The sequence below is a fragment of the Scomber japonicus genome, chromosome 16 (assembly GCF_027409825.1).
Source record: "Scomber japonicus isolate fScoJap1 chromosome 16, fScoJap1.pri, whole genome shotgun sequence".
Taxonomy (NCBI): Eukaryota; Metazoa; Chordata; class Actinopteri; order Scombriformes; family Scombridae; genus Scomber; species Scomber japonicus.
The window spans coordinates 14,239,045-14,297,958 of NC_070593.1; the positions used below are offsets into that span (position 1 = coordinate 14,239,045).

The 58,914-nt window shown below is 40.8% G+C and overlaps 3 protein-coding genes across 4 annotated transcripts; all 3 read left to right on the forward strand.

Moving 5' to 3' along the window:
• The first annotated feature begins 11,400 nt into the window (after positions 1-11,400).
• On the forward strand, positions 11,401-13,563 carry id3 (inhibitor of DNA binding 3). Its single transcript, XM_053336251.1, has 3 exons — positions 11,401-11,910; positions 12,270-12,343; positions 12,743-13,563. The coding sequence occupies exons 1-2, from the start codon at positions 11,611-11,613 to the stop codon at positions 12,321-12,323; spliced, it is 354 nt and encodes a 117-aa protein (XP_053192226.1). The 5' UTR covers positions 11,401-11,610; the 3' UTR covers positions 12,324-12,343; positions 12,743-13,563.
• A 4,467-nt stretch (positions 13,564-18,030) lies between these two features.
• On the forward strand, positions 18,031-28,332 carry e2f2 (E2F transcription factor 2). The gene is made up of 7 exons (XM_053336248.1): positions 18,031-18,341; positions 25,089-25,188; positions 25,356-25,575; positions 26,412-26,573; positions 26,701-26,815; positions 26,981-27,179; positions 27,879-28,332. The coding sequence occupies exons 1-7, from the start codon at positions 18,066-18,068 to the stop codon at positions 28,205-28,207; spliced, it is 1,401 nt and encodes a 466-aa protein (XP_053192223.1). The 5' UTR covers positions 18,031-18,065; the 3' UTR covers positions 28,208-28,332.
• A 7,511-nt stretch (positions 28,333-35,843) lies between these two features.
• asap3 (ArfGAP with SH3 domain, ankyrin repeat and PH domain 3) lies at positions 35,844-58,413 on the forward strand. 2 transcript variants are annotated; one of them, XM_053336240.1, is made up of 26 exons: positions 35,844-36,157; positions 39,451-39,523; positions 41,914-42,059; positions 43,601-43,675; positions 45,269-45,318; positions 45,943-46,066; positions 46,794-46,879; positions 47,224-47,299; positions 48,402-48,488; positions 48,851-48,960; positions 49,695-49,764; positions 49,902-49,989; positions 50,273-50,321; positions 51,133-51,299; positions 51,420-51,553; positions 51,722-51,813; positions 51,929-52,109; positions 53,121-53,206; positions 53,313-53,428; positions 53,524-53,591; positions 54,629-54,736; positions 54,909-55,131; positions 55,508-55,796; positions 55,905-56,115; positions 56,270-56,401; positions 56,544-58,413. In XM_053336240.1, exons 1-26 carry the CDS (start codon positions 36,032-36,034, stop codon positions 56,616-56,618), a joined length of 3,042 nt encoding a protein of 1,013 aa, XP_053192215.1. In that variant the 5' UTR covers positions 35,844-36,031; the 3' UTR covers positions 56,619-58,413. The 2 variants fall into 2 exon arrangements, with proteins under 2 accessions (XP_053192215.1, XP_053192216.1); XM_053336241.1 differs by having other exon boundaries at positions 56,270-56,397.
• Positions 58,414-58,914: the final 501 nt, after the last annotated feature.

Consider the following 58,914-nt stretch of genomic DNA (forward strand, 5'->3'; position numbering starts at 1 on the left):
CTGTCTACTGCAACATCTGGAGCTCACATCAGCCCTCCTCAGAGACTGGCACCACTGCAGAGAGGGATGAGAGCAGAGAAAGAGAAAAGAACAAAAGAGAAGAAGACATGGTGTTGAAATTGATAAAAAGAATGAAGGTGAGACAGAGCTATTAAGATAGACAAGAAAGGTTTAAACAATGAAAATAACAAAGAGGAAAATGATTCTCTATTGTCTGGTTTTATTTTTCTGAATGGACAAAACATTATATATTGCTATTCTGAAACATTTCAAATGCGAAATAGAGCTCAACAGTTACAGCATATGTGTTCACACATCTGTGTTTGTGGTAAGTGTTTGTGTACTTGCGTGCGTGTGCATGTGTTGATGATGATTTTCCAGTGATCATCTTCAATGCAGAGCAGAGAGAGCATGTACACTGGTTAGCTTCTGTGGCGATACACTCTGTGGCAGGAAACTGAACAACCTGTGATCTCTGCAAAACACTAATGGAAAACCTCACTCAGATAGAAAAACGTGGGTGTGTATGCAGAACAAGTGTGTGTCATTTTGCATTCATATACCTGCATGGGAGCGGAGGATGCTTTGCAAAGATGTCAAAATTATGATTTTTCCAAAGGCTATGCAAAGTTATGTTAGGTTTTCTGAAAGAAGAATAAATGCAACACATGCCCGCTTTTGCAGCAATTAACTTGAGAACCACAGACTTTCCTTTACAGATAAGAAGTGAGACTTCCCTTAGACATGTGCAAACAAAACAGACAAGATCACAAACCCTAACCTTTTCACAGTATTTCATAAGCGATTTTTTTTAAAACCAAAAAAAATACCGCTGTGTTTTCAAAAGTTGAGCTATATTTGGTTTAACAGACGATTTCATACAAGATAAATCATCGCTACTGCTGAGGCTTTGTTTTTTTCATTGGCCGCACAAGTTCTTGCTGTATCCATATGACTATAGCTAATTCAAACCTGGATTATAATGTGCTTACAAATGTTTTGTATAGTTTTTTTAATACTCTAAATTGGTGATAAACTAATGATATATGTCATATAAAACAATAAAACATGTGCATGAATGTTCAGACAATCACAGGAAATACTTGTTGTGATAATCAACTGTGTAAAGCAAACTGATGGTGCCGTTGCAACAAACCCAGCTTCCTAGCAGCTTAAAATTATGTACTTAATCATTTGGAAAGTTTTCTTGTAATTTGGTGCAGAAGGTATTATCCCTCTGTTGTCTGAACAAAGCCACACTAATCTAGACATTCTCATTTGCCAGACCCAGGCCAGAGATGGCAGACCACAGTGACTGATTTAAGTGTCATGTTTCTCGGCTTAAAGGTGCCACGGGTGCCTGAAAGCTGATCTCTGAGAAACATTTGATCTGACATTATAAGAATGATATTTTAACAGGCGTAACTCATACTGGTTGTTAGGAGATTTAACTATATCAGCACTTTAAAAATCAGGTTGACACAAAACTTGCAGGTATACCAATGTGTGTGTGTGTGTGTGTGTGTGTGTGTGTGTGTGTGTGTGTGTGTGTGTGTGTGTGTGTGTGTGTGTGTGTGTGTGTGTGTGTGTGTGTGTGTGTGTGTGTGTGCACGCGCATGCATGTATGCGCAGGGGCGGGGGGTCACAGGGATGTTCTTGACTGTGTCATCTCCAGCAGCTGTTTCCCTCAAACCCTGCCTCGCCCGCTTCTCCCCCTCCCACCCCATCGCCTCACAATGAAACCAATACAAAGGAACAGGAAGTGCCTCCCGTTAACTGGGGCCCAATCAAAGCCATCATTATTCCCGTGTCAGAATTTTTACAGGAAATAGCTTCTCAGAAAATATGCCAGCTGTGCAGGGAGTGTGGTATTATTGTCTTATAGGTCTTGTCTGTTTTTGCTTTTTTTCACTTATCACTTGCAGCTAACAAAAGGACACATAGACCCGTCTCGACCACGTGCACAGCACACTGTCACTGCTGTGCGTTCACAAGGCAAGCCAGGCACTGTGTTCTCTGGGGCTGGGTAGTTATTGTGCACTCTGTGAAAAGGGCTCCCCTGCTGTGCCTGCACCGGCTTCTTTGGTTCCCATCCTGAACTGAGCAATTGTCTTTTTAAACCCTGCGAGCGGAGCTGAGCCCAGAGAGCACACAGATGCAAGAACACATACATGATCGCACACACACACACCAAGCTTTTCCTACTGAAGCCGCATCTGTAAGAGCGCTGCTCAGATTACTGCATAAACGGTGGATTCAGGTGAAGCCTAACGTTTGCCAGATGCTGCGCTAAAGTCACCAGGAGGTTAGCCTAACATTGGAGTGTTGTTGTTGGTTGAGGAGGGTGGAATCATCTGCCTCCCTAACAAGGGGGGCACACATCTGGCGTGAACAGAAAAAATCATTTATGAGCATTATTTTAAATAAGCGTGAATAACAGCACTGATGCTTTTGCTTATCTGTGACAGTCAAACTATAGAATGGAACTTTAATCTTGGAATCGATTTGTCTTGTTGTTGAAAGTAGTCTCTGTTTATCTTATCTTTTTCAGTTTGTCCTCAGTAATCTCTCTGTATGTCTCTGAGGCCTTGCAGACGTCTGGAGGACAATAATTAACTCAGCCACTCAATGCGTTGACACAGGTGAGCACTACTCAGGTTGTTAAACAGTCATTACAGGGCTGTTGTGATGTGAATGAACACACACAAATTTGATTGACATTGTCATAGTGTGTCTGTCACATTAGGCTCATGCCTATTCAATTACAAAATGCCACTGTTGACTGTTTTAACACTGATTAGATAAAGGGGATGATGTCCCATCTGGCTTTGCCAACACTCAACATAAAACCCAAATGGAAATGAAAACTTTACATGTGTACCATTTGTGAATACAATGCAGATACATGTTGATCAATTTACCCCTTCGCTACTCACATAGACTGATCTTTGTCAGGCCTATCTCCTGTTTTGGCCAAAGGAGCTGCCCTGCGTCCTTCACTCTGAAGCTTATCAGTGGTGTTTGAAGTGCTTGTCTTTATCTGAGCTCACTGTGTTGAGGTCATCAGCCTGACCCAGTGATCTGTATCTCCACCCTGACTATTTCTCTTGCCCCTCTCCTTTCATATCTGGCAGTCATTGTTGTATTTGTCTCCCTTAGAGAGTATCTCTCTGAATCAGAGAACTGACGTCTAATTGATGCATTCACTTAATTGTATACATGTTAAAGCTACTGTCATTTATTAATGTTTAAAGGAGGTAACCCTCATTTAAGGACTTTTAATGGTTGGCTGACCTAAATTACAACAAACATATTTTTCACCTATCACGTAACTTTTGATTTTTGCCCATATTTCGAGATATCCATCTCTGAGATTACAAAAAACTTGTTTTGTATTAATTTTGATACTATACAGCAACAAGAAGGTAATACCAGCAAAAAGATAGAATGTGATCCAGGATGGACAGTTTGAGTAACACATTAATGACTTCATTGCCCAGTGGTTAATACTATGTGACAGAATTCTACAACTCTCCGAAATTGTAACAGCAGCAAACATTGGGGAGGAGTGAGGTTATAACATAAAAGTAATCTACCAGGTATGTGCACTTACAGATATTTGACTGACTAATATTTGACAGGCAGCTACACTCAATTTTTTTGTTAGCAGACGGGACTCTCTTTTTTTTTGTTTGTTTTGAGTGTTAATGTTGTTCTGAACAGGATGTCAGCCTGTAGCACACCCTCTCTGAGATTTCTGCCTCCATCTCAGTACAATGGAGATAAATTGAAATGTGTTTGTTGCCAGCAGCGTATTACCTCTCCAGACACAATGTCCTGCTACTGTGGATAATTCACCGACCTCGTTATGACCTGTTTTCTGCCACAGAAGAAATCCCTATCAGAATTGCTGACAGCAGAGTCCTGAGTAACGGTCACATTGTTTCTGGAAAGTCACATTGTTGAATGCTGTGAGCACCACAAATGAAATTCCATTCATCCCCATTGTCCTGTGCTGGAGGCAGATATCTAGAGATGATTATCTCAAAGACATGGGAAAATAAAACTAAAACTGCATTGCAAAGATAAAATGAAAAATATCTATTTCATCATTTGGGTGAGCCAACCAATTAATCCATCTTGTGATATCCGTAAGTTTTTACTTGACTTTCTGTAGTGTTTTTATGTGTTGCCATATGAATGAAATTCTCCTCTTTTTAAAGCCAGTTTGTGAGAACTGGCTTTAAAGGATTGGAGGAAGCAACATTTTTAGAAATCTTGAGTGGCTTTGACCCTCCACTTTGGCCAGACTTAACTTGCTGGTGCAAGGATATTTTCAGTAAATTACAGAGTAGCCAGAGAATGTTAGCAGGAAATGTCCATAATACAATACACACAGACCAGACACGGCTAAACAGATATAGGCATTTCCTGGTAGTGTTACTCTCTTTTGCAAGTGAGTCATGGTTGTGTTACTTCAGTTTTATTCTCAGAAACAATGCATTACACACTTTTTAAAGCATCTTTGTGCCGTGTATACAGAGGTGCAGTGGGCCACAGAGTGGGAGGAAGGTCTTCTCAAACTCTGGGTCGGGCCCTAAAATTGTTCACAGACAAATCAAGAACAGCAATAAGTTTAAAAATAAAAAATAAAAAACTCCCACAGTGAAAGACGAACACACATGACCTTATCAACCTTTTTGACGTCATATGATGATTTCACACACAAAGCCTAATTAAGACTCGGTCCATAATGCCCAGCTGAACATGACAACGCAGAGCTGACCAGCTGGCAAAGTGTCCATTTTCCCTGAGTCTTTATGTCCATCTCATGATGCCGTGTACGTCATGGCACCCTGATTAAAGCCACTTCGGAGGAAGTGGTGGGGAAAGGATGCGGGGGTGGGGATGAACAGAAAAATCACTTATCAGAGAATATGAATCACACTAAAACTGGAGTAGGCATATAATCAGACAAGTATCTGACAGCCAGACAGATAGAGAGACAGACCAGTAGCAAGACCAGGCTGTTGTGTGTGTCATGTTTGATTGGCTATGCTGCTTGGTAGTTTGTGTAAGAGCTTTTAATCAGGTCACTAAGAGCCCAGACCTTTCTTCTCCCACTCTGCCCCCTCCGTCTGAGGGGCTGCGTCAGGGGTGACCAAGAGAGTTCCCACTGACCCAGATTAGGAAAGGGTAAGTGCATGTGTGTGTGTCTCAGAGTGTGTGTGGGAGCCAGAGAATCAGCTGTGTATCAATCCCCACTGTTTCAATTCATTAGCAGCACAAGGAAGAGACAAGAGAGATGAGGAGGGGTGGCAAGTGTGTGTGTAGTCATGCATGTGTGCTTACATATATCCATTAATACATGTGCTGGAGTATGAGTGTGTGTGTGTGTATGTGTGTGTGTGTGTGTGTGTGTGTGTGTGTGTGTGTGTGTGTGTGTGTGTGTGTGTGTGTTGGGGGAGGGCAGAGTAAAGAAGAAGTGTTACAAGAATACAATGTCAGTGACAGAAGGCGAAAGTCACTGCTGTGGTTCATCTTAGATTTCAGGGATCCACTTGACCTAGAAATGCATGACACACACCCACACAGGTGCAGAGATACCCACCAGGGACCTAATGGCCCCTGTCTGTGTGTCTCTGTGAAGTCTGACCAGCTGAACCCCTGCAGCAGAAGCTGTAGCGTCAGGCTTCTCTACATCTTTCATTCTCTCAATCACTCTCTTTCTTTTACGATCTGAGTGTCTCTTTCTCCTTTTTGTCACTTGCCCTCAAGTCTATCCTGCAGTTATTTACCACAGTAATGTTTTTTTTTGGCCTCTCTTTAGCTTGTTCTCTTCCATGGGCTCTATTTCCTGATCACTGGTACAAATTTCCTGTGTGTATCTCTCCATCTTGCCCCCCCCCCCCCCCCCAGTCTGTGTCATCTCATCACTAGGACGATGCATGAATTAGTGTTGTGTGGGATCCCAAAACAAAAAAAGAGCTGAATATTTCAAAATGTTCACCCAGCCTTATTCACTGCACCTTAATTCACCATTGTAATTCATCAAAAATCTTTTGATTTGTTAATTTCCTTTTCCTTCCACCACAACTTGCTGCGTCTCTTCTATCTAGCTTGGCTGTTATTCAACTAGATCAAGTTGCAGTCAGAATATTTCTTGGAGTGCTATAGAGCAGTTCAGCAGCCAAATTAGATTTTGTTTGGAGTATTATGAAGTCATCAAAGTGGATTTTTGTCCCACTCTCAAACACTCTTTGCATATTGAAGACAATGTACAGGCCACACCACATGTGGGATCACACAAAGTATGGGCACAGACAGTCTTTAATTACGAGGTCAACATTCTAGTTTAAGTCAGTGTATTTCCCAACAATGTCCCTCTTGCAGACAATGGTAAGAACAATTGCACAATGGTATTTATAAAAAAGAAATAACAATTATGTGGTTATGATTTAAGTTTATGATTAAAGATGTCACACCACACAGGGTGAGACTAAGACTGGATAAGACTCATTCTTCCCTAGCAATATGGAGACAATTAACAGACGAAGCTGGTGCTGTCCGCAAACACTCGCTCTGGTGTTTATTTGCAGTTTAGAAAACAGAGCAATGGTTTTAGACAAGAGATTAGGGCCTGCAGTACTTCCATTAATGGTCATCCAATTGTACACTTGCAGCAGCGAGTTCAGTGTCTGCTCTACAGAGGCTATAAATCATTCCAGGTCTCTCTGCTTGCCAGTCTGTTAGGCAGGCTGGACAATGTAGTGGTGTCTCTTATGAATAAGCAAATTGTGAATGTATTCAAATGTAATATGTTAATCAAAGATGAACATATATCAGTTCTATTCAAAAGTTCCTGTAAGTTGTTGCAGTATGATGGAAGGTGTTGTGACTAATCAGATATCTCTCAGCTATACTGGCCTCAACCACAATCACCAGGCTTGGCCTTACACAAAGCCAGATGTTTAACCTCATTTGATGGCTGCAGAATAAACGGACCGTTCCAGTCAGGGTCGATGAAAACGACAAAACAACAGTGTGACCAACAGCTGGCAGCCTCTCCACTCACCCAGTCACGCTGTGAGCAGAACAGTCAGCTTGTTTTGGCCCTAAACGGCCATGGGTTTTATGGCCTTCTGTGGCTTGTGTCCCACCTGCCATACAGTTGCATTGCCTCAGTTTATTCCTGCATGGACAGACCAGTAAAATACTCACACCCAAGGACACTGACAGGACTTGATGATAATGACAACAGCATAGTTCCCACAGTGTGCAGGCATAGTAGTGTGATAGCCTTATTTTACTGACTTCATTTGCTTTTATGGTTTATGGTGCATTTTTATCTTAAGCTCCACGTAACAAACTTTGACTTAACATGACTGCTAGATTCAAAGAATTTCATGTGTATTTTGTGGAACATCTACTTTATTGGAAAATATGCTGCTAATTAATTTTAAATTCATTCTATCTAATCTATTCAGATTGCATTAAAATCCAGTTGAGACAGACAGTATCTCATGCTTAACATCAGAAGTTGGTTGTGTAGTTGTAGCTGTGAAGTTGGGACAGTTGGAAGTAACAAATAATGAAGAAAATAATTATCCAAACTGATGCAGCAGAGGCTGTGACATTCCTGACTTTTACACCATAGAATGGGTCAAAACTGCCGGATCCTACAGTTCCAGTACATACACCTCACCACTGCTCTTCATTATACATTTCCTGCTCCTTTCAAATGCCATACCCAGACTTTTTAATGCAGACATTTTGTCTTTGTCTTTGAACCCAAGCCGAGATGATCCTGATGACATATCTACATACAGTGCCCCTCCACAGCCACATTATGCCACTGTTCATACCAGCTTTGTTGTAGTCCTCATGATGCATAACCTGGACTTTATGTGTCACAAGTGACCACATGTGAAGAATGGCAGACAACTACAGACTAAAACCACGTCCAGGCTGCTTTGTATTTGCAGACTTGCTGTATCCAGCTGTTTTTGACAAGTTAACTGTGCAGTCAGACCTCAATACATTTGAATATGTGTGTGTGTATTTGTACCTGTATTTAAAACTGCTTGTGATGAGATCAACCAAGACACAGAATATTTTAGTATTAACGGCCACAATCCCTGTAACACACAAGAAAAAAATGGGAGTGAGTGAATGAAATCAATGAATGAAGTATATGGGTGATTTTATTCTTGATGCATGAAGTACCTTCTTATCTCAAATCAAGGGAGATGGATGCATAAATAAATAATTATGTGTGGGCTTGAACAAGAGACTCAAACATAAATAACAAGTGCCCTGTAAAAATGAACAATATGCATAAAATGTCATGCCCTTGCCTAGTCACAAGGGAACAAAAGCTTAGGATCTGTAGGCCGTCCAAAGCCGATGGAGCAGACTGTAGTGTCTTTGATGAAGAACAGAATGCTAACAGGGAGCAGTGGAGGAGGAATCCTGCATGACACACTCCAGGGATACAAAGAAGTTTAAGTTTCACTGTGTTTCTTGCCGCTTAATTATCTCCCCAAGATGGGCCTGCACTTGTGGATGAAAAAGATACCCTTCTGTATACAACGCTGCTTCTCCACATGACAGTATGATGGTTTACCCCCTCTGTCTCTCCATCTCTCTCTCTCTCTGTCTCATCTCTCTGGGTGACCCTCATTACACTCTGTTCTGTTGTTACCAGGAGTAAAAAGAGATGCTTTGTTTATGTTGAGTTAAAAGAAGGTGCTTTGAGAGCTAGACATGAGTGGAGTAGAGGGGAAAGACTCAGATCCTTCAGGTAGGGAGCCACACACATTCAGTCATGAAAGTGGAATTATTATTATTTGATTTTCCTTCCCTAGTATTTGGTTGCCGTTAAAATATATTGGACTGATATTTAATTGAGAGAGAACGAGAGAGGAGGAGAGGAGGGGGCGCTGCTAATTATGCATGGCGATTGTTGATGGCTTGATTGTCTGCGTCCAGCTGCACGGAGGAGCGGGGAGAGGGAGAGGGAGGGCTGGGAGAGAGGCAGACTCACTGACGCCAGGCTCGAAATTCTCCCATCCATTGAAAGAGAGACCCGATTGTGTCCGGGGCCTTTCCGACAAGCACCTGATCCCTGCCCAGACACACCAGTGCATGTGTGTGTGTTTCGCACAGATTTACGTACTGTGCACTCTGGAATACGCAGACGAGCACTATCATGTGCACCAGAGCAAACTACTCTGTTGGCATTTTTTTTAAATATCCGATAATAAGGTCGTATAACTCCCAAAGATAACATCAAATTCAGTTTCGATGAGAAACAGTGAGTCAACTGTCATTCCAAACGCCTATTTTTCCCCTGAAGTTTGCACAGTCAGAAAACACAAACAATTACTTTCCCACCAGACCTGGGAAATCCTGAGCAATATTTGTCCTCCCCTTGACATATTTTAAAAAGATATTTAAGGTCAAAGTCTTGTTTGGATACTCGTCACCACTCGCACAATATATCTGACTAAAATAGCACTGGACCCAAGTCCTGTCTCACAGTTCAATATTGTGGTTTGCTCTAAGTGAGGTCGCTGAGTGACTTGTCATACAGGGTCAATGGTTATGAGGAGGGGGTGGGGGCATGGCTACCAGGATGATGGCAGTGACTTGAACATCTGTTAAACCTCTGCATAATGGGGAGGATATTTCCAGCCGTGCGTATTTACGCACGAATGTGTCCAGGATGAAGATAAGAATTTGGTATGCTTATAATTACTCTCACCTTGAAACACTGTGTTATGTTTAACCCACTCCTTTTGGAGCTTGTGAGGAAATACAATGGCACATTTGCTGACGGCCTCGCCAAAATTATAATGTAATTTAGCCTAAAATGGATAGTTCAACTTATCAGATCTGAGTGGGTGAGACATTCAAAGTGGTTGCAAAATATCTGATGAACACATACAGGCAACAATTTCAGCACCCACAGAACGTTGAGCAACCACTTTATCTAGCTACTGTACAAAAGCTACCTTGTTCAACAGTGAAAAGTTTTGTTCTGGCTTTAGTAGGCTAATAATTTTATGGTAACTATCGATCATCACATCTTAGGATTCGTCTCCATCCGATGTTGGTGTATTTAGTATTACAAAAGTTGTGGAGTATTTGAAAAACCTATCCTCTTTTACTGTGAGTGCAACTGCAATAGGCAAAGGGGCGTCGAGCCTTGTCTGTGAGTGACAGACTCAGTGAGCCAATCAGGTCTCTGAGCGCCTCTGCTTCTCTCCCCTCTGGTGGTGGACGGGGGAGGGCGGGCCGTCTGCCAAAGAGGGGAGTGCGCGTCGGGGTGAATGGATGACGTCGGGAGGCTGGCGCCAGCATGTCTGGGACTGGCGCGTTAGATCAACACAGCTGGGCCGGGATAGGACACACAGCTGGCTCAGGCCTGCATTCCTCTACAAAACAGGATTGTGAGAAAAGGGGAAAATAAGACCCAAATAGGAGCAGTACGGGACGTGCTTTGATGTAAACTAAAGGGTAGCAACATTTTTGAATTGTTGAAATATATTTTTTATAAAACTGCTTCATCTAAAGGAGGTTAGATTTTGGCAATAAGTGACTTGACATCTTAAGTTACACTCTTATTATTATGTGAGAGTTACAGACATGCTTAATTATAATAAGCATAGGAAATTAATCTATAAGAAGGCATATACGCTATAAAAATCATGAATGTTCAGTTAGTTCATTCATATCCAATGACTGGTCATTATAATAACATAATCTTAGCAGTTAGTTCATGTAGAAATAACTTGACTTTCCACTGACCTTTTACCTACATTAAATAAATATCATATTTTCAATAAATAATATTTGTATGCGCATGTTTTAGGGTTGTGTGTCCTTAAATACGTAGTTACACTGCTGTGAAAAGTGGAAAACCTCTAAGATTACACCTAACTATAAGGCTGTATTTGAAGAGATTCAGTTGTGCTGAAGAGTTTGTGGTTAGGGATTTGGCTAAATCAGACTACAGCCAAAGTTTTTCATGGAGGATATACTGTAATCAATAATAATTCAATTAGGTAGAATGAAATATTTCAATGATAACATGTCACAAGGATCTCTGTTGGAGAAAGCCTACATATGAAATTACTGTTTACTAAAGTAAAAGAGGGATAGAAACTGATGTTGTTGTAAACAAAAACATTTCTCTTTTTAATCATGTCAAGCCAACAAAGGGATTCTTCTAAATGTTATTTCTAACTTGAACTATCTATTTCAAATAAATGCACCACCTGAAGGAAGTAACTAAGGTAATTGATTGACAATCCCCTTTAGGCATCCCAGCCTAATTTCCTCATTCTTTCCAAACCTTCCACAAGGTGACATCAGCCAATGAGAATGGAGATGCTCTTTACACTGGCCAATCACAACACGATGCGAGAAAGGGGGAGCCAGCAGGCGCGTAGTGTATAAAACTGTACGTCGCTGTCACAGCACTGTATCTCTGTGCAGGACAGCGTTAGGGAGACCGCAATAGGGAGACACCCATCATCTACTTCTACTCAAACATCACGTCGAGTCTTCTTGTTGTTGTGTTCTTGTTTTGCTTCTGTTTTCATCATGAAAGCCATCAGTCCCGTCCGCTCGGTGAGGAGCTGCTACAAGGCCGTGTGCTGCATCTCGGAGCAGAGTCTCGCCATCAGCCGGAATAAACACTCGTGTCTGGAGGAGCCGGTGAGCGCCCTGTGTGACATGAACGACTGCTACTCCAAGCTGAAGGAACTGGTCCCCAGCATCCCTCAGAATAAGTCGGTCAGCCAGGTGGAGATCTTGCAACACGTTATCGACTACATCTTCGACCTGCAGATCGCACTGGAGGCGGAGGACACGGCCGCGCCGGAGATGGTTTTGTCAATAAAGGTGAGGGGAGATGCGGGCTGCAGGGTGGACTGATGCTTGTCCTTCAGCTTCACCACACACTGACATTTCCCCAACAGCGAGCCTACTCCTCTTAAATCATTTGTTCTGCGGATTTAAGCTTATTCTACATGAAGAAAATGATGCTTTGTTAAGAAGTAACAAGATATGCATCTTCGCATTCATGCATGGCACTGTACTGTAAATTATTACGTATATGTATATGCATAGCAGTTGATGGTGTTATTGGAAAACAAGATTACACCAATGCATATACACTTACTCTTGATTGTATGCAATTATTATAGTTTGGATGTCGCAAAAGTCTAAGTCTGCTTCTCCCCCTTTTGCTCTCCATTCAGACTGCGGACCTTACTCGCAATTTCTCCAAAGAAGAAGGACGGTTGTGCCATTAGGATAAGGATAACTGATTATGGTACGTATTGGTCTTTAAAGTCTCTTCCTATATTTATGGCAATCATAAGATAAATGTGCTTGAAAGTAGCCTATCTGCGGGCTAATCTGTCAAGGAGCGTAGAAAAAGAGCACTATCTTTTTTTAAAACACTTTCACTTAAAAATAAAACATTAAATACTAGCGTGAATAGTGTAGGCATTGATGTGCTTGGAAAAGAAGGTCTCCCTACCCTCCACATTCACCATGGTTGCCAATTAGACAGGCCAGTGAATGTGTAGCGGATTCATTGCTATCTGCCTGGGGTTAATGAAAGTTCCATGCTAGGCGCCAGTCTGTCTGCTCCCCTCTGCAGGGAGGGAGGGAGGGAGGGCGAGAGGGAGAGATCTGACTTCACTTTTCTTCCTTTCTCTCCATGCAGGTGCAGGGAAACACATGTCTCCACTTCACTCCGGGCAAGAGGACAAGAGGGGCAGAAAGGGTGGGATAGGTATTTGGGAGAGGAGGAGAAGACGGAGGAGGAGGAGGAGGAGGGAGGTGGAGGGTTTAAAGAAAAGAGAGAAAAGACATAAAAAAGTGGACTGTTTCCTAGATGAGCGGGGATCAACAGTGGTGCATGAGCACAAAAAAGAGACTCATTCTTTGGCCCTTGGACAGACAAATCAACACACCAAAGCAAACGCCAGGATTGGAAACTGAAAGCGACCAGCTCTGTATACCCTCCTCCCCAAACTTGGGATTCCCTGTATGTAGAAGTAGAAATATTGGTACATTGTTCTTTTTCTTTTCCATGTTTGTGTTGCATTCCAAACAAGCTTTTTTTGTGGGTTAAACTCCACAATATTTAGCTCCACCCAACCTGAACCCTTTCTATACCAAGTCTCACATCATCTCACACAATTACACCTACATTATACCCCCCTAGTAATTTGTTTTCTAATGATCTGGAGACTGTTACAACTTCATACGAATGTGTACATATCTGCTGTGGGTATATGTGAGGTGCGAGTTGATTTGGATGTTTGTATTTTTTTCTGAATGGGAGTTTGGGTTTTCTTAGGTATAATCAGAACTCTATACTAGAGTTAATTGTAAATGTTTGTAGGGATTGTGTTATTTCTACAGACAATGTGCTGTGAGTTTCATAAACTCTTTATTATAAAGTTTGCTTTCTATGTATGTATGTATGTATGTAAGTATGTATGTTCTTATGTAATGAAATAAAAAAAGATATGAAACATGTTTTGGTGGTTATGGTATACTTATTAATATGAAATAATGAAAGGGTATGTGGTGTTCTTCAGAGAATGAGGGCAATGCTGACATGAGTTTTTGTGTTTGGATGACAATGAAATGCTGATACAACAGGATGTATTCAGATGAATCTTGAGGTTGAGTGGTTGGAAATCAAACGAAGGGAGTTTCCTGTAAGAGCTTCTATTTTTCCAGAGAATGAGTTATCATTGGTGTGAAGCAGCTGAACTTCCTAAATGATGTAGATGAGGGGATGTTACGTGATCATAAACCATCAAACCAACTATTGTCGTCATTCACAAATCTTAACCACTTTTTAATGCATATCAGCATTTAAGGCATCATCATGACCTTGGAAACTGAAGATCTTCACCTGTAATGCAGCATAAACCAACCTATTAGAGCACTTAAAACATTTCTTTGTGAGTCTGATGTGTGATAGTGATATTTTATTTACTGCAGAATGGATAGAAACAGCTATCTAATTATACATGGGAATTTATGATCTGACTGTTACTGTACTTAAAAAGTGGACAAACTACTCCATCTTGTGGGGTTACATGGAATGTCAAGCTGCTGGTTTCTAATCTGGATACCCAGCAACAATACAAAATGTGTCATGAATTATTTCTTGTCTTTATTTACAGTCTTACAAACCTGAAAGACAACACGCAAAATAATTACGTCTTCTCCACTATGTGCAAGTTGACCTAGTTCCAACCTACGGTATACTGTTAATAATGGGGTTACATCTCCATCTAGTGGTAGAATGAGCTAATGACTTAACCAACCAGGGTAAGCTACTCATACATTCACGACTTCAGTAGAATATTATGAACACACGTAGAATTTGATTCCACAGCCCAAAGATGTCCAGTTTACTATAAATGAAGACTAAAGAAACCAGAAGCCATTTTGTTTTGTATCGTGTTTTATTAATTCGTGAGACTGAAAGTAGATCATTTTGACTTATCTTTCTTATCTTTCTTGCTTATCTTAAAACTGAAAATGATTAATCCATTATCAAAATAGTTGCTGCAATAAATCGTATAATTGTTGCAGCTCAAGGGTGCGTAGTCTTTCAGAGAAGTGGTGAACTCAGTTCATTTAGGGACTTAGTTACATCAGATGTTGTACTTTAAATGCATTAACATATTGTGGGGCATTAATTTTATCTGTCCTTCACCTCATGTATGTAAATGAGGGGGGACGTATATTATGACTAAAAATTAAAATTAAAAAAAAAAGTATGTATATATATATACTCACTTTTATATACTTAAACTACTTAGACTGACTGACTGATACTACATCACTAACACACATTGTAATTTTTACAAATATTTGTTGCAAGGTTATTGTACTAGACTGTATTACACATATGTTTGTAGTATGGGTACTACATACATCTTGTAATATTAAATGGATACATTTTTGATCACCTGCATCAGGCAATATAATGAAATGATACCATTAATACATGTAAGACACCAGTACTCACATGTAAGACACCAGTACTCACCACAAGGTGGTGGTGTTGAATGATGATACAATAACTTCTGTCCCTTTGACATCCCAGGAATGCAAGCTTTCTAAACACAAGATAAGCTCATTGCTTTGGATGTCAAAATGAATTCCCGAAGGTCAAGTGCTGCTTTGACATAGAAATGCAACCCTTTAACCTTGCAACCAATCCAAATCCATTCATCAGTCACAGGAACTACATGCAATCAACTATGATTCAGCACAGCGATGACATGAACAACAACAGATCTGTCAAATTAAAGCTCATCCTTGTTGTGAACATTATATATGTTTATGTGACAGCCCTTTCTTCTGTTTGTCAGGCCCAAAGTGACCCTCAGGTATTAAGTGGTTCACACTCACAAGGCCCTTGGACATACACATCACATTTACATATGGCAGCATTTAAACTCAGTGTGAGCAGGATGTTGCTGTTTTAGTTTGGAAAACAGTGTTCATTAACAAGTAATAATATAACAATAATGATAACGTCATAGTCATGGATTTACTTATGCAGTATTTTGTGTTTCTTCAAAAAACTATTCATATTTTACAATTCAGATCACACTTTACTAGTTCATATCAGAGACAGAGACAGTTACATATGCAGTATTTTGTGTTTCTTCAAAATACTATTCATATTTTACAATTCAGATCACACTTTACTAGTTCATATCAGAGACAGAGACAGTTACATATGCAGTATTTTGTGTTTCTTCAAAATACTATTCATATTTTACAATTCAGATCACACTTTACTAGTTTACATCAGAGACAAAGACAGTTACACTGAATTTTATAGTGTATAATAGAGGAAGAAATAGAGTGTGGGGGCAATTTTAGCTGCATTATGTGGAGGTCTCTGTGAAAATTTGCCAGTTTTTCCACTCTCAAACTTCTGGATTTACATATGCAGTATTTTGTGTTTCTTCAAAATACTATTCATATTTTACAATTCAGATCACACTTTACTAGTTGATATCAGAGACAAAGACAGTTGCACTGAATTTTATAGTGTATAATAGAGGAAGAAATAGAGTGTGGTGGCAATTTTAACATTATGTGGAGGTCTCTGTGAAAATTTGCCAGTTTTTCTACTCTCAAACTTCTGCTTAACATTACAATAGAATATGATCTACAAAGCAAATTTCTCAACCAAGAGACTATAAAGAATTATCTTATCTAATCCAGTTTAATAAGCTGACAACTGTGTCAGCTTTTCTCCTTCACTCGTAGTCATTTATACATTTAGTGCTTTAAGTGCTGTTTTTTAGAGCTGTTTTAAGTGACCAAATCATATTTATCATATTGTGAACATGATTATATTTAATTATTTTACATGAAATGTAGTTCCAATTGAGGCATGACAATAGGCTTGCTTTTGGATGGGAGTCTACTTTGCCTTGGCCAATGGGGGTCATGTCATATGGCTTGGTCGGGTGGCTGTGGATGGGGGAGGGGTTGTTTTCTTTCAATATCTCCTCTGAGCCAATAAGCAAGAGTGGAACTGAATGAATCCAATTATCACATACAAACTATCCTTGGCAACACCTTGCAACAGGCCACACAATTGCCACTTTATGGCCTGTGGCACTTTCATCAAGTGGATTATTGATAGTAAACAATAAAATAGCTAATTTCCTCTCATTCATCCAATGAGATAATTTCTATAACCATTCATTTATATACATTTACCCAAAAGGGTTAACCCCTTGAAGATAATGGTCCCAGCATTTTTCTTAGCTTGCTCCTTCAGTATGGCCCAAGTTATACATAACTTTGCCCAGCTGTTTCATCCTGCACTCTGTATCTTCTCTCTGAAAGGAAACTCCTAATTAATTAATTAATGAATGAATTGATTGATTAATAATTCACAGTAAGGTGTTTGTGAATGCTCCAATAGCACTTGTACATATCTAGTAGCCCACATAATTTCCCTGTAAATTAATTTGAAAAACTAGCATTAAAACTAAGTTCTTCTGGTTTAAAACAAATGTCCACACCCAACATGAACACTGTATTTATCAACTGGGCAAAGTTGTTGAAGCTTAGGGTGTTACTTTATGATGCAAGATGTTCACCTTTGTGCATATCATAAGCTGTAATAACAACAATCAACATAGCAACAACAAAGCTCTAGAATTACATGTAATTGTTATATAGATTGGACAGTACAAAAGTGGGCTCTTCGTCATTCAAATTTAAAATATAAGTGGTCGTTGTTTCAAGTCCAGCCTGGCAATAAAAGAACATTGTGTCCCAAAATTAGGCCACTGTCCCTTTAAGAAGACCGCCCCCATACGCATACAACTGTTTTATGCAAATATGACAAGCCGAACGTGCCATGAGCCAATCAGAGGCGAGTTCTAACCGCGGGAGATCTAAATTTCGCGGGATGAAGTTTGGCGCTAAAAAAAAAAAGCCGTTCTTCCCCAGCTCTTGTATGGAGAGCGGAGCTCTGAGGTGGACGGACAGGAGTCACAGACCGGGTCGGATTCCGCATCAGAGGGAGTCATAATAAGCTGTAAATCTCCAGCTGGAACCAGATCTTTATAAGACCTGGAAACGTTCTGGTATTGGACTTTAATATACTGGATGTTTCGATTTGTGTATCTATTTAGGGAGTAATGCTTTATAACTTATAGGCAAGTGTCCTCTGTAATTTGTCACCGGACAAAGGATATCAACAACGACCAGTCAGCTGTATTAACTGAGTATAGATTGATAGAAAATAGGCATTTATTTGCATGTTAAATTCATGCATTTTGTATTTAATCGGTTAATTTCAGCTGTATGAGTGGCTCTTGGCTCCTGTGTTATTATATTCGCTGGGTACTTCATAGAAAACCTGCAGCAGCCACTTGCTAATAACGGGGAAACATTTTGCAGAGCATTAATCTGTGTGCTTAGCTCTCAGCACACCAAGTCTCCCCTCTCACGTCCCTTCATTTAGTTTCTAAGGGAAAATGATGCGAATGCCTAAAGGCGTTTCTCCGGCATCGGGTCGGCCAGCTATGGGGCTACCCTGCACTCAGCAGAAGATGAAGGTTTTGTCCACCGGAACAGTGAAAACCGAGTTCTTCAGCACCGGACTGTCCAGCCCACCGATGAGCACGGTACCGGCCGGGTATTTCACCCAGATCTGCAACACCGCCGTGGCCGAACAAAGAGCCAACAGCCTGTATTCAACCCCCCACGGACCAGAGGCTAAACCCATCAGATCATCCTCCGGGCGACTGCCGGTAAAGAATCAAACACACACTGAGTCTGTGCTGCAAATACAAACGTTTTAAATAATTAATAAGCGCTGCAGTGAGCAGTACAGGGTGTTGTATGTCTGTGAGTAGGCGGAATAACTCCTGATTTCCTCTGGTATGCATGTTTTAATAGCGTTTAGGTCACATTCAAATATGTGTTGACGTGATCAGCCACAGAGGAGCCACTGTGACTGCTATAGGACACACAGAGTATGAATGGTGTCCTCCCTTGGCCTGCTGAGTTAAGTTGTGTGACATCTTTCCCGCAGTCCAGCTGTAGCTATAGACCAGACGCTGTGTGTTTGGTGGCTTTAGGGAAGTGAGGAAGGGGTGTTGGAGGGGGGCTATTGGTAGTGTTTGGAGAGTATTTGGGGCCCCTCTCTTGTGAATAGGACGGATGAGTGGCCCCTACAGCAGTGGGAGATAGTGGCACAATCAAACAATGCCACTGTGATGATCAGCCTGATGGAAGACAGTAATGTAAACACGGCTTAACTATTGTGGGAACTAAAAATTGGATTATTTTAGGAGTAGCTCAGCCACTTCCTCTACAATCTGTTACCTCCAATGTGACATGAACTGTCCCAGAGTTGTCTGTTGTATTTGGACAGCTTTTTTTGTAATCACACCAATATGACAGCTGTTCCAACTGCACCTGTCATTAAGGCAATACTGGACCCGTGTAACCTGTCCACGTCACTGCAGGACGGAGGTGGAGGTCAGAGGTCATAACCTGAACGACTGGTGTGTTAGCAGATGGGGAAAACATTAATACAAAGCAAAACTCAACTGTATGAGTTGTTTAAATGTATGTATGGGAGGTGTGAGCTGTTATCCATGTATAAACAGTAGGCTTCTCACAGCTGAAAGATTATTTGAAAAGCTTGATGATCTGAGAGGATTGCACCTCAGTCAGCAGTGTCAGTGTTAGCGCTTCACACCTGCTGTTGTTTGTTATATTGCTCTCTTCTTCCTCGCCCAGCTAGCACTGCAATCCCTCTAGTTTTAGTGAATTGGAGTAAGGCTAAATGGGTTAGGGGTTAGATTGGGTAAAGGGTCTCCAAATCTCATGTTAACCTCCTGCCCTTGGGCCTGTATTCACTAATAGGCCCTACAAGAGGATTAGTTGGACATAAGTAAAGTGAGGAATAGGCTACCACCTGGCTTATCATATGCCAAGGTGAAGTTAATTACAATTCAAGTCTGTGTAATGTTCTTAGATTTGTTTGTGTCACATGTTTGCTGACTTGAAAATGTGTTTTTTATCCTTTTTTAATCAAGCGTTGAGGCCAGTTTGTGTGACAGATAGATGACCTATAACTAGCTGAGAGCAATATGGAGTGTACAATGTGATGCTGATAGGGTTTATTGTTATAAATTTACAACAAATGCTATCATAAGGAGATAGTGACAAGTTCCTGATAAGGAGCCAATATGCTGAGTGTGTTTTAGTGCTGATAAAAGCACTGTCTATTCTTGCTCCCGGCTATACATACTGTTCATGTTTGGATTTGCTGTGATCACGTTAACTTCTGTTTTTAAATGACATTAAGAAAAGACAAAATAAGAGTTTTATTGAGGTAGAAAAGGGTGGTGCACTTTTGAAATTATAGATCAGGTTTCAAAAGTCCCAGAGCCCCAGAAAGTGATTATGAAACTTCCTCTGAAAATTTCAGTAAATTAGGTAAAGTTTCAATACTAGGAGGGAAATAATCTGACAGTTTAAGAAGTAGTTATAACTAACCTAACTAAACACAAGGAGTTGATGAGATCAGAATAGCAGGTCTTATAATTTCATTTGAGTCCCAATTTCACTAGAAAATATCAGAGACATATAGTGAGCTGATCATCTTTTTTCATCCTTCCTTTGATGCTTCCTCTCCTTTCAAAAACATCTAAGTATATATGATATCACAGGTTCATAATTTGAGTCTAGTATTTGATGTGAAAACCTTGCATTTTTTCCCCTTAAATGACTGGATGAACCTTCTCATTACACCACAGGATCATCAGTTATATTTCATGTATGGTGGGAGGTTGTTGAGGGGTGTCAGGCTTAGGGTTTTTTTCCGGGAGCTTCGTGGTCTCTGACACAAATCTGAATCTTTTTAAATATTTGAGTCATTCAGGGTTGTGTTCCACGTGCTAAAACATTTTATCCACATCAGGCTTCCTTTATACAAACATTTAGAAGCACAGAAAGTACTGAGCTTCATTTTTTTAGCCATAGAGTATTATTGTGGTAGCTGTTCACTGGGTTCAAAGGTTCACTGCAGACAAATATTCTTTGTGAAAACTTTGATTCAGTAAGTATTCCTGTCTTTACATGCTATAAAAGACCTAATTCAAGAATTGTTAGTCAATTGGTTTGTAGTTTACATTGTTGTCATGACTGTGGATGCCTAGCATGTAATATTACTACATCATTTCAAAGCATCTCTGAACTTGAAGATGGTGGTGAGTGACAGACTGTCTTCTCTGTGTGTTTGCTGACACAGCAGCTTGACTCTGGGTTTTGCGTCTGTCTCCAGAACGAATTAACCAACAGGAAATAATGTACATTGCTCATTTCCTCTAACCTTAACAACATCATGACTGGCTGGGTAACATGATGGTTTTCTCAGATTGCAAAGCTGAGCAAGCTAAACAAAGCTATACAGCCCTATCGTACATGATTCTACCCCCCAAAAGCTTATTTATAGATCACAAGCTTTTCTGATCACTATGAAAAAAAAAAAAGTTTGACAATGAGCTGCAGCAATCTCATCTTCACTTAATAATCACCCCGACTGTAGTAAAAGGCAATGTATCAGCGACTGGCGTGTAACCAGGGTGTGTAAATTGTTGATAATGTTGTGTCACTGTTTCCTTTTGGTTTTATAGTGATGTAAATGTGTTACAGGACTACAGCCTCCCTCCCTCCAAAGTCCGGGGCTTTCCTTTACTCTATGCTGACAGCTACTTTCAAATTAAACCCCACCATTGACACACTACAGATGAATGAATTTGTCTGTTTTCAGATACAGCATTTACAACAACTAAATGCCACTTGGGGCCAGGCTGCATCTGCATAATGTCCACCAGAAACAATGTTCTACTTATTCCCTGCTTCTGTCACATGCGTGCGTTTCCAGATTTTCATGGAATGTGCACAATCCGTCAAAAGTGCACGAGCACTCATATCAGCTTTTGTAGGAAGTCAAACCTCTTCTATGAGACTGGTCAGAGCCTTGTGTTTTCCTCTGATTTCATTCTAAAGAGCCCCTGTGGTGAGCCCCCATTCAGACTGATGCAGCTTGGGTGTGACACTGGCCACATAGCCAACTGTATGCACCTACTTTCCACGTTACTCTCTCTCAGTCACCTTATTTTACCCCAGCCTCAGGCCAGAGCTGACCCTTGAGTATAATTTCCTCAATAGGGGGAGTTTTGCATTTCAAAGCAACCTGCTCCCCCCTTCTTCACCACCAACCCCAAATGGGCAGATCCACCCTTCTCTTTTACCTCCGAAGAGACGCCTTCTATCAGTCTCATCAGCAATGCAGCTTTTTTTTTGTTTTTCTTGGACTACCAAAGGGTGTGGTAGTGGAGTGTTTGTGTACAGTTGAGTAGTTATTTGCAGGCATACTGTAACTTGTTCTTGACTTGGATGGAATCTGAGTCCCATGCAGTCTGACAGACAAGGCTTGTTGGTTTAAGGAGAGGCCTGGTTTCAGAAGTCCTTCACGTGACTCTGACATTGTGTGTGAAAAAGCGCTGTGGAGATTTCACCACAGTGACAGGGACGGCGGGAATCAAGCAAAGAATGCAGAGCAAACCAAAAGAGCCACGTGCAGCTCTTGGGTGTAACTGGGCAAGCCGGCAGGGTGAGGTTATAGCAAACGATTAGGAGATAAAGAGTTAAGTGTGTAGTTGGTCCAGGCCTTTCCTATTTCCTCTCTGAGCAATAGGGCTAAACAGTGACTTGTTGCGCAGTAACTACATGGGAATTTATTTTCAAATTAATAACCTTTCCTCACTATAATACTTATAGCTCACAAAATACCCAGCTTTTTGTCTAAGGCTTTTCCAAATGACCAGATAAAATCAGGGTGTTTTGTGTCCTGAAATGAGAACATATCTCTGAGCTAAACTCTTAGACAGCAAGGGTTATTAAGAAAGCCTGTTTTCACTGTTTGAAATGGTGTTTGTGTAATAAAGTTGACTCACCAGAGAAATCCCTCATGCACAAAAGGGAGCACCCAAACCCCCACCCTAAACCATACAGCTGCAGGGTGAAACCGTTGGTTCCCCTCTTACAAAATGTCACGATGCCTGTGGCTGTGACTTAGAATGCGTAGACCTGCAAGCCTGTACAGGGTTAGGCTTAGGTAGACACGGTGCAGTTTGATCTGCATATATAGGCCAGGAAACCATCACGTAATGTTATGTGAATGTTATGCTGTGTGGATGGCGCTATGACTGAAATATGTCAACAATTATTGGATGTATTGCTGTGAAAGTCTGTACAAACATTCAGGGTTTGTGGATAATGTATGCTAATACATTTGAGCCAACAAAAACACAGCTTTTGCTTCTGCAATTTATCTTAAAGGGAAACTTCTGGATTTTTCAACTGGGACCTATTTCCCCATCATTTTCTATCTAAATGAAATGGTAGCAACAATTTTTAAAATTGGTCCCGTAGTGTGTGTGAGCAGTCAACACAGCAGGCTTGAAACCGGTTACAACACCTTGTAAATGTACGCCTTCTAAAAGTGCTTGTTTTTGCCACTGACAGGCTCAGATTATTATTATGAGTGTCTTAAAATATCATAGAACATTACTGAGAAATAAAACTTTTTTTCTTTACCGTTAACTTGATCTGTTCTTTTTTATTGTCTAACCAAGTCTCACTCTGAAATGTCACAAGACTTGAGTTGTTGCAGGAGGACAGCTAAACAATCATATAATTATTCAGTCATGACATGACATGAAAATCTTTTAGATAACACTAAGCTATGCTTTCTGTACTCTAACACAACAACTCTTCCCAGCACTCCTCAACTCTCATTCATGTTTCCACCATTGCCTTCCTGCAACAACTTAACTCTCGTGAGATTTTAGAGTCAGACTTCTCCTTGAGTGAGACTTGTAAATGTACATTGACAAGGCGCAATTGCCCCAAATAATTACATTGCTTCCCATGTTACGGCTGCCAGCTGAACCACTCTCTGTCAATATATGGACAATTTTAAAAATTGTTGTCCTCATTACTGAAATGCAAAATGATAAGAAAATAGGGTCCTGGTTGAAAAATCTCAAAGTTTCCCTTTAATAAATAAAAACAGCCACCATATTGGCAGAAGTAGCTGGTCACTGTCCTGTCCTGTGTGCCCTGCTGATGTTTCTGCATGTCTGTCTGTATGTGGTAGGGATTAAAAGCTGACAACAGCTCAAACACTTGCTGTGTTGCTCCAGATGTCGCTAGTCAACAGGTGGACATGTCTGGGAGCATGCTGGGACAATGGCAGCTTTCATTTTCCCCACACTCACACAGGCATATTCACACATGGTTAGGGCAATTCATCACTTTTCCCATCTCAGAAATAGTCAGTTGCCTAAACCAATTAGCTCCCTAGCTACTTGTGCACTGCAATGACAAGAAGTGATTACTGTTGCCAAGTATTTATAAATGGAGAAGGAGGAAAGCCGAATACAAAAAGTTGAAGTCACTAACCATAAGCTGCAAACTACCCAGCAGCCTCAGATGTGTCTAAGAGATATCTCACGCCCCATTAACTCAGTCACCAGCCGCACTGCATGACGAAGAGAATGATTACAGACTGACTGCAAACTTTCTTGCCCACTGTGAACATTTGCTGAAGTGAACAATTCACTGACAAGAATTCTGCTTCTTTTTTTTTTAGGTGTCGCCTGAAAATTGTCACTCCCATCTTTCTTGTAAAAGAGTTCTCAGACTGTTGGTCATTTCTCAAACCGCGTGTGACTTTCACTTTCGTGACGTTGTGCCTATGTAGGTCATTGAAAGAATAATTATCACGTGTAGATAGAGTTTTTTTATTGGGATCCAAAGGTTGTGTGTATGTGTGTTTTTGAGGTTAGGTTTACATCATAGTTATAGTTAACCATCTGTTTGTGAGGAGACAGAGTCTGTGTGTTAAATTAGAAGAAAGACTCAGAGAGACAAATAGGGAGGCTTGAGAGGGGGAGGAGAGGTCATTGAGTGATTCCAGGGATTTCCTAGTGTTTGTAGGCAGCAGGTTGAGAGGCGATCAGCAGCCCCCTACCCTATCCGCCCACAGTCACACACTCACACACACACACAAGCTCAGCCCCTCTTGAAGTGCTTGGGAAAGTGTGAGGGGGGTGTTTTGTTCCTGCACTTGAGGGCTGTTGGCACATTTACGATACAGCACTTTTCAACAACCCCCTATTTAGCACTTTTGCCAGCATTGATGTCACAGTTCTGTGAATGGGGTAGTCACTTTATACTCATGATTGAGCTCTCAATACGCCATTATTTAAAGTCAATGGGATTTGTTAAGCAGCTGAGATAAAAGATTGTTGAGCAGACCATTGACCGGGAGGCAATTGGCATGAGGAATATTATTCATACTGTAATGATGACGGAATGGTTTGGTCATGGCAAACACTGCAAACTATTAGAAACACCCTCGTTGTTCTTACATATTTTTCTAATGTGAGCTGCATGAACTCTTTTCTCTCTAGGCCAAAAGGAAGCTGGATCTAGAGGACCCTCTATACCTCCCAGAGTTCCGCACACCAAAAGGCAAATGCAGCATCGCAGCAAGGATACCAAGCCCAAGAAGTGAGTATATGGCCATGGATTAGAACATATATATAGATGTAATGTGGGTTTTACAGGTAGATATTGAGGGTGCACCAAGACTAAGGTTGGTGTCTGTGTGTATAACTATCTTTTATCTCTAATTGTTCTCCTCTCTTCTGCTTTCGTCTGTATATTTTTGCTCTCAGCTCCAAAGTCTCCAGGTGAGCGGACGAGGTACGACACTTCCTTGGGCCTGCTCACCAAGAAATTTGTGGGTCTGATTGCGGAGTCCCCTGATGGAGTTCTTGACCTAAACTGGGCCACTGAGGTTCTGGAGGTCCAAAAGAGACGCATCTATGACATCACCAATGTCCTGGAGGGAGTTCAGCTAATCCGAAAGAAGTCCAAGAACAACATTCAGTGGTTGTAAGTACAAATAGAGAAGAGGGAGATTAATTATTAGAAATGGTAATGATGTTAAGGTTAAAAGTCACAAGTAGGAATGCACTCCACTTAAAGGACCAGTGTGTAGGACTTAGTGGCATCTAGCGGTGAGGTTGCAGATTGCAACCATCTGTATACCCTGTGGCCTTACTCTCCCCCTCAAAGTGTGTAAGAGACCCTATAAAATTACAAACATGGAAGACCTTCTCCAGAGCCAGTGTTTGGTTTGTCTGTTGTGGGCTACTGTAGAAACATGGCGAGCTCTGTGGAAGAGGACCCACTCCCCCTGTAGTTATGAAAGGCTCATTCTAAGGTAATGAACACATAACAATTATTAGTTTCAGGTGATAGACTAGTGAAAATGTACTTATGAATATTATATTCAATTTCTGCCATTACATCCCCCTATATTTTCAACACTAGTCCTTTAAATCCTTTATCCATGCATTGCCATTTAATTAGATCAACATTTCTGTTGTTACAAGCTCCTTCTCTTAGTGACTGCCATTTACTATTTGCCTTTTAGGATTCAGCACACATATTGATTCGTTATGTAATAAAGGTTGGCTCCAACTAACACAGTAGGCAAATAAGGATTCAAAAAAGTAGATGCAAACCCTTTTAATGAGGACCTTTTAATCTGATTGGCTCTTGATCAGAGGTCAGAGTTCACTACAGATAAAAATGGAACAATAAATTATAAAGAATAAGTTTCATTGGCACCTCTCTGACACAATCATAAACACCTTGACTTGTGAAGATTGTCATTTTCAGTCAGACCACCCCACTTAAAATGGTGTGTTTTTGTGTTCTTGCAGGGTTGGAGATGTGTTTGAGGGTGGTGCAGGTGGAGGAGAGAAGGCACGTGCCCTGAGGAAAGAGCTTGGAGACCTGGAGAAGGCAGAGAGATCTCTGGATGAACTAATCCATTCAAGCAGCACACAGCTCAAACAGCTAACTGAATATAAAGACAATCAGAGATATCCTTTCCAAGCAGCTGTGTGTTTATCTGCGTTCTCCTCTGATAGTCCTCTGTGTTTGATTTTCTGTATTCCTGCAAATATCCACTCAGTTTCAGCTGTTGTTACCCTTGACCACACATTTTACATTGGGCTATGTGACATACCAAGACATCCGATCCATTGGCACTCTCCGAGACCAGACAGTCATTGCTGTCAAGGCCCCTGCTGAAACCAAGCTGGAGGTGCCAGACACTGCAGGGGTGAGAGCACATCTCTGTTACTTAACGTGTTGTGTTTCTTCCTTCTCTCTATTATGTGTCATTGCTTCTGTAAGATAGATGAAATGCTTCTCAAATGTTTTAAGCATATGGGCATGCATACAAAAACGCAGTTTAACTCACACTGATTGCTCTTTCTCCTTACAGCAAGGGTCATTACAGATCTATCTAAAGAGTAAGAATGGCCCCATTGAAGTCTACCTGTGTCCAGAGGAGGGTCTTGAAGACGCTAGTCCTGTTAAAAGTGCTATCACGCCTAAAAAAGAGTTCCCTCAACCCCTCGGCCCACCAGCTACAACCCTGATGGCACCACCAAGCTATAGCATCAAAGAGGAGCCTATTGAACGTAAGCAGATTCTGACTTTATTTCCACACTGGGAGCATCAGCTTTAAGACAGACACAGTATACCATACATGCAACACTTGATACACTACAACACAAACACAAGTTTAGAGAAAATAAATTAACCAGTGTTAAGTTTAATCAATATTGAAGCCCCAATAGATTAATTAAATGATTATTAGATGAACTACTTATCACTAATTGTATTAGAATGGTTGTAATAACAATATCCATTGTTATTGTATAATGTATGAGGCCGGGATTGTATCTATGTACCGGTCATGTACAGCTCCTTTCCTATTTAAGGTATTTACTTGATGAGCATACACTCAAACAACAATTGTAAAAATGTACAATGTAGTTTCTCAATGAATAAATCAACTAAATGTAATTTACTTTGCATATTTAATATATTTTAATACCATACAAGTATTTACTTGTAAATATATATTTTTAAAAACTGAATACTAAAATTACTAGAAGAAATAAAAGCAATAAAACAATGAAGGGCATTCAAAGGTGACGATAAAATGGCACGATTATTGAAAATATAAATAGAAAAGATCAAAATGAAAAAGAAAACATGAAAAATGTAAGTGCAAAAGGTAAAGATCTGTTTTGAGTTTATGATTGAAAATGAGATCCTCAGAGAGGCTGTTGGAGGTACATGAGCTAGATTTTTTATTGTGCTCTTTTCTGCAGTTATTACTCACACACTCACCCACCTCTCTTGCCCTGTTCCTCTCTTCTACACACCCACCTTGTCTATAGCAGCCCCAGTCGCCTCCTCCGCTACAGCGTCCACTTCTTCTCTGCTGGACGTAGAAGGTCTGCTGGGTTTGCCCCCTAGCCTCCTCCAGATGACGGAGGACCAACTCCCTTGCACCTCCTTTACCGCAGACCCTAACACCCCCTTTGTCAGTTTCTCTCCACCCTTGGACCACGACGATTACCTCTGGAGCCTAGAAGATGGCGAGGGAGTGTCAGATTTCTTTGATACTTACGATCTTGGAGATCTGTTGAAGAGCTGAGGTATAGATTAAGGAGGGGAAAGGAAATATAGTGAGGAAGGAGGGCGAGTATTTAACTGAATGCCTAATATTACACTATGAAGCCATCACTATGTTTTTGCCATGCCTGTTTTAATATGAATAATTCCAAAGGACAATTTGCCCTCTTGTGTTTATTTGATTAAAGAAAAAACATTTGTACATAATGATGTAAAATTATCAAACTGGGAGGAAGGTGTGAGGCTTAGATTGATTGTGATGTGTGTTCTCCTTAACTAGTAGGAAATACAGTTTATAAACTGAGGATTGTTTTGGAGTTCATGTCACGTTTCTTGCTACATTTTCTATCACATAGATTCTGCTACAAATTTCGCTAAGATAAAGGTTATTAAGAATTATTATGCACATCACATCACCAGCAAAAAAGAAGATGCATTTTGGTATTAGGCTGTGTTTACAGTGTGACAACTCAGGAATTTTGTCTTCCTTGTTTCCAAAGTCTAAATGTTTGTGCCACTCTTTGGCCCGTAGGGGGCAGCCTTGTATTATTCCAGCTTTAACTGCCATGCAGCTTTACAGGATTCAATCACTGGATAAGAGTCAGCTAAAGCCATTAAGAACTATACACAGAGTGTGTTTTGAAGTGTCCTAGTATCTTCACCACTGATCAAATTAAGCTGTGAAGCCCATCCTTGCAGATACACAAGTGTTTACATCTTTACAATATTAACAGTGTGAAGTCTGAGCATAGTTTTAGACGTACAGCAGATTTTGAAGGTGCTAATGCCTCTGTCTGATCAGGTTTTCTCTCACCTGCCTTAAGCTTTATGTCAGGCCTGTTTGGCACTGCATTGCATGCCAAAATAAGCGGGTTGTGACAGTTGAATCAGGACCCAGAGTTAATGACTGATAATGGGATAATTAGTGAACACATACTGTATAATCTCTGACTGAGCAAGAGAATAACACTCTTTTGTTGGTTTGGCAGCTTTGCTTCAAATCCAGTTCCTCCTCTATGGATGTGAGTGTAATGAGTCTAATTTTAATTGATTATTTTAAATGATTTGTGGTTTAGTAATGTACAATTACTATTGTATTTCTGAGGAAATATCCCCAAAAAGAAATTCTATGGAACATTTATGTTGCAGAATTGTTAAAAGGAAGGTTAATTGATGTAATTAATTAGAGGAGTTGTTTTGTTTTCCTCTTGTTCTAAAATAATCTAAAATGATCTGTTGATTAAATAGCAACAGAAACAATAAGGAATTGATATCTTTACTGTTCAGATTTTAAGTCAATGAATGCTTTGCCACATGTTGTGGTGTGTCCCTTTTTTAAATGTCAAAGACATGCACCCCAGGTCAGAGCAGCTGTGACTTTTATCTGTTCAACTTTTTTTTTAGGCATTTTAGACATTTGGAAATTTGATTTTCATACTGATGTATTTTTGGCTTTCCCTCTACACTGCAGAGATAAGCTGTCCTGTCCTAACAAAACTTGAAAAACGTGTGTTTGTGTGTGTATTTGACAGCTTGGGGAAAGGGTGTCATGTGTCATGGTGTGTTTGTGTGCGCGTGGTTTTACAATGTAGATTAGAAGATGTGAATTCTGAATTTGTAGTTTTTTCAATGAGCATTATTTTTCTGGTATTTGTACATAAATTGTTTTGTATTTATACCTATTTTTCAGACTTGTTTTTTGGAAGTTGATACTGGTCTTCATATGGAAGGCTTTACTGTTTTTTATGACATGCAGCACTTAATATTTTGTAATATTGTGTGGTATGTTTGAAACTATTAAATAAATACTGAAGCCATGGTTTACATTTGGGAATGTGTTCCATTTTTATTTCACTCATTGTTTTGTGTCAAAAGCTGTTCTAAGCAGCACCTGATAGTGTCTGAAGTACCATCTTTAGTTCGGTCCTTCTAAGCAAACATTTTTTAAACAAATCTGCAATTGAAATACACCTTGAGCCAAATGCATACATCTTGGAAAAAGACTAAATTTGTTCTTATGAACCTACTCACTCCTGAAATGTATTCCTTAACGTGACCTGACTCGTGACTCTTGGTGAATGATTCACTAATGCTCCTTGCACACATATATGCCAATAGACTGAAGTTGGAGGCTCAAATCAAAGTATTGAGCTGCAAGCTTTGTGTATTTTTTGTGGCAGGCTCTGTGCCACAGACCACTAACAACACTGATCTAATGAGAAGTGACATTCCCTGAGTAGAGAGAAAAGGAGGACATGAAAAGTGACAATGACACTATCTGAGTTATAAACACATCCAGACAGGTTGACAAAAACATCCATCATTCTTCATGAGCTGGTTGCTTTGGAAACGAGCTCACAAAAGAGTGAGTGGACGCCCAGAGGGTCAAAGTTCAGTGGGTCACTATGGAATGCTTTCTTTCAGTGTGTTTAGGGGGGAAGCAAGGACACACATTTTCAACTAACTATATCACCAATATACTCATTTGTAGCAGATGTATGTATAGTATGTATTTGTATGTTTTTGTTAAATATTACATGTAGTTTTCACACTCTGAATACTGTGAAAAAAAGTATTTTTACTGGCTTTTAGGAATTATAAACTGAGCTCATATGTCCTTTCCCAAGGTTGCTACAAACACCCCATACAGAGAGGAGCTAAAACATGCTTGCTTGGTTCTTCCTGTAAGTAGTTTTATAGAGCACCTAGACTTAATGGCCCATAGAAGAGGCTGTGTATTACAGCAGGAAACACACATTTATTATATGGTCAAAACAGGTTGCAGATGTTGCCAACAAAGCTAAAGTAAGGAATACAAAATGTTGAAACACCAAGAAATAAACTCTGTTTTTATGTAAACTTTGTCGACTGCACCAGTTCTGTTTGCTTCTGAATCAACTTCAGGTGTCTATTAGTGCTAAGTGTGTATTAACAGATGTTATCCACAACAGCTCATGTGTTTAACAGGAAGGTCATAAACTGAAACGTCAGACATGCATAGTGGTGCACTGTGTGGTTTATATGCTATCTAAACAGCAGGCTACCTCACTGTTACATCACACTTTCAGGCTGTGACAGAAGTCTCAAGTATATTAGCAATTAAATAGCACAAATATTTCTTTGTGCTCTGACATGGCATAAATTAAGTAACAGCTCACCAATGAGATGCAGCATACTGTGGTAAAACATTGCCCGCGATTGTTGTGGTATTATAATTTTCTTTGAGGGTAACAGTGACAATGGTGGGTTTCTTTAGAGCAACAGAAAGCTTCTCCAGGACATTAAAATAAACAGACTCAATAGTGAAGAAAAAAAAGTTTCATTGTATTCTTTGTTGATGTCTCATATTACATTGCAAGTTTTTGGATTATAACACTGTATTTATAATGGTTATGAATCACAAACAAGTTTTACCTATTCCCAGACTGATAAAGGTTTTGTTGCCATACCAACTGTGATGACAAGCATGCTGGAGGGTGGCTGTCTGAGGGTGGGGTTGATGGTCAGGTATGTTGCCAGCTGAGAAGTCAAGACAACAGAGGCATGACGTCTGATTTTGACTGATACTGCTCAGTCAGTGAGTCAGGTGTGATGTATATTTCCAAAACCAACACTGTCACTCATTGTCAATGCTCTTTTTGAAATAGAGTTGTCTCCCAGTACTTGATGTTGTGCAGGTTCTTGATGTGTATTGTTTTCAATAGAGGCCGTGCCCTGCTCAAGACACTTCTTATTCTTATTCCAGTGGGAAAGAGTCCTGTTTTAAACACTAAATCAAGCCCTCTCTCCTTCTCTCTCCATTCCCCCCATTTTCAGTCATCCGTGTCGACCAGAAGAGGGGGTATTTTACGGTAAGCCTGGGCCTCCTGCTTTGACAGGGGTAGTAAATTGATAGCAGGACTTGTGGAGCTGAGTCAACAAGCAGAGTGGAGAGGAGGGGAGATATTTGGGGGAGGGAGATTGGAGGACCTTGTGCTACTCCTCTGAACTGCTGGGAAGCAGTGAGGAAGTCCTGGCAGCCGAAATCTTTACTGGAAGTCGTCTGTTCGTCCTCTCAACTATTGCATACGTGTGCGTCACAGAGTTACAGGGAAGCTGCATTTAATGTACCTCACTTCTTCACAGCTAAAAAAATTGCTCTAAAACAAGAAATGGTGTTTATAGGAGAAAGTAGAGACACATAAGTAAAGAGTGGCTGGTTATGGCTAGCGTTGGCAAGGAATATTTTGATATGGGTAATAACAATGAAAAGGTATGTGGTTTTTAGGAAGGAAACGGGTGGAGACAAGGAGGAAAAACATTATGTGAGTCACTCCATTTTACGTACACAGACAATGAAAGTCCTATATCTTTCTCCTTTCCTCTATCATTCCAACTTTGTCTTCCTCACTGTGCAAGGCATCTTTTGCTCCTCCCCACCATCCCAAACAATTTTGCTCTGTAAATTCCCCATTTCTTTTCTGCATGTCCCCTGTCCCTGTCCTATATGTTAGTGCATCGCCTGAGCAGACCGGTTTGCTCAGTTTTACAATAGGACCCAGGCTGGAAGGCTGGCAGACGCACAAAGGCTCTGCTTCTTTACTAGGGGCCGCAAAGAAACTGAAGGAGGGTATTGTTGGGACAAAGCAAGCCTCTGCATTACATCAGCCCAGACATGCTTGTACAAAATGAGTGCATGCAAAATGGGCATGCAGACACACATATGCTGCACATACAGTATATTACAGTAACAGACACCTGCATGCATTTGTGCAAGCATTTTATATGCATCTGTATCTATTTTCCCTTTTCTCTCACTGAAGTCACTGAAGTCTCTCTCACACAGGCATTCAGCACAAACAATGAGTGAATGAGGCACTGGTAAAATGGGTCAGCAAGCCTATTTATTTCACTCTGCATTGTTTGGAATTTGTCGCGTGTCTTCACTTCCGTATCAGAGTAGGCGTTTTTTCTTAATGATTAATAGGTTGAAGATAGAGTTTTCCAGCTTTTCTTCTGTAGACTTCATTGCATATTTTAAAGGCCTTAACATTCAGGGGAAAACATGAGGGGTATTGTATGGACTCCCCAGTGAATTTTTACTTTATGCCACTCCTTAAAGCTTTCACTTTAAAAGTTTCTTGTGTCTGTGTGGGTGCATGTGCATGTGTGTGAATGTACAACACAAAGATATCACTTGCTGTGTATGTGAGCATTTGCTAGGTGAAAGACAGGCAACACAAAAAGGAGTTTGTCTTATCTTTGTGAATATAAACACAGTGCCACTGTGAGCGTGCACAGTTTAAGACACAACCACCATTCTCCACTATTCACTGAATGCCAGTAATAAGCAGTCACAGAGAACAGATAAAACCCTTTTACCACACACTAAGTCTATTTTTTGCTCAAGTCAACCTCAAGTTGCATATAGAGCTGTGTTTAATCTTCCCTTTATGAAGATAATGGAGAGAGGGCAGGCTATTACAGTTAAGTGCTATTACCATGTTATGCCACATATGCCTACATAAAATTTCCTTTGGGTTATAATAAATAACCGCAGACTAGACTATCAGACTTCATTAAAAATGATTTCATGACTGTGGCATGGTTTTAGGCTTTAGATGGCAATTTACAGACATGTCAACGTTAGAAAATAATTATGTTTTGATGCCACACATGTTAAACGTAGCCTAAAGAATACATATAGAATGGTTGCCATGTTTGGGTTTCCCTGTCCTCATCTTTCTTTATCCACTATAACTAAAATGGACGTGTGCTAAGGCAATACTTACAATAAGATTTGTGACACTTTATGACACAATGAGACTGCGTCACATTTTTAACATCAGCTTTTTAGGCAATTGGTCTATAATACTGATAAACGGATTTGTGTATTTTTGTTATAGTGTTGGAGATATGTGACATAATAAGAGGCAAGGCCTACTAAAATAGCCTATACTTAATTTTTATGAGAGATTTTTTTTTTAATTATGGAAAATTGTGTATAAAACCGCATTTTTAAATATCATAACCTACTTTGGAGAGTTACCTGTCACACCTGGCAACCCGAGAGCGTGTCAAATCATTTTGACGACTGCCCACTCATTTGTCACATCAGCGTACGACTGTCAGTCCTGTATTTCAAATCCCTAAAGAGACATTGACGACTGGAGAAACATAGGTAAGTCATAATCAATTTAGTCAAATGTGTGCCTTGATTTTAGTTGTATAATTTAAAGCGTCTGCTATTTCCACTCAAGTAATTTGAAGTGCCTACTAGCGACATCTAGCCGCGGCATCTGTGGGTGCCGCAAGAAATTCCGCAGAAAATGCCGCAAAAAATGCCACGGAAAGTGCCTACTAGCGACATCTAGCTGCGGCATCTCTGGGTGCCGCAAGAAATGCCGCGGAAAGTGCCGCTGCCGGCGGCAGCCAGCGGCACTTTCTGCGGCATCTCTGGGTGCCGCAAGAAATGCCGCGGAAAGTGCCGCTGCCGGCGGCAGCCAGCGGCACTTTCTGCGGCATCTCTGGGTGCCGCAAGAAATGCCGCGGAAGATGCCGCTGCCGGCGGCAGCCAGCGGCACTTTCTGCGGCATCTCTGGGTGCCGCAAGAAATGCCGCGGAAGATGCCGCTGCCGGCGGCAGCCAGCGGCACTTTCTGCGGCATCTCTGGGTGCCGCAAGAAATGCCGCGGAAGATGCCGCTGCCGCAAATTGAGCCAGCCCCTACTGAGATAATGTTGGCAAATGTGTGGTTTTGAGGGGAAACCAAAGGGAGCCACTATATTTGACACTGCTTCTGAAAATCTGCACATCATAGTGTATTATATTACTGCTCTCCCTGAGGCAAAGGTTCAGTGATACACCTCCTTTCTTTGAATTGACAGGCTTGACAGTCCCAGGCATGCAGGAGATGTATGTTCTTCACACAACACAAAGTCTTGTTTTTTCCACCTCTCTGATGCACTCTTTCCTTTCATTCTGTCAGATGATTACAGGAGAAGGTCAGTGAGGAGGGGCTTCAGAAGTCTTCCATCAACATGCTTTCATCACATGAAAAGGAAGAGGAAACAGATTTGGATCCTCAACCTAGAGGATCAAGGTGCAAGTATCCCATGAGGCTTTACACCTTCAAACTCCCGATTAAAGAGTTGTGCACATAAAATTATCTTCTTGAATTTCACAACTGCACAGATGTGATTGAGATGTGATAAACGTGTGATACATATGTGTTGCATGTTTAAATTGTGCAAGCCTACAACATAATTTTTATTTTATTTTTAAACCATGACATATTTGGTAAAACTGCAGACGGCATAGTTCTCTTCTTTGTATGCCTCAGTGCAATACTCTGGCTCAGCACCATCACCTCATCCATTGACATTCCTCTCCTTTAGTGAAGTCTGTGAATGAGGCATTCTGCATATCCATGGCGACCATACTGCAGACTCTCTTGAGTTTGCATAGAAATGAGAAGTAAGAATGAAAGAGACGGAGGGGAGGACACACATACACACTCTTTTCTCTCTACGCAGTGTGTGCCAGAAAGCACAAACATTCCCACGTGATGATGGAGTTAGCTCCCTCCCTCGCTGGGCGCACAATAGCGCGCTGGCGCACCTCTACGCGCACACATTCACAGTCGAGTCTAAACTCGGTCAGAGCTCAGGTCAGGTTTTAAACAACCTTCCACTTAGAAGACGCTGTTTTATGAGCTAAACACTCTGAGGATTACACTTTCGTTGCAGTTTCCACACAGAGGAGGAGGAGATGGCTGCGACGTTTACTTCAAATGGGAATTAAATACGCGCTTGAAACTTTTGCCTACTTTTCTCCTCAGTGATTGTCGGACAGTTTTCCTTCCAAACATGCCGGAGAGAATAAGCATTTCGGACTTTGTGATCCTTACAAACGAGGATCTGTCTTCGCCTGGGACGTCAAGTTTTCAGTCCAAAATGAGCGACTGTCGGAACACAGTTTCAATCGTGGAGGAGGTGAGAAAGAGAGAGAGACAGACTGGCGGGCAGTGCAGAGAAACACGCACCTTTTGTCTGTTTACCTGTTCATATTGTCAACCATATGCGTGTGGCTCAGACTGAATAATAAATCTCACCTTGAGGCTAGCCTACTTTTAGCTGACAGCGTTGGCTGGGGTTTCACAGCAGGGCAGGCACAGTAAAGATCAAAGACTTTTTTTGGTTAACATTTTCCTTCCTTTTCTTGTTCAGCATAGTTTCCAGGTGAGCACAGATGTGCCTCTGCTTTTTTACAAGGCAGTAACTGAGTTCCCAAAATTGCTATACAAAACTGGCAAATTGCAAAGAATGGGTGTGCAAAAATGCAGGTGCAAGTGCAAGAAAAATCAGCATAAACTTACAGTGTGTTGGGGAAACTTGCACATGTCTGTGGTGTGTTGATTTTGGGTGACAAGGATTGTTTTTCCTGCTTTTAATACAGGGGATTTAGATTTAGGTGCAGGTTGGTAGTTCATTGTTTGCAGCATTTTCATAACATTGGACCCACAAAACTGGTTATTGGCCTTAGCATTGCTTGTTAGTTTGCGTGTGCGGTGTGCTGGTGCAATACTGCCTTCAGGAAAGGCTGGATGTCAGCATGCATTGTGATTTCAGTGCTGGCTGGCCTGGTCCAGTAGAAAAGAAGAAAGGTTACATGAGGTTACATTTTGCATACAGAGTTTACTTGGCTTTGTCTTCCATCTCCTGGAAATCGAATGGGACACACACATAACACACACACCAGAAAGAAGTGTGGCCTTTGTAACAGAAAAAAAATACTGTGCGTGTGAGTAACTGTGCATGCATGTGCACATGTTTGCAAGCATGTCAATGAAGGCCAGTTTGTCTGTTTGAACTGGCACTTTGGCTCAAGGCCTGCATAAGGTCTTTCTCTGTGTGTGTGCATGCTTGTGTTTGTTTGAAATCTGTTCTCCCAAAGCTTCTCGGGCAAAGGAGGAAACACAGGGAGGCTGCCATGAACTCTGCCATAAAACAAATAATCCAAGTGTGCATACAAAGTAATCCTTCCTTGTCTGTCTTCCTTGTGACAAAACTCATCCACTGTAGCTCAAGATAGATTTCTGCATTCAGTTCACATTAGTTTGAATCATCATGGTTTTGCAGTTACAAATTGAGATATTGAGATAAATTCACCATGTGGAAAAAATTATACCATTTCTAATGCAGTGGTTGCTCCACAGCAATAATTAATTAATTAAGTCCCTAGCTCGGGTATCCTCATGCTATTAAATGATGGGATCTAACTGATACTTCACCTCCTAATGCAGGGAGTCCAATAAAGCATATCAGACATGAAAGGTCTTTAGTCTTTGGACTTTTCAGGCTAGAAACCGTGGCTGTTGAGCATAAATGAAGTAGTGTCCAGGTTTTATAAAGAGACTAGTCTTAGGCAGCTGTCTGATGTATTTATCTTGGGCTAATGTCCTTATTTATGGCCATGACACACTGGAAAATACATAGCTGGAATAGCTGCTCTGGGGAGGGACATGTTGGAATCCTACACATGTCCACACAGACAGACAGACGCGCACACAAATGTAAATCCTTGTATAGAGAGATATATTGTTATTCTGTTTAGACTGTTCAGCAGGGCAGGCTTGATTAATAGCTGAGGTAATGTGTGGGCATGATTGTGGTTAATGGCGGCAGGCAGGGAGACAGAAACACCATTTAACCACACACACACTCGGCTACTTGTTACTTATTACTTCTGATTAGAGACAACGATAAAGGGAGAGAGACGGGGATAAGGAATGGTTTCATTTACTATAGCTGTAAGCTGTAGTTGGATTCATGTCATTCCCAGCAACAGTTTTAGAAACAGATGTTTAATATTCTAAATGATGAACATGTTGCTATAAAATATTCTAGGTTTTCATGCAGATAAGTGTTTCATCATGCCCAGTTGATTTGGTAAATAAGGATCAGATATCAGCTTGTCATGAAATATTAAACTCTTCTGCCAGCAGTCCCACACACGCCCTGACAGCAGGTGTACACACAGCCACACATACAGGCACAAGCAGACACCATAGTTTCTCACCATCAGCAGACTTTCAGGTGGTTACCTTTTCCAGAATGGATGTGTGTCTGTGTTTACGTTTCTGCTTGTTTGACAGTTTGTGTCTCGACTCACGGGTGGATTTGCTTACCCATTTGTGTGTCCTTGTGCTCAGATTGATTTCACAAAATTCAACAAACACAACCTGTTTTGTTGGCCTGCACCAGCTTGTTTCCACCATGTTTCCAGCTTACCAAGCAGAGGAAACTACAGCAGCAGATGCAGCAGTGGTGGCCAGCAGCTCCCAACTCCAGTCTCCATTAAATCACACCATTCATTGTCTGCAGTTGCATAACACCCACATCGCCTTTTAATTAGGGAGCTAACACTTTGGGAGTGGACTTGACCAGGAAGGACTGTGGTGTGTAAACAACACCATCTAACAAGGCAGAGTCTCTGTTAAGTCAAGATTACTGACTCATTAAAGCTATTTCTAGTGGCTATTTCTGACGTAGGTGGAGTACCACATGTCTAGCTCAGTGAAACAAGTGGCCTGTGTGAGGAAAATAAAGAAGATGTAGTTTCAGACCTTGTTGATTCGGAAGAGGTTGATTATCCAAATACAATAAAGCCAATTGACTGCCTGCATCTGTTTTGTGCGGAAGTCTTTTTTCCTGTTGTAAAACCTCAGTCTGGTGTCAATGTGGGAAAGTGTTGTTTTGAACCTGAAAAGTGATAGTCAGACAGACAGGTGAACTAAATGTTATGGCATCATTTGGGGCTGTACGTGTTAATGCAACACAGATGATGGTGTTCCTTGCAAGTGCTTACTCACCTGTTCGCCTTAGTCACACACCGTGAGAAAATGACACTGTGAGAAAAGCAAAGCACACTGACAAACATCAGCTTAAGTCTCTCATTCCTTATTCTCTGGATGTATAAGATTTTGTATTGGATTTAATGGATTTGCCTTTTCAGATTTTTTTATTCACTGTATTATATCACTGTAGACGATGGAAGCTCCCATCAGTTTGTGTTATTTGTGAATGGTTTCTCAACTGGATTTTCAGAAAATATACAATCCAAGTCAAATGTTTGGACAATTTTCTCACTGAAGTGAATGGGAAGATGACCATTATAAAAGTATATATTCCCTGGCACCAAGAGTTGATTCATTTCAAGTTGAATCATGTTTATTGGAATTGGATTTTAATTTGAGATACCTGTCCTTGTCCCATGTTTTTTGCAGTCTCTGGAGATGGACCACACAACTCTACAGAAGATGAAGAAGATGATCAAAGCTATCCACACATCTGGACTCAGTAAGTGTCAATATATCACAGACTATAGTCTCATTCATAAAATACATTACTAGATTTATAAAACAGTCCCAACTCAAGTTTTAGTTACTAGCCTTTTCTGGAGCTTTTAACTTGATCACACGGTTTCCTCAGTGGATGGAGTTTGCACATTTGTCATGGGGGTAGATATGTTGACATGCATGCTCCGTAGCTGTTACGGTTTCATTTCTCATACATGTTGACTGTAAGTTAAACATCAAAGTTCATTCCTGACTTTAAAAAACGTAGTTTGACATGAGAATCCCAGCTTACAATTTTTTTCTGGAGTTGTAATCAGTGGATGGACCATTTGATACATAGAGAAAGTTCAGGGAAAAGCTAGTAAGTGCACCGACCTGTAGTTGGGACTATTATGTCAAGCTATTATCTCCACAGTTAAGAATAAACTTTCATGCGTAACACATTACCGCAACATTTGACCTCTGATAAGAAGCGAAGAAGGATGTATGTCCGCACAAATGAAGCATGTCAACACAGCAGCCAGTTTTTAAGTAAAGGTCAGCCTCTATTATGGCAGGATGAGCTGATAGGGGAGCCTCCACATAATTAATTGCACAAGCCTAGTTTAGATGACATCATCAAGCTAGTGTGGGCTGTGGTGTTTATGAGTGAGGCCCCTTGTTATGGCACCAGGGTGCGTGGGTAGATGGGTGATTGTGTTTACATTCATACAATTCAGATGGTTTTTGTGGTGCATGTGTATGTGCCTGTGTTAAGGTAAAAGGTATGTGCGGTTTGAGCAACAACGAGGTGCTCAGTTTACAGGGACCTGACCGAACTGTGGGTTCACTGCGTAAATGTTTTATGAGTGTGTGTCATGTCGGTCCACGTCACCAAATCTTGCCATCGATCTCTCAGATGTGAACATGCATAAGATGTGAGTGTTCACCTCAAAAATGTGGGGGAGAAACTGAAGAACTGCATAACATATCCTGAAGTTGTTTTTCTGAACTCGCTTACAAAGCCTGCTTCCCATTTTAAGGCTTTAACTCATAGTTTTTAGAGCAAAAATGAGTCAGAGAGCCAGCTGCCTAGAATTAGGCAACCAGATATGGTCAGCAGGAGTATAATGCTTAGTGATTATTCTCTCTCCGTCCCTTTTTCTTCCTCAGTGTCTAAGTAAAATCATGTGGGTTAGTTCCAGTAATAAGATGCTGGGAGCCCCGCCCCTTCATTCATTATGTTACTGAACCCCTTAATCAGTCTGTGTGTTAATCATGGATCGACAGTCTGACTCACCACACATACACACAGAGTCATACGCCCCCTCCTTCCTCAAACAGGTCTGATGGCCCGTTATTTTATCACACATGCAAAAACTCACACACGCATACATACTGAGATACTCTCTTCTTTCGTTCTCTGTTCCCATAAACCGCTAAGCACCCCTTTTTTTGCCAAGATGCTGTGGCTTGTGCTGTGAGTGTGTGTGTGTGTGTGTTCTGGCAGAGGAATGAAAGAGCTGAGTTGCTCTGCTGGCATCTAGAAGTTGAAGGTCAGCTGTAAAATCATCCTCAGAGCTCTTCTGTGACTCAGCTGTTTGTTGTTTGATAGATGCATGTATGTTATTTGGTGCAGTACAATACTTGATGCTAGACCATGTAGCCAGAGGGACTCAGTGTTCCTGCTGCCCCCTTGATTTCTCCTCCTGCAGCTTATCTACATTCTTTCCTTAAATTCACAGTTTTGCTGTCATACAAAATGTTCTACTTTTGCCTCTCAGCCAGTTTAATGCAAGTCTGTCTCCCAGCCGTGGCCAGTTCACCATTCTGTGTTTACCTTTAAGAGTGGAAATTGGCACCGAAAACACTAACTAACGGTGCTCTTTCGTCTTTGTGTCTGTTTAGTCTGCTATGGGCACTTCTGCAGAAGTTTGGTCCATATGTTTCTTTAAATTACAACCAACAAAATATTCAATCTTAACCTTAATGTCTGGGTTTTACTAAAATCACCGAATGCATTTCCATATGACATTCTTTTGTAGTTGTTAATCAGGTGCACATTTTGTTGAAACATGTTGTTAACACAATGTAAACCATTCTGGTGCCAGTCTGAGTTCAGACTTTTTCCATCAGCCTTTTTACTGAAATTCTGCAGACTGAAAGTCCACTAAGGTTCTGACCCTTGGAATAGTGTGAGGGAAACATGGGTCTCTATGTTTGCCTGTACCCTGCACCAGGATGGGTGGAAACCAGTGCTAATTTGTCCCACATGCGTGTCTTGTTAAAATAGTTTCACTGCAATGGGGCAAGTCAGTCTCCCCTTTTTCTAATTTTCTGCACATCTAACTTAAGTCATTTTTTATTGTCTATGTCTACACTGACTCAGTGTGCATATGTGTTGTATTTCAGACCACGCAGAGATCAAGGAGCAGTATCTTGAGGTGCTGGAGAACATGGGGAATAGCCACCTGACCCAAGACAACAACGAAGTCTCCACAGGCTTCCTCAACCTAGCTGTGTTCACCAGAGAGGTCACAGCCCTCTTCAAAAATCTGGTGAGAAAAGAGGAGAAGCATTTTGAGACAATGGGGAAGGGAAAGGGAAAGAAGACAGGTTTCCTCAAATTATCTGCCTTAACTGTAAAGTTCATCACACACACAAAACCTTGTGAGACATGAGGGGAGGGGACATGAGATTCAATGGAAATAAAAAACAAAACAAAAAAAGGAAAGAGAAGCCTCCAAAATCCCACAATGATGAGGCAAAATTTTTGAGAAGTAAGATATAAATCAGCTAAATTTAAATAGTGTTTATGTGACACTGCAGCAGGTGGTTGAACCCCAAATCTGCCTGAATAAAATGTTGTATGTGTTTGTTAATTGGGACAATCTGAAAAGTGTGCATGCACCCGCATGCATGCATGAAAGCATGGAGGGAGGGTGTTTTCAACAGCTGCACGCTCATGCCTCTTGACTCCAAAAGCTGAAGTACTCCGGAACCCTCCCACTGATAGTTTCTATGGCAATGATAATTCATCCCAGACCTCCATGTATGAGTCAACACACACACCGTCTCGTCTCATACCCCTTCCCTCCAATGTGTCAATCAAGATCTCACAGGGGACTACAGGCCTTACAGATGTGAAGAGGAAGTGGGTCCAAAAGGCTAACAGTAGTGTGATTTAAAGAGCTGAGCTACAAAATCAACCTGTGTGTGTGTGTGTGTGTGTGTGTGTGTGTGTGTGTGTGTGTGTGTGTGTGTGTGTGTGTGTGTGTGTGTGTGTGTGTGTGAGAGAGAGAGAGAGACTATGTGTGTGTGTTAATACAGGTATGCCTACATTGATCCGTGTCATCTGTATGTGTTGACACTTTGGGAGTAGGTATTTTTCCGCCTCTGTGTATTATCCATTAGATAACTAAGCTTTATGGATGCCAACTAAAACAAATCTCAAGGCCTCTGTGTCAATATATCAAGGTCAGCACAGCAGCCAGCTGGTAGGTGGACATTATTTATATCAAGACCAGGATGCAGCTTTGTCATCCACAAGGATCCATGGAAAGACGGCAGGGACAATGATAAACCAAGGTGTATAAGGACAGGAGATTATGGATAATGTATGAGCCATGTTGCATGTGTAAGTAAAGATGTAATATATATCCTAAAGGGGAATTAAGTAGTAATTATGTATCACTGTAAAGCATAACCTGTTGAAGTTGTGCTGCTTTTTTGTGATTCATTCTCCCCAGATACTCAATAGACTCCATCCAATTATATAGTAAATTAATTTCAATTTCCTCTTTACTTTACACAAATAATAATAGAAGACATTGCATCATGCTCCCACTTGGATCCAAAAATCGTATTTTTTCATTATGAATTACTTTCCAGTGTTTTCTTGACTCGATGACTCACCGGTTCAAAGTGACTGAATCACCATGTTTTTAAGGTTATCCACATTAATTCCCAGAAATGTAAGTCCATAGGGAGATAAGGACTGTAAAACATATGAGTTTGCCTGCAGGAGATAAGGACCTCTTGTGATGTTAGGCGGGATGTTTTTAACTCTCTCTACTTCTTTTACTTTCACTTTCTTTAGGTGCAAAACCTCAACAACATCATGGCTTTTCCTTTGGAAAATGTTCTGAAATCAGAGCTACGGGACAGCAGATTAGTAAGTCTAATTTTCAGTACATATTAATAAAAGACATAAAAAACCTTTGTTGAATTAACTATGAGTTGTTTTCATTGTCTTGTTTTTGGACTGAGAGAATGCAGTACCTCAAATCTACCCTTAAGTTGTTTCTGCATTGTCCAGTTTCTATCAAATTGAACAGTTCAGTTTTAATTTGAACTTGAACAGTACAGAAACCAACTTTGCTCAGTTTTGGTGAAAGTACACCAGTATGTACACACAACTGAATTATGAGAAACTATTCTTAGTAATATGGATGTGACATCTAAGCAGGCATTGTTCATTTAACCCTGCTACAGCCCCATCATTTCAGCAAACTATCCGTAATTTAGCCTTTGGCATGGGGGGAGATAACATTGAAGATCCCAGAATTATGTCAACATAACCGCAACTGATCTTTTATTATAATATGATATAATATCACAGTTTTGTCATGCATAAAGGGACGTTCAGTGCAGCACCCATGCTAAATCTATTTGCATACTTTGTGTCACAATGTAAAGTCGGTTTTTAGGGTGAATTTCCTGTTTACCTAGATAATGATTTCTGTCTGTGTTGTCGACATACTGTATTTGACGTTTTGCTTAATCTCGTTTTATGGAAACTTGTCAATAAAGAACAAAAATCGTCTGCAAAAAATAGTGAAAGAAGCCAGTAAAGTAATTGGCATGCAGCAGCTCTCTCTTCTGTCAGAGATCTTTGACAGGCTTGTTTTTAAAAAAGCATGGTCAATCTTGTCCAGCTCTGATCATCCACTTTTGGAGGAATTCATCCCCCTGCCATCTGGACGGAGATTTAGGCTACCTCGAGCACGAACAAATAGGTTCAAATTTTCTTTTGTCCCACGTGCTATCAATACAGTTAACCTGTACAAACCCTAAAAAACAACATTTCTTATTTTTATTCGGATTGAAATTGTTCTTATCTAAATTGTTATTTGTTTGTGTTGTATGTCACTGTTTATTTATCTATTTATGGTTGTTGTGTTAGTTGTTTTTTGTTACTGTCACTGCAAACCAAATTTCCCCTCGAGGGACAATAAAGCTCTGAACTGAACTGAACTGAACTGAGTCCACTAGGATATTGGATAAGATCAGGCTGTTTATGCAGATTAATGAATAAGACCTGGCTACGTTCTGATACCAAACAGATCTTGCCCAGTATTTGGCCTTTTGATTTCTCATAGCAACAGACTTGTGAGTAATAACAGACTAATGCTATTGTAAGCTCCTGTCTCTGCCCTGTCTTTTAAAACAGCTGATTGGACAGGTGAATGTTGCTGTAACTGTTACTAAAAATCCAGTTGAACCAGATAGAAGACTAGTCGGCCTAATATGAGTAATCATGTTAAGTCACAATAAATGTCTAGTTCCAGATAATTCCTATTACCTACTGTAAAATGAAGTACTGTAAAATACTTCAACTGCCTGAGGACTATTTTATTAATCATAATTTCCTGTTTTCTTTTCTATTTTTTTCTCTTCCCTTCCCTTTCCTTCTCCTGTTTTCTCTTCTCTACTCCTCTTTTTTCCTTTTCTTTCCTTCTTTTCTCCTATTTTCTCTTCTCTACAGGAGCTCAAGAAACAGATGGAGAAGAGTTGGAAGGAGTATGACATAAAAATGTGATTAACCATATTGTTATACTTATTTGTGCGTCACCACCCCAGTTCTTGTTTGTGTGGTGTGTTATTATAATCCTGCTCTTCGTTTACAAACCTCAATGCTTTCATGAGAGATGAAAATCCTAAAACAGATGGGAATACTTAAGGAGCATCGCGCCACACATTTTCAGTTCTTGCTAGTCTTAGTAGGTCATAGAAGTCAGTGTAACAGTGGAGGTTAACAGGATAATAGTTTATTCCCCATGGCCATACCCCATTATACCGCTATGTGATAAAACTGAGGCAGCCATTGGTTGATCTCATTCTGACAGTGGTTTAAAGTGTTTTATAATGTTGTAAGGAGATTTCAGCCCTCCCATATTGTATTTCTTTTATCGAACTTCCTTTCCTCCCTTCTACTTTATAAGGAGTGTGAATGAGTTAGTGGGGGGAAAAGTTTGTGGTAGGAAGAAGCAGAACAACACTCCAAATGCTCAAATAGTTAGTCATTACTGCAAGAAAGTTACTCAGATAGTTAAAACAATCTAATGCACATTGCAAAAATGAGTACATATGTATGGATGAGAAGTCCTTCATTCTTTTTTCTCTCTCTTTCTGTCTTTCCTTCTTTCCATCCCCCATTAGAGGGAAGCTGGAGAAGGAGAGGAAAGAGAAGACCAGGCAGCTGGGGCTGATCAGGACAGAGGGATCAGATGGAGGCGAGGACATGGAGAGAGAGAGACGGACCTTTCAGCTGCAAATGTGTGAGGTGGGGGATTAGTGCCAGTTAAAATACCAGACCCAGACACCTTTCGCATACCTGAGGTGGGCTTGATATAGTTCTCATGGGTGGTCTGCCTTGTAGATTCCATATTCCAACCATGGTCAAATTGATGGCCAAGGTTGATCCCTTTTGTGTGTGTCCAGAAGTTCCTTTAATGAAAAAAATATGTTTAAGAAAGTCAAACATAATTCTAACAGGGTTGGGTTGGGTCATATACATTAGAACGTGCAGTTCAAAAAAGGATGAAACTGTTTTATGACCGACACCTGAAAGATTTCTTGTGAAATGCACTGGCAGTACTGCTATTCCCACAGGTTGTGTAGTGTCAACTGAGTACACTAATGCACATGTAGTTGGTGAAAACGTTGAGAATAGAGGGTCCAATTCTGACTGAGACCAGCTGTTTAGATGAAGAGGAGTGGCAAGGAAAATGGAATTTTTCCCTTTTCAAGGTTCAATGACTGGCTGTAGTGTTGAAATAAGGCACATGACCTTTGAAACAATGTGGAGCAGTGTCCTAAAAAAGCAAATAGCCACATAGTACAAAACATATTTAGGTTGGGATATTAAAAATGTGTAGTTTAGGGTGACCATTGAATTATGGGTACAAAAAATGCCACATTTTCATATACAGGCTTCAGATCCATTTGGCCTCTCTACAGAGAAAAGTAGTTCTGTAGCTGTTTTTAACCTTATGTGCTTATGCTTTCAGTATCTTTTGAAGATCCAGGAGCTGAAGGTGCGTCAGGGCCCTGATCTTCTCCAGAGCCTCATCAAATATTTCCAGGCCCAGCTCAGGTCAGTCTCAGCCAAAATCACCTTGTGAAATTGGAACAAGAAAAGAAAAAAACATATATGCAGTTTTGACTTCTTCTTGGCCTTAAAAGCATATGGATTTGGTTGTACCACATGGTTTTAGTAAGGGATTTTAAATAATAGTTGAGGTTCTTTGGTTTTTACTTCCTTTTGCACGCTATTATTACCATTGTTAACCATTTACCAATTTCAATCATACCGAGGGTTTTATGTGGGAACCGAGCTGCTTATACAGCTTCAGCATGTGATATTTTGCTTGGTGCACACTAGGATGTTTGGGCTGAAGAACCATCATGACTCAGCATTTGGTCTTTTTCTCATCTCAGTTTTTTTCAGGATGGCTTAAAAGCTGCAGAGAATCTTGCTCCCTTTATCGAGAAGCTTGCTGCCTCTGTTCACACGGTAAATACAGAAACTGCTGCTGGTTTATCTGTTTACCTGCATTATACACAGTCAGTGTTTATAGGGGTAAACGGAAGTCATTTTATGTCTTTAAACAATAATTTTATTATTCAGCTTTGTTATGAACTCATGATGAGGGGATGACTCAGCCTCGTATTGTCACAAAACAGTCATACACATGCATGCACATATTGATATTATCACACCCCCAATCCACCCCACACACACAGTTCCTAATTTGTCTCTCGTTCAGTCACAACAATCCAGGAAGCACTTACAGGGAAGATTTTACTGTGAATCACATGGTGTGTTACTTTTTCACAACTGCCAAAGCCTCTCTTCCTCTCTGGTCTGGACCCTAACACTCCCCCAGCTGAACCCACAGACAGAGACTGTTATTGGAGTCTGTTCCCATAAATGCTTCCTCTATTTCCAAAAGATGAAACTGAAAGGATCCCTCATTTTCATTTTTTCCCTAGTGCACACCTATTTCTCTGACCACTCAAGACTGGTTTCCGATCTGCACAGAATTTGCCTTTTTCCTTTCTGGATAGAGCACTGGAAACAAGCTGTAAACTGTGATGTTGGGAACGTTAGAGGTTTTTCTGGTTCTGCACAGGCAGACCAGATACTTGTTCAGACATGCCAGACCTCAGCCTCAGGAAGGGAGACAAAATCTGTGTTATAGATCCCAGGAAAAGAGCTGAAATATTTCAGTTAAACTGATGTATTTTAATACAGAAAAGGCACAACCTCCTAGGACTACACACCCCAGTTCTGAGCTCTGTTCTGCATTATTTAGACCATTACAAAAAGCTCTGATGTATTGTCATTCCACACCCAATTCTAGGAAACAAACCAAGAAAACGTGCATATGATATAATAAACATGGGAGAACACTAAGACATACTGTTCTTTTCTTCCAACTAGTTAAGTTTTATTACTGAATAAATAGATTTGTGTGTGTGTGTGTGTGTGTGTGTGTGTGTGTGTGTGTGTGTGTGTGTGTGTGTGTGTGTGTGTGTGTGTGTGTGTGTGTGTGTGTGTGTGTGTGTGTGTGTGTGTGTGTGTGTGTGTGTGTGTGTGTGTGTGTGTGTGTTAGGTGCGTCTGGACCAGGACGAAGAGGTGAAACAACTCACTCAGTTGAGGGATTCTCTTCGATTGCTTCTGCAAGTGGAGGGGAAAGAGGTATTCTTATTCGTAATGCAACATTATAAATCTTGTATAGTACCCAACAATCATTTGGACACAGCTTCTCATTCAAATAAGTGGGAAGTGGGATGGTGTGTCCAAACATTTGACTGTTTCTATAAAAGTACTGGAGTTCACACACTGTAGATACTGTCTTCAGTTATACTGCAACAAAATAGAGACAAAACCTGTGTTGCCCAAAACAGTCCAGGAGTATATTTGGTTAAACTGCTATTTGATACCATCAGATTACTTTCTCTTTGTTTTAAATTCTCATCATCTGCCAAGTAGTCTGCAGAAAATGAGGACTGGCTGCAAAACCTTTGATGTGAAGACCTAAATCTCTGTTTGTATCCCAGGAGTACCTGAACAGGAAGAACTCTGGCAACGGGTATAGTATCCACCAACCGCAGGGCAACAAGAAGTACGGGACAGAGAAATCTGGCTTCCTGCTCAAGAAGAGTGATGGGTGTGTAAAAACATTAGTTACAGTTGCCAGGTGTCATGTTACAGGCAGTTGTAACATAAAATTAATCAAAACTTCAAAACTGAGTATAAAACAATACTTAAATGTGTGCTTTCCATGCTACTTAATAATTGTCAGGAAAAAAACTGCTTATTAACACCAAAATGTGCAGAATCTGAGGGTTAGCTGTTCATATTTCAATAAATTGCAACAAAGTGACGAACACAATTCACTATCACTATTGAAGGCAGGATTAGATTTAGAGCTGGTTGAGTAGTAGAAAGGCATGAAGAGAGCAGGACAAGGGGACTCAAACTTTATCTAGCCCAGCTGGTCTTCATTATTATAGATGAAGATTCAAGCAGGGGCCCCTCCTGTGGAACTTATTGGCAGACTGACTTGCTGAGCCGATCCAACTTTTGCGTCATGTGCACACATACATACACACACACACGCGCGCAGATCTAGATTACAGTGTGATAAGTAAGGGGGATGTGGTTCAGTAGGGCGAATGGGAGACAGGAGGAGAGTAAACTTTCCTGAGGCCACTGACACGAAACAGAACATTTTACCTGATTTAGTCAAGATAATGAAAACAAGAATGGAGCACTGTGAATAATTTGGGCCAGTGGAGATGACCATTACTCAAACCAAGGGTATATCACTTGCTGCACTGTGAAGAAATGATCAAGGTCAGCATAGTTTTCTAAGTAGTATAATGTGTTTTTATCCTGCAGGATCAGAAAGGTGTGGCAAAAGAGGAAATGTGGAGTCAAATTTGGCTGCTTGACCATCTCCCACAGTACGGTGAGGATTAATTATTGACACTGTCCACATGAAATGAAAGTGCATTTGCCATTGAATTTTAACCCTAACCCTAACCCAAATTCTAATTCCAATTCGTCAATGCATGAGCTGACATGAACGTGTGTGTTTGTCTTCAGATCAATCGACCGCCGGCCAAATTGAACCTCCTGACCTGTCAAGTGCGGCCAGACCCAGAGGACAGGAGGACCTTTGACCTGGTCACTCGTAGGTTCATTCCTTACATTTGACCCCTACACTTTACCCTCAACATATTATCATTAAAGACTCCTTAAGAGTCATCTGCAGTGCAGCTGTGTGGCTTAGTTGGTGCTCTCATTGAAAGAAACTGGGATGAGACGAAGACCAAAGATTTCTTTTGATGAATCTAAACTGTTGTGAAGTGAAACTCATATCTCTCACATTAAAAAATTAAATCGATTTTCTTCAGTTTTTTAATTTTTTCAAGATCTCACAACAGTATCTCACCACCATTTTTCTTTCACCACAGATAATCGGACTTACCATTTCCAGGCAGAAGACGAGCAGGAATGTGTGATGTAAGCATTGAAACTACTGTAGGTTGCACATCAGCTTTATTTACTTCCTTATCTCTTGTATTTTCCCCATTGTGTAAGGATCAGCTAAGACTGCACTCAGAAAGAAAGGAGTTGCAACACTTATAATTAAGTAGAAAGATTAAGATTGCTTAGTTAAAGGGAGGAGTATATAATTGGATGGTGTGTGTGCACTGAAAAAAAAAAGCAGATCTGACAATGGACAAAAAGCGAGCAAAACTAAAAGATGCTTAAAGAAAAAGTTGTCCTCTAGGAGACCCCTGATCCAGCTGGTGTTGGGTGGGACTTCTCTGTAGCCACAGACAGCAAGCAAGGGAACTTTCTGTGTGGTAATGTGGGGATGAAGGGGAGTGCATGTGGGGTTTTTCTGTCCTGTACCCTTCCCTTGTGTGTGGGCCTCCTGGCTGATGCTTTGATGTGATGTGCTTTGTGAGTTTAAGGACAGATGGAACTGGAAATAGTTTGTTCGGAAAAGTACCAGGGCTTCAGAAATGAAAGATGTGAGGTTCAGTATGAGTCTTGGTGGTGAGAACACATGAAGTTGAGAAAGTGAGAATGATGATAAATTATGACTACACAACTGAGCAAAAACACATGCAAACCACATGGTGGATTACTTTTGATCTGCAAAGAAAAAGACTGAAATGATTGATCCTCTGATTTCCCCAGGTGGAACTTCTCTGTGGCTTTCCCCTCCAAAAGAGCCATTATGAAATGTGAAAATTTGGAAAACTAATAACTTTTTGGTGGTTCAGTTAACTGTGTATTGTATGTATATTTGCTTCCACTTCAGCTGGGTGTCAGTGCTGCAGAACAGTAAGGAGGAGGCCCTAAACACAGCCTTAGTAGGGGATCAGCTCCACCTCCAAGACAGCGGGCTCCAGGAACTTTCCCGAGCCATCATAGCTGAGCTTCGACACATGCCAGGAAATGAGGCCTGCGCTGACTGCGGAGCCCCAGGTCAGCCAGCGGATGATTATGTTGGAATAAAATATGGAAATATATCATAATTTCAGCTGTGTTTTTAGATAGGCATGAGTTCCTAATAGTCTTTTGACTTTTTTGCTTTGTTTAACTTAGATCCAACATGGCTGTCAACAAATCTGGGCATCCTGACCTGTATAGAGTGCTCAGGGATCCATAGAGAGCTGGGTGTTCACTACTCCAGGATCCAATCTCTCACATTGGACCTACTCAGCACCTCTGAACTATTGGTACTAAATGCACCCATAGAAACACACTGTACACACACACACACACAAAAAGACAGACAGGGTTGCTGGATTCTCAAAAGTCGGGATTGCCCAATTACAGAACTTATGTAACTGTCTGCCTTTCATTGAAATGCCTTCATCTCACATCTTTGTGGTTGTGTGTCACAGTTGGCTGTCAGTATTGGCAACACCAGATTCAATGACATCATGGAGGCGGGCCTTCCAAATGACTCTGTCAAACCATTGCCACAAAGTGACATGTGAGTCTGTTTAGCTTTTAAATGAACTATTTCATCCTTTAACCACCAGTTGACAACAAAGACATTTTTACACTTATTGTATTTTGTCATTAAAACATGTTTCTTTCACAACAAGGAATGCAAGAAAGGAGTACATTGTGGCAAAGTACGCTGAGTGTCGTTATGTTCTACGCAAAGAGGAATCGGATCCTGGCCGGCTATATGACGCTGTGAGGAGTCGAGACCTCACTTCTCTTCTGCAGCTCTATGCTGAGGGAGCAGACCTGGCAAAACCACTCGTGCTACCTGCTGAACAGGTGAATATACAGAAATGTACATTTGCAAGTGGATTTTACACACAGGCATTTCTCCCTGAACTATGTCCTGTCAAGGTGTGTGAGTGTGGATGAATGGGTGTAATAAACCCCCTCTTCATTTTGTGACAAATTGGCTGCTCACCTGGCTTGTTTAAAAGCTCCACATTCTTTTGTGAAATATCTCAAAGGGCTTCAAACTTGTTCCTCTCGCTTAAAAACAGCAGCTGAAATGGCAAAAAATAGATAATCTCCTTAAGAGTTAAAAAAAATGTCACAACATACTGTATGTAGGAGGTGAGCAGATAGTTACAGTATGTGAAGTATGTGTTAATTGTCCTCTTGTGTGCATGGTTTATGTGGGTGGGTAGTCGGAGGCCCTCCCATCTCTTTTGGCCTTTTAATCCTGTCTTTCCTCTCCTCATTTTCTCATTTAGTTTTCCCCACCTCTGCTGTCTCCTAAAGTCTCCTCCTCCCAACGCTTCATCCTCTTGTCTTTTATCACATTCTACCCTCCTGTCATACACTTCCTGCTCAGCATAAGCAGTTTGTATGCCTAACACAGCTGACATCAGTGCGTGCGAGTGTGTATATGTGTATGTTTGTTTGTGTTAGTTGGCCCTCGTTTATTATTCCAGCTTTTAGTTCAGAGCTCACGTCTCTTGGGAACAAGTGAGACAAGCTCATTGAATTACACGTGCAATTCTCTGCTTTTCTTCTGATTGTTTTTCTTTCTTTCTTCTTGTTTTGCACTTCACATAAACACAGAATGCTTAAAGCTGTAGGAACGTGCACACAATATAGATAAGTTGTTGCTCAAGAAATCTCTGATATAAGCTTCACTGTAGTCTTACATTGGCGTTCAGGCCTAGATACAAAATAAAAACTTTACTCCTGTAACTGACAGTAAAAAAGTAGATTCTAAAGGTGAAAATGTTTTGCACAGATGGAATATCTCTTTGAGGTTGAACAGTTTGGCCTTACTTGTACTCTTTATTTTTATCACTCTTTAAGGGGATCAAAGAGACAGCTCTCCATCTTGCTGTGCGTATAGAAGAAAGAAGCTCTCTTGCGCTGGTGGATTTCCTTTGCCAGAACAGGTCAGACACTGACAAGTTGTCAAGTATGATCCATACCATATCCTTTGATAGGCTTGCTCTCTTTCAGTAAAGTCTGACATCCTCCATCTGTATGTTCACTCTATAGCAACTGTCTGGAGAAGAGAACAGCAGAAGGAAACACAGCTCTCCACTACAGTGTCCAACATCACAAGCCCGAATCTCTAAAGTTGCTGCTAAAAGCAAAGGCATCCCTACACACAGGTACCTTTTTAATCTTTAACCACGTACTCCATTTCTTTTTCAACCTGTGCAATCAGTAATTGGTTAAACCTCTCATTCATTTACTTGACCTACAGTGAACTCGGCAGGTGAGACTGCCCTTGATATCGCCAGGAGGCTGCAGCACATGCAGTGTGTTGAGCTGGTGAGAACTTCACTTTCCCTCTTTTAATTCAACTTTTAAAATGTTTTAATTCATACATTCAAAGAGTGCACACAGCCAGGAGGTAAGTTCAGCTGAGGAATCAAGTTGCAACATTAAAATACCCACCACAAAGTAATCTAAAAAAAAACAAATCAGGACAGTTTCCATAGCTGGAAATACTACCTTAAAACAACTCCCTGTGCAGCAAAGCTTGGCTAAGGACTCAGTCACAGAACAAGGAATCCTACTCTCATCAAGTCCCAGAGTGTATCATTTATAAACTGGTTTTATTTTCTTACCGGCCATCTGCCCTCCTGCATCAGACCTGCCTTGTGTAATATCCTGTTTTATTGTGCACAAGGTTGTTTTTATAGTCCTAGTTTTATAGTCTTGTTCTGTATAACCTAAGAAAGGTTACACAAGTAAGATCATTTAAAATGTGCCCTCTTCCTAATAGACACAATTAATTACATTTTATCTTGAGGTGACTGTTTATCCAAAAACTGCATTTCTATCTTCCAGTGGTTTCATTTGACCATCTCAGCTCTCTGAAAATAGTTTCTCATTTTCACTTTTTGAAACTTTCCCTAATTTGAAAATTGTCATCTGCTTAACCCAAGGTCACACTCAAGTGATTTCCCCCTAAACTCCATGGCTGACCATAATATACAGTTTCCATTGACTCATTGTGTTGATCTTAAAAGCTCTGACAGCTAATACAGAAACATTAAAATATGAGTACTTTCTTTTGCCTCAAACCAAAAAACTGGAACCCAATCACAGCCCACAAGCAGAAAAAAACAAGAAAACTCTGACTAAACCAGAAAAGCTATTTAAGTGTTAGTTTGTCAAAGCTTATCACTAAGTACACAGTTACTGCATCATAGCCGATCCTGGCTATTATATGTGTAGTACTGGATACGTGTAGTGTGTGTGTGTGTGTGTGTGTGTGTGTGTGTGTGTGTGTGTGTGTGTGTGTGTGTGTGCGAATATTCTGAGTGTTTTTGCTTATGTGTGTGTGTGTGTGTGTGTTTTAGTTGGAGCTGGCCCAGAGTGGGAAATTCAACTCTCAGATACACGTGGAGTTCATGTGGGAGACTCAGTCTCAAGAGTTCTATGACAGTGAGGATGACCTGGATGAGAAGGTAAACATCACACCCACCCAGCTTATCTCATTACTGACTTTATCTCTCAACCCAAAATGCCTGTGGATAATTTGGAGAGGTGTATTATGGGGGTTTTCCAATCTAGAAGTGAACAAAAAAAAATTGAGGAGTAACTAGAGACATTAACTTTGTGCTTCCCACTCTCTTCCAGGTGAGCCCATTACCGAAAAACCGATCCCCTCTGTCTTCAAATGGAGGTGGTGGAACTTCGTTTGCCCGCTGGAGTATGTCTAATTGTGCCAATGGTAATGCTGGTAGCAGGCCTTGTCAGACATATGAAAATCTAGACTTCCTATACAGAAATCCTCCAGCCAACAGTGCCCCCTCTGGATTATCAATGCCACCACCACTGCCTGCTAAATCCATACAAAGAGGTAAGCTGGCTTTGTATTATTAAAGCCTTCTATACTTACCACTCCTCCTTTATCTCAGTTGAACCTTTACTCATCACAACTGTTGACAACAAAGTAATTTAAAGTAAGTAAAAGAAATCTGATATCAGCAACAGGTATTTCATTATTGAAGTGAGTGTTGTATTATATAGTCAATTTGCACATTAAGCATAGATGAAGTAAAACACATGAAAATCGAGTTTGAAAAATGTATGGTGCCAGTTCAAATAAAAGACTGAAAGCTTAAGGCTACGCTCTGTATCACACTTGTTTTAGAATTAAAGGGATGACTTAAACAAAAATACAACATACAGTGCTGCTTTTGTTCTACCTTTTCACTTCTGTTTTCCCTCTACAGGTCGCTCAGACCCCCAGATCTCGGTCACAACACAGGAAGGAAACCCCTTTCCAAGACGCAGCTCTAACCCAGCCTCCCACTCCTCCAGTCCCCAGACACAGGCAAGACACAGCCCTCCTTCACCCAACACAGATAACCATGGACAAGGGGGAAGACCACCTAAGTCTCCCCACGGACAGGGAGGTCTGTTCAGGGGACAGAAGCAGACCTGGGAGGGTCACCTTGGTGCTAGTTCTGCACCTCAAAGCATCACGCCAGCATCTTCTCAGAACCACATAGGGCCTGTTAGGTAAGACAGCACAGCTACAATTTGTGTACACAACTGTGTTAATAACTATCTCCGTTTGTGTCAGTATTAACATGTGTACCTTCATGTGACTTCTTCACCCTTTTCCAGTTCAGAGAAGACCACATCCTACCGTAGGACCAGTAGTGGAGGAGGCAGCCAGGGGAAGTGTGGCGTGTTGTCTCCTAGCTGTGTGGGCAGCCAGGAGGAGCTTTACTGCAGTTTGCTGGGGAATAGTCCGGGCCTCGCCTTAACTCCCATTCCAGCTCAGTCATCCTCATCTGCCGTGACATCTGCCCCACGACCCCGCAGGAACGCCATGGTACAACCACACAGAAACATCTTTCTATTGTGTTCAGTCCTCCATGTCTTCAACTTGAGAGCATCTGGGGATTCAGAGAAAATCTTGTGAAATTTCACAGTCAGTATAAATTTGCTGGTGACGCACTGAGAAATATATTACATGTCTCCTCCAGGTTTCTGGCAGCAGGCCCCATCAGAAGCGTGTCAAGGCTTTAGTAGACTGCAGGGCCGTCAGCTCTGAGCAGCTTGCCTTTTTCAAAGATGAGATCATTGTGGTCACGGCCACTAATGACTCCCACTGGTGGGTAAGTGCAACTACAGTTCCTTGATTTCAGTAGAGTACTTCGTCCATTGCTCTTCCTGTCACACTGTGAAAAATTCCACATTAACTTGCGTTGTCAAATACGTAACATAAACTTTTCATATTTATTTTTTATATCCTAACAGGTTGGTCACATAGAGGGGGACCAATCCAGGAATGGGTCCTTTCCTGTCAACTATGTACACAAACTGACAGATTGAGGGGACATGGACATATGAAGGTACTTTGTGGTATCATACTAGAGGAACTGAACCAGCATGGGATGCTTATTGGAATTTTATTACCATCACGAAGTAGATTTTATCTACAGGAGAAGACTGTTCTATTCTTCAGGATCTAACTTGGATTTACCCGAATTCGGACTGATTGTTTTTGGAGCAAATTCAGAATACTTCCACATGAGGATATACCAGCCAAGGAAACCTGAGGATATAACTGACACTGTTTTAAGAATTTATACCCTTTAACATTTCTCCTGCTGGAAACCAACAAAGGAGCAGAAGGTTTGGACAGCCCCACGAAGCCTATAATTCCAAGGACAGTACTTCTCTTGTTGATATATCCTTGGTTTTCTGTCTGCAACATATTTTTCTAGTTGTCTAAACCCTGAATCACTATTAATAGGTACGAATGCATTTGTGGTTAGGGTAGAAACTGCTCTCATGTCAACTTGACCATTAATCACACATTTGTATTGCAGATTGTTTATGTTGGATCTGTTCTTAGAGACAAAACGTACCTGCAGGGCAAATCCCTTTAAGGCACTTTAAACTCATTCCGAAGAAATCTTCTGAAAAGTTGGCAGAGCTGTAAATGTGTACAAAGCCAGCTGCTATATAAGGATGTAGCTGCTGCTTCTTCTGAATGGAAACTGGCTAGCCATTTAAATCACAGTGAACTGAGACTTGGATGTGAGTTTCAAACCTGTCCAGTGTCTGTTACTGCCAGCCTTGGGACTCTGAAAAGTGGCTTTGTGCCTGCCAGTCTGTCTCCCTACAAAAACGCCAGGCGTCTGCCCAGGATCCAGATCTGAAACTTTAGCTCAACCATCTTGATTCTGGGCACAACTCTCTGGCTTCAAGGATAGGGGAGGATCCAGTTTCTCCAGGCTCCAGGCATCTGTCTCCGGAGAACCTGGAATAACGACAGTGTGTTGGGGGGAAAAAAGACTCTCTCAGTTCTACCAGGAAATGGCACTTAAAGAGGGCTTGTTAGTAACAGCACCCCACTGCAGTAATTTGTTCAGTGAACACACATTTACTGTAGGCACGTGTGTATCAAACCAGATACACACAAGCACACTTGCACTTACTGAAGAGTAGTTTCCAGGATGTAGAAACCTTAAGGGAAGAATTGGCAGTCTGGATGTGACTGCTCCTTTTTTTTTTTACTAGTAACCCAAATGTAACACATTTCACAGTAATTACACAAAATTTGTTGTACATACTTGTCTAAAAATGTCCACTGATGTACATAACTCCTGCTTTCTCATCTGTTCTGCATTTTAAAGGATTGTATTATTACAGATAGTGTCACCAGATGTTGTTAATTTGATGTCATGTCTCTTCTTTTCTGTATTAGTAACAGTTTAAATAGCTGTCAGAGGATGAAACGCTCACTGTATTAAGAAAAGAACCTGTCTCATTAAACTGAAAACAAACACTGATGTGACAGTGATAAGTAAAGGCAGGGAAGGCAGCCTTAGACAGGTGTGTCATCAGATGAATGTGAGACAGTAGATGTAAATACTGTAAGTAGAAATGTCAAATGTAGTCAGTAGCAAATGTGCTCATTTTAATGAGTTTGTAATATACACATTAAATATGTTTTAATAAAGGAGCATACAGTTTTAAAGTGTAAATTAGGTGATATCTTTCTGTACCTGGCGTCAGTAGAGCTGACTAATGTAGTGTAGCTGGCTCAAAGCCTGAGATCTAATCCAGGCCAAAGGTACTGAGTGTTTTATGCTCAATACAAGCACACACTGATTGAATAATTTAGTAAGTTTGGCACCGGGCAAGCACGAACGTACTCCTTGTGTAAGTAATGTGTATTATATAACTCTGTGTAACAGTATGTTCAAAAATACATATTTACACTTTCATACAGCAAAGAAATGGATTGCAATTTAGTAGATTTAAAAAAAACAATGCTGGCATGAATGTAATTGCAAGTACACACAAGTATTCCCAGTGCAGGATACCCAAGTATTACAATTCAAAATCCATGAATTTAAACTCGTATATTAGCTTTAATTACATACCAATGAAATGTAAGACTGCCTTACTTTCTTCTTTCAAAAGAAAAGCCATAAGACGGTAAGACCTGTAAGACTATTTCAACATTTAGGAGCCTTAGCAGGGCGTTTCTGCCAAAAACACCCACAGTAAATAACAATTAAAATGCTCTGGTATTGAACTTAACTGGTTCCTATGTATATACTTCTCCCTGTCATTTTCTGATGTCCTCTCGTCTTTTTCTTTGTGATACCCATTA

What these genes read in the sequence shown, in the direction of transcription:
- id3 (XM_053336251.1), top strand. Translation starts at nt 11,611, where the DNA reads ATGAAAGCCATCAGTCCCGTCCGCTCGGTGAGGAGCTGCTACAAGGCC. An exon ending in AGATGGTTTTGTCAATAAAG is followed by an intron (nt 11,911 to 12,269) that starts GTGAGGGGAGAT and finishes CTCTCCATTCAG; the next exon opens with ACTGCGGACCTTACTCGCAA.
- e2f2 (XM_053336248.1), top strand. Translation starts at nt 18,066, where the DNA reads ATGATGCGAATGCCTAAAGGCGTTTCTCCGGCATCGGGTCGGCCAGCT. An exon ending in CATCCTCCGGGCGACTGCCG is followed by an intron (nt 18,342 to 25,088) that starts GTAAAGAATCAA and finishes TTTTCTCTCTAG; the next exon opens with GCCAAAAGGAAGCTGGATCT. An exon ending in CAAAGAGGAGCCTATTGAAC is followed by an intron (nt 27,180 to 27,878) that starts GTAAGCAGATTC and finishes TCTTTTCTGCAG; the next exon opens with TTATTACTCACACACTCACC.
- asap3 (XM_053336240.1), top strand. Translation starts at nt 36,032, where the DNA reads ATGCCGGAGAGAATAAGCATTTCGGACTTTGTGATCCTTACAAACGAG. An exon ending in AAGGAGTATGACATAAAAAT is followed by an intron (nt 45,319 to 45,942) that starts GTGATTAACCAT and finishes ATCCCCCATTAG; the next exon opens with AGGGAAGCTGGAGAAGGAGA. An exon ending in GACCCCGCAGGAACGCCATG is followed by an intron (nt 56,116 to 56,269) that starts GTACAACCACAC and finishes TGTCTCCTCCAG; the next exon opens with GTTTCTGGCAGCAGGCCCCA.